Genomic DNA, 72,089 nt, shown 5'->3' with positions numbered 1-72,089 from the left:
TAGAGAAAGACCGTATTGCATTTGTAATCCTAAACTGAATAGGTTCTCCACCTCTTCTGATTAGCTTGGGTAACCATGATATGCTGCTAGGTGTCACTCATGGTTTGTGGAAGCCCTAAACGTGTGTAATCACTAAAGGGAGAATTGAAAGTAAGTTTCAATTCACAATCGATTTGAAAGAGTTTTAATCGCCCACTGCCTCGCTAAAAGGAACCTAATGGATCGTACACCGTGTAAGGTGAAGATTGAAGAAACAATGGAGATGAGTAAGATGAGTAATAAATGGTTTAATTATTTATTAATGGCAAGGATTAATTAATATGTTAATTAATCAAACGAATAAGTTCGTTAAAGACCTCGGGATAGTTTTTGGACCTTAAGGCCCAATGGGCTTCGAACGTCAAGCTCATTGACTTAAGTTGTATGACAACTTAATGACTAAATATTCACAAAGGCCCAAACAACCCAAATACACCCTAAGGCCGGCCATATTGTTAAGGGTAGTGAACTTGGACTTATTTACAAGTTTACCACTCAAATGAATAAAGGTATAAATATGACTTTATAGCCAAAATTCATTTAGGGTTTGTTTTGGAGAAAATTGGAGAGAACATGTCTCTCCATTTCTCTCTAAAGAGGCCGGCCCCTTGGAGGGTGCATCTAGCAATCCCACTACTCCAAGGTCACTCATTTCTTCTCCAATCTAACCTTGGTGAAGAGACTTAGAGGTTCTCAATTTTGGGAACTTGGAGAAACCTTTTCATCCATCCAAATCCATAGATTTAAGATGCAAGGAATGAAGGCCCTCTCTTTGGGTGATTAGCCTTTGCTTATGCAAAGAGGAATCTACAAAGGTATAAATCTCAACTCACTTTGTTTTGAGTTGATTAATGGTTCACAAATCTACTAGGCTTTGAATTTCTTGGTTAATGTTTTGTTTTTAAGTGCATGCAAGCATGATTCCGCCTTTAATTGTTAATTGCATGCTTATAGATGTTGCTTAAATGAACATGTTTTCACAAAATTATCCTTCACGAACATCGTTGGAAGAGCAGAATTTTGACATGGATAACCTTGTTGGCCGAATACCCTTAGTAAACCATTTACTTTGTGAACATATTTCCATGTTCTTGGATTCAAGTTTGGTGTATGTTTTACTTATGGATAATCTTATTGATATTGTCCTCCAATATGAGTTAATTGAATCATGTTTCATGTATACATGTGACCGATTCAATTAAACACGTGATTAGGTAGGAATGTGGGGAAGTTAGTTGTCTGGATGAATGCGATAATACGCACACTGACTTTACACCTAAATCACATCTTTAACAACGACTTCAGGTCTATCCAACCTGATTAAGAGCACACTCCTCGTTGTATGAATGATACTGGATCACCATTTAAAGGACCTTAAATTCTCCCTGTCGTTGAGTTTTTAAGGATATTTGAGAGAACAATGATCATCAATGAAACCATTGAAGAAAATATAATGGAATATCTTTGCACCACCTCCAAAAATGAGCCTGAAGCTTTTACTTGGGGCCAATGGATTTTCTCTCAACTAGGGACACGCCACATGTGGCTGGCCTGGAGCTGGGTAATTGAGCAGTTTACTTGTTTTGGCAAGACCATTTGGGACACTTAGGTCGAACAATGATGCTACAACACATCTCCTTACCCGAAGTAAGGATCTTGTGCCTACAAGCACACTTTGCCAAGCTTGCTCATTAGGGTAATTGATTTTCTATATCATCCCTCGCAAAGATACGAAATCACCCTTTTTCACAGTGGATTCAAGGGAATATATGTGGACAAATCCAACCAAAATGCAAACCATATAAATACTTTTGGTTGATGAATCGACAAACTGGTCACATCTTTGTCCACACACATTGCTGCTAAACATCCAGGTCGATTAAGGGTTCACCACCCTACTTATCCCTTAAGGTCGAGGAGACTGGATAATGCTGAGTATATATCAACAGTTTTTGATAAAGTATTGCATGTATTTTGGGTTTATAATTGAACATCGAATTCCCATGTTCACCCTAAATAGCCTTGCCTAGCGATCATAAAGCGTTATTTAAATGATCGCCCGGATTTTGGTGAACGTACCAAGTTTTCGATTTCTGCCTAGGGCTATGCAATCTTGTACGCAGTTATGTTGGTCCGCCTTAAGGCCCATTGCCACCCAACCTATTTGACGTTACAGTTGGTTACTGGGTACGAACCTGATGATTTTCATATTTACGCATTTGGGTGTGCATTTTATGGGCCAAGTTGTGCTGCCGCAACATACCAATATGGGTCCTCAAAGAAGGATGTGAATCTTGGTCTATTATGATTTTCCTTCACATTAGCTCTCTTCGAGCCCTTTCATGCGATCTCTTTACCGCTCATTTGCGAGTTATCACTTTAATGAGACAGTCTTCCCGCTGTTAGGGGGAGATAAGAACATCAATGTTCCTATAGAACGACGTTAATTTGCGTGGACGTTACCCACTATGTCTCATCTCGATCCCCGTATCGCATATGTATGATAAGTAAGTACGATGAATTCCAGCTTTCAGAATGTTACTCCAGACGCATTCCTCTGATCTAGCTAAAGTGACGAGATCATATACCAACTGCAAACATGCCTGCAAGGATAGACGTACTTAACAGACGTCGAGTCAACATCCCTAGAGGGTGTGCCGCCCTTGTTAGACGATTTGGACGCCCCTGTTGGACAATCTAGTACACCGACGGATAGCCAATCAATCTGTCTTGTCCTGGAGCACGACAGATCATTCCGTTCGTAGGATTCACTTCCCTGGAAGAAGAAGATACGCACAACAATGAATCTATCTTGGTAAAGATGCAGCACCACGCCTACACGCAACCACTGAATTGGTATTAAAAACATACCTTGAAGGTACTACGAAGGAAAATCCCAACGCATCTCAAGCGGATCCAACCCCCCTGATCCTTGAAATGATGCTTGCCTTGTTGTTATGCTAACGCAAGTTACTTATCAAACCCGCACAAGGTAAAATCCCCGAATGGTTATGTCTTTACCGTTAAGGGATATCGCAATATATTGGAGGTCCACGATATGACCTTAGTTGTGAAATCTTCAAACCGTTCCAAGACTCACCTCACTTCACTATGCCACAAGTCAACACCAAGACATATTATGTCTACATTACATTAGCAAAGCATCAGGAGGTTCAAGTCATGCAAGCCAATCGTAGACAACCTTGCTGACCTCTACACGACGTCACTGTTGAAGTCAACCTTCCAAAAGCTTGTCCGAGGAATTGGTATGCCTAACTATCATATGCAATGCTTGTAGTTCTCATTTGAAAGTTATGTCAAACTCAGGGGGAGTATCCAAAAGTATACTCACTTGATCTTAATTTACTTTTTTTCCCTACGATTAGGAGCATTTTTCCCACTGGGTTTTTGCTACCTAACTAGGTTTTAACGAGGCACCCATCCTAGGCTGATCATACCCTTGTGAGTTCTTCTACTTGTGTCCAAAAGACATAGTTTTGACTTAATGCAACTTCTCACTTTTCTCCTTAAACTATGGATTTTTCTCCCACCTTAGGTTTTACCATAGTGGGGTTTTGTGAGTTTTACTTTTTATGCATTCTTCCATTGATTTAAGACTCGCATTCACTTATTGTGCTAATGACTTCATCCACTGTACTTGCTTCATCACTGAAGACTCAATGCCATGAGAGCGTTGACGCGAGTTAGGGCTGAATCGAGTTCGTATCGAAAATGTTACTAAGGAATAAGTGAATTTGGGTTGGTTTCTTTTTAGTTGGACTCAATTGTTTGAGCCCTAAACATTGTAGCCCAACTAGGGCTTGAGACCCTTTTAGTTTTTACCTATCCCGTGACATACACACGTGCCAAACCCTTCTCCCTCTCCTTCTTCTCGAACCTTCTCTCTCGTCCGTACAACCGTAAACCAATTATGAAAAAAACACTCCAAACCTCACGGATCGACCTTTGTAAGACCATCATCACTCTTCTCTTGACTCCACAAGACTGGTGGTACCATTGGTTTGAAGAAAGGGCGTCGGGAACCAGAGAACTCGCGAGCTCTGGTGGGGTAGAAGTTACTCCGACTTGATCGTTGAGATTTTTCAAGGTTTTAAGGTTCAAAAAGGGTCCTAACCAACTATATAGGGACCATAGGCTAGTTTTGAAGCGACTTGGATGTCGGAATAGGCTAGTTCACAGAGTTGCAGACCTTGCCAGAATTTCGAAGGATTTTTGAACTACTTTTCGTCAGTTTTAGGACTTCAAATAGGTAAGGTTATGTTCTCCTTGTTGAAAGCTTCAAATCCATATAAGATTTGGGGAATTTGGTTGCAAAATAAATGAGAAAATCAAGTTTTAAATTTTTCCAGACTCCGGCGTTATAGACGGCGGCCGACGGCGGTTTCCAGCGAGTCACCGGAGAAGGAAGGGGAATATTCCATCAACTTTAACGGAATATACTGACGGAGTTAGGTAATTTTAATAGAATATTCTAGGAATTTAACGGAATATTCCCTAACCTCGTTAGGGATTCTGTCAGCGTGCCAGGCAAGTGCCTGCGAGTGGCCAGCACGTGGGACATTAGAAATTTTTTCTAAAAATATGGGGATGCTCGCAGTGTTGAGTAGGCCAAGATGGTATATTCAAACACCCCAATTGAGCAACGTATGAGAAGTTATTACACGGTTTTGGTTATGTGCTTAAAATTAACGTTAAATTAGTTGTTTCGCATATAGGTGAGACGTTTTCGGAGGACGAGCGTAGCTAAGCGAGACTCGGGGGTTACGACCCTGCCACATACTAGTGAGTGGGCTTTTGGTTTTCTATATATATGTATATATGTTTTCCATTTTCCCAAAAATTGTTTTAAATGGATTTACATTTTTAAATGCCATGTGAATTGCATTTCATTTAGTATATGCATTAGTTATAGATATGCATATGTTTGGTTTGATAATGCTGAATGTGATTATGGGAAATATCAATGGCAACCTTGTTATCACAAAACAAATTTTTTATAGACGTCGGTGGATACCCAAGTTTTGTAAGAACTCACCGAAGCAGCAATAACTTATGCAATCTTTATGCCATACCTTTGTACTCCGCTTCTGCACTTGATAAAGTTACCGCCTTCTGTTTCTTACTTCGTCAAGTTATCAAATCGCCTTCCCTAAATGTAAAATACCCAAAAGTAGTTCGCCTATCAGTAATGTTTTATACCCGATCCTCATCAGTATATCATCCACTTTTAGGTGTCCATTCTTAGAAAATAAGATACCTCTACCTGGTGTTGATTACAAGTAGTGGACTATCCTATCAACTACACTCATGTGGTCCTCACTTGGAGAGTGCATAAATTGGCTGACAACAAGCACCGCATAGGCAATGTCTAGTCTAGTATGAGACAAGTAGATTAACCATACAACCAACCTTCGGTAACGACCTTTGTTGATTAAGGTCTAATCAGGATACACGACATGGTGATAGTTTTTTAAGATGAGGGTATCAACAGGTTTACAATCAAGCATCTGTGTTTCTGCTAACAAGTCTAGAACATATTTCCCTTGATAGAAATATGCCCTACTTTTATCGAGGTACTTCTATATCAAAAACATATTTGAGCCCACCAAAATCTTTTATTTCGAACTTGGTTGCCAAGTAATCTATCAACCTTGATATTTTTGCCTTGTCATCCCATGTGATAATCATGTCCCATGGGACAATCATGTCATCTACATAAGTAATGAGTACCGTTAGTTTACCCATTTGATGTTTTATTAATAGCGTATGATCTAAGGTACTATCCCTGAATCCATATTTTCTCATGGCCATTCGAAATCACCCGAATCATGCACGAAGTGATTGCTTCAGTCCATACAAAGCTTTGTTCAGTTTACATACTACTCTTGGTTGTGTAAGTAATGCATACTCCGATGGAATGTCGATATATAATTCCTCGTTAAGATTCACATGTAGGAAACATTCTTCACATCAAATTGTTGTATATCCAATTTAGGTTTGCTGCCAGTGAAAGCGACATTCTTACCGTACTTATTTTGGATACTGGGACAAATGTTTTTGTGTAGTCAATACCCTAGGTTTGAGTTTAACCTTTGGCAACCAATCGAGCCTTGTACCTTTCAATGGATTCATCAACTTTATACTTGATTATATACACCCACTTGCACCCTACTCTTTTTTTCCTCTCAACAATGGGACTAGATCTCACGTTTGGTTCTTGTGAAGTGTACTCATCCCTTCCTTCATGGTTTCGATCCATCTAGTGTCAAATAGGGCTTTTTCCAAGGAGCTCGGAATACTATCAGCTGATAACTGTTGCATGAATGCTTTACCTATTTTTGAAAGTTTATATGATGATACATGGTTGACAATAGGATATTTGGACCCTTTTCTTCATTCGTCCGATATCGATTAGGTGGTTTCCCTCTATTATGCCTGTAAGGTAGTTGATAATTTGAACTATTTGATACATTAATAAGGGTAGTGGGACTTGCCTCAAGAATATTCTCAGAAGCATGGTCATCATCCATATATACTATATTTAGAGACGAAAAGGGGTAGCCAATGATACATGGTTTACACTTGTGTCCAGCAGTTGTGCTGTTGCTAGTAGTGAAGCTTATGTTTGTTGTGCCATGTACACAAGTGGCAGTGATGCTTCTGCTAGTTGTGTCGTGGGCACTCTGATAGTGAGGCATCTACTGGTTATGTTGTGGGCACTGCTGTCCAAGTCTGTTCTTCAACCATGATCTTTTTCTAAAGAGACGAGGTGGAAGGAGGTGAAGAATAACACATATTGGACTCTAAAAATGTCAACTCCATAGTGACATAAGTTCGTTAAGTGGGAGGATGATAACAGTGGTAACTTTTTTTATGTACCCCATATCTTAGAAAAACACAATTAACAACACAAGGATCAAGTTTGCTGCATTGGTTTGTATGGAGATGGACAAATTCGAAACACCCAAAAACATGGGGTGGTAGCATTAAGATAGATGGTAGAGGCCCAAATTGAGAAAGAGTTTGTAAGAGTGTTTGAAAATCCAATACTTTAGATGGCATCAGATTTATGAGATATATATGTTGGAAGTATGCCCACAAAGCCATTCATTTGATGAAATGGCTTTTCCAATACTCATTATGTTAAACTATTATTTGTTAATGAAGGGCAAAGCTTATTGTTAATCATTGTTTATTGTATCATGTGTCTAAACAATAGGGGATCTAAGGAATGTATTCGTTCTAGGAGAAAAGTGATATAAGTATGTTAGACTAACGAGACATTTCTCTTATGTTCATTCCTAAAAGGTTCCTAGCCATAGGATTGCCAATTGGGCATTGACAATCCGTTATGGTTAGTTTGTGTTACATTGACTCAAGCGTGAGTATGACTAGTCTTAAGTCATTTAGTGTTGGATACTAAGACAAACACATAGGTGCTTGAAAGGGTAATCGAGTACACTAAACAATGTTCCAAAGAGAGTTCGAACATACATGTCATGTAAGAACTCATAAGCTGCATTATGCAAAGTAGTCCTTTGACCTAAGGTATCATTGTTGTCTGATGGTTAGATCTTTGGTCTTTGATCATATCAAAGGCATTCCATTGAGAGTGTCCACAACATTGTTGGGGTCAAGCTATCTATTGATGTAGGCATGTAAATGCACAACAAGGGATCTCTATCCTTCCATGGTGGAACAAGACTCTGAGATATATTTGGGAGCCTTTGGCCAAAGCATATGAATATAACATAGGAAGAATGTTCGAAATCATATTCAATTAAATCATGTAGAGTAATATCACATTGGATAGTAGACATGAAACAAACAATGTGATCAAGAGTATTGTATTAGAGAAATACCATATTGCATTGTAGTTGTAACTGGATAGGTTCTCCAACCACTTCTACTTAGCTTGGGTAGCCATGACATACTGCTAGGTGTCATTCATGGTTTGTGGAAGCCATGAAGATTAACAATTACTAATCTTGAAATGTGATTTCAATTTACAGTTGATCGTTAAGAGTAACAATCGCCTACTGCCTCGCTAATTGGAACCTAATGGATCGTACACCGAGTAAGGATGAATGTGAAGATATAAAAGAGATGGATAAGAAATTAAATAGTTTAATTGAGAATGGTCAAGATTAATTAATTAATTAGTTAATTAATTATACAAAAGGTTCGTATTGGGCCTTTTAAGTTAGTTTGGGCTTCGGGGCCCAAATGGGTTTTGGTCCACTAGGCCCATTATATTTAAGTTGTATGACAACTAAAACAAAAATGGGAAAATAGTCCAATCACTTAAGGTGCCCGGCCATAGTGAGGGAAAGTGGTGAGTTTTGCTTTATTGCAAGTTTGCCACTCACCTAAGAAAGAGATATAAAAGCATCTTTATAGCTTTAACCTCTTTAGGGTTTTCTTTGGATAAAAAGAGAAAGACTTTTACTCTCTCTTCTCTACAAGGAGGCCGGCCACTTAGGGAGACATTTACTAGCATAAAAAATCTCTCTAAGTCATCCATCTTCTCTTCACACTACATCTTTGGTGTGGAGACTTAGAGGCACTAAGCCTTTGGTGCTTTTTGGGGATCTTTCCTCATATCCTCAAGGAGCAAAGGAGAAACAAAGGGGCAAAGATCCAAGAAGAAAGGAAAGAACCAAGGAGCAAAGGAGGTGACTATGAAATCCAAGTGTAGGGGTGTAATACCCTTGATTATTTTTATTTTTAATATGTGATTTAGTTGTAAAATTCAAATTCATTGATGATTATGAAATCCAAGTGTAGGGAAATGTGCAATCCCGTTCCCAGATTTTATTATTAAATTAAGTATTTTGTAGTCATATTCGGAGTCACGACGCATTTATATTTACGGGGTATATTTGTTCGATAAGTGAAAAAGATGAAAATGCCCCTAGTTGGCTAATCAGGATTATACAAGGACACACTTTATCTTTATATGTTTCACCGTATTTCTGGGCATATTTGAATAGAGGTCGATCCTACAAGCGCGTAGGCGAAAATATATCTTAATTCCGAGTTAGAACAAAGAAGTTAGAAGCGTTTTAGTTGGAGGATATTTTGGTCTTTGTCCATATTTTATAATTTGGAATTTTTGAAAAAAAAGAAGAAAAAGGAAAAGAGTCTAGATGACAGCAGGGGAAGAAGAAGAACAGAAGGGGGAATAGGAAATAAGGAAAAATAAAAAGAGAAAATGGGAAGGGGTAACTCCCATATCATTTGATAGTTTTTTGATGCGGATTCCGGTCAACTCCACATGAATTTTTCCATGCTACCACACCATCTTGAAGATCTCACTTTTCTCTACAAAACCCACCCAAGAACCACCTTGAAAAACCATCACACGTTGTGGTGCAAGGCCACAAAAGTTAAGGGTTTCGGCGATACTTCAGATACCTTTTTCAGTTTTCGGTGAATTGGTGAAGCAACGACCAATGCTACCACTTGGGTTGCGTATCCCATCCTCCTAGGAGCAAAACTCGACCAACCCCGACCTCGTTGGACCACCATTGGCGGCGAATCGACGCTGGGAAGTTTTAAGCACCCGCCGGCTTTATCGACGGAATTGACCATATTCCATCCACTTTTTTACTTAATGGCAAGTATAAAAGTTGATCCTTATCTTGATCTTTATCTTTCTGTAAATTTTGGTAGAATTTGGAGTTGGTAAAAAATGTGGGTTTCTGGTCGGCAGTAACCACCTCATGCAGTGGCGGGTGGCCAGTGGGTCGACTTTGCATTTTTAAGTTAAATTTGATATTTTTTTTTTCATATTTGGTATTCAATTGATGTGATTTGATTGTTTGAGTCTAATATAGTATATGATAGCCACTTGAATATTTTAGAAAACGGTTTAATTGACGGTGAATTACGAACGACTTGATCCCGTTTGAGAGTACGTAAACAATCTAACAAGAAGGTTAAATGTAGCCATAAATTAGCCGAAATAAATTTGATGAGTAAGTGTTATATTTTGGCCTACCACTGTCTTTAATTTCCAAATAATTTTTGGGTCGTTACATGGGGTAACTCATGTAGGTTAGGATTGGTAGAACCAGTAGTGGTTCCACCATTAAAGGACGATATGTTATCCATGGAGGCTTCTAATGTTTTGGTTTTCGAAGGAAATAGGCAAAAGTAGAAATTGTACAAACTCTGATTTGATACCATGCTAAATTTGGGTTTAATTATCTAATGTGTATTTCTTCTCACAAAGGAGGCAAGCGCAAGATATACATTACAACTTTAAATTACAAGGCAAGAATAAATAAGGGTTTTTATCATAAATGGTCCCTGAAATTGATCCTCACCATCAAGATGGTCCCTAAAATTAAAAATCAATCAACGTAGTCCTTGAAAATAAATGTTGCAAATCAATGTGGTCCTTCCGTCACAATTATGTTAAAAATTTTGTTAAGTGTTGATGTGGCACATAAATGGGCCTCACAAGATTTACGGGTTTTTATCACAAATGGTCCCTGAAAATTGACTCACACCATCAAGATGGTCCTGAAATTGACCCACACCATCAATATGGTCTTTGAAATTGAAAATCAATCAATGTAGTCCTTGAAAATAGGTGTCGCATATCAATATGATCATTCCGTCACTATTCTGTAAAAAACTTTTGTTATGTGCTAATGTGGATTTAATAATTAATTAAAAAAATTGTCTAAATACCTTTTTGCACAATGAATTTTTTTTTTCTTATAGTAGGGCCTACTCCGAAGAGAGATCCCTTCCATAAATTCTCAAAGGCACAAGGTGTAACCAAGGCCTAAGAGGGGGTGTGGAAATATTTTTCAACTAACAATAGACGCACCTCAGTTATAACCTCATTATCTCAAGGCAGACCTTGCCGTTCTTTGCATCACCAGACCACCAGGGAAGTGCCGGACAAGCTCTCCAAGATTAAGGTTGTGAGGATGTTGATCGCCTAAATGTTAACAAGTAATGTCCCAGAAGTTGTTGTCAATGAGCCAAGTCATCACCAAAGGTGATCTCCATCGAAGTTCAATTCGGTGAAGGGTATCGAAGTATGTAAAGATGTGTGTATAGGTATATTTTTTTAGAGAATAGAGAGCAAAGGACGTAGAGAAATGTGAACTAGGATCATATGTGATTGCAAGACTATGTTTTTGGATTGACAATTTTTTTATTAACTTTTAAATTATTAAGCCTATTTTTTTTTAATTTAATTAGACTTGTGTGATCAATTTATGTGTCACATCAGCACATACCAGAATTTTTGACAGAAATGTGATGGAAGGACTACATTGATTTGAACACTTACTTGCGGGACTACATTGATCAATTTTCAATTTTAGGTACCGTTTTGATGTCGCAGATCAATTTTAGGGACCATTTTGATGTCGTGGGTCAATTTCAAGGACTATTTGTGAGAAAAAAGGATTTATGGGGCCCATTTATGTGCCACATCAGCACTTAACAAAAATTTTAACATAATTGTAACGGAATGACCACATTGATTTGCGATACCTATTTTCAGGGACTACAGTGATTGATTTTCAATTTCAGGGACCATCTTGAAGATGAGGATCGGTTTCAGGGATCATTTATGATAAAAAACCCAATACATAATAAAGTCTAACCTAATTACAAGGAATCAAATAAGGAACAAATAATTACACGAATGGCCAACTTATGCTAACAACTCACACGGTGCAGTCCCTAAGGTGAATGAGCCGCATGATATGTCTCAATTACGTCCCATTAATTTGTTTAATGTTTTATAGAAAATTGGTGCCAAGGTGATTGCTAACATGCTCAAAGGCATGATGTCTTCGATTATCTCACCAAATCAGAGTGCGTTTGTGCTAGGAAGATTAATATCGGATAATTCGTTGGTGGCGGCGGAGATTGGGCATTATTTGCATAATAAAAGGACAGGTAGGGATGGTGTTTTTGCGCTTAAGCTTGATCTTAGTAAAGCTTATGATAGAATTGAATGGTGTTTTTTGGAAGCCATGATGGAGAAGTTGGGGTTTGCTAAGGAGTGGATAAAAATGGTGATGGCATGCATTAAATCAGTGTCATACTCTTTTCTAGTTAACAGGTAGCCGAGTGGTTATGTGATTCCCTCCCGAGGTCTCAGGCAAAGGGACCCTTTATCACCGTATTTGTTCCTTTTGTGTGTTGAAGGCCTTTTGGCCCTTATTCCTCAGAAAGAACAAGTAGGGGAGTTGAGTGGTATTCGGTTGTGTGAGGGTGCACCCACAGTTCATAACTTATTGTTTGCCGACGATAGTTTCCTATTTGGGAAAGCGAATGTGGATGAATGTGTAGTGATTCAACATATTTTGGATATCTACTCTTTAGCTTCGGAACAATCGGTGAACTTTGGGAAGAGTAGAGTAGCATTTAGTGCGAATGTGTGTTAATATGATCAACAACTGTTGGTAGGATTCCTCGGTGTACAGATGGTGGAACCGCATGAGAGGTATTTAGGGTTACCGACTTGTATTGGGAGGAACAAAAAACAAACCTTTTCTTTTATTAAGGAGCGGGTGACGCAAAGGCTTAATGGGTGGAAGAGTAAGCTATTGAGTAGCGCGAGAAAGGAGCTTCTTATCAAGGTTGTTGCTCAGATCCTTCCTTCTTATGCATTGAATTGTTTTTTACACTCGAAGACATTTTTTGATGAGTTACATCAACTCATGGCGCGATTTTGGTGGGGGAATGGCTCGGAGGATCGGAAAATCCATTGGTGGTCTTGGGACAAGATGTATAAACCCAAAGCTGTGAAGGAAAAATTTTGTCCTAGCTAAGAACAAGTAAGAACATTTGAATACATATGCAAACTATTAACACTTTAAAGTAGGCATGCATTCAAAAACAATTCATAAAACCCATGACTTTCAAAGCCTAGTATATGGTGAACCAAAAGACTATTTAACAACATTAAAGAGAAGTAAAGATTTAGAGTTTCTTTACCCTTGAAGCTCATCCTTGTTTACACAAGGGATTCACCCAAGTGGAGGGCCTTCAAGTCACCTCCAAGCTCCTTGGATATTGTTTGTGATTTCCTTCTCCTTTTGTGCTCCTTTGGACTTTGTGGATGTAAGGAAAGGATCTCCAAAACACCCAAAGTTTGGTGTCTCTAAGTCTCCACACCAAGGGTTAAGTGTGAAGATGAAATGGATGACTTAGGGAAGAAGAGATTGCTAGATTAATCTCCCTAAGTGGCCGGCCTCTTTGTAGAGAGAAAGAGAGAAAATGTTTCACCTCTTTGCCTCAAAGAAAAACCCTAATGAGAAAATAGCTATAAAGTTGCTTTTATAATACTTTTCTTTGGTGAGTGGCAAACTTGCAATTAAGCAAACTTTCACCATCTCCTCACCATGGCCGGCCTATATGTTGTGATTGGGCTTATTGCCCATTTTGTTTTAGTTGTCATACAACTTAAACATAATGGGCCTTATGGACCAAAACACTTTTGGGCCCCGAAACCCAAAACAAACTTAAAAGCCCAATACGAACCTTTCGTATAATTAATTAACTAATTAATTAATCTTGACCATTCTTCAATTAAACCATTTAATTGCATATCCATTTCATTTAATTTCTTCACTATCGCCCTTACTTGGTGTACGATCCATTAGGTTCCAATTAGCGACGTAGTGGGCGATTGTTACTCTTAACGATCGATTGTGAATTGAAACCACATTTCAATTCTCCCTTTATGATTAGTGTTTGCTAGTCATTAGGGCTTCCACAAACCATGAGTGATACCTAGCAGTATGTCATGGTTACCCAAGCTAAGTAGAATTGGTTGGAGAACCTATCCAGTTACAACTACAATGCAATACGGTCCTTCTCTAATACAATACTCTTAATCACATTGTTTAAGTGATAGTTTGTTTCATGTCTACTATCCAATGTGATACTTTTCTATATGATTCCTTTGAATATGAATTGGAACAAACTTCCTAAGTCATATTCATTTGCTTTGGCCAAAGACTTACGAATCACATCTTAGAGTATTCTCCTTCCACCATGGAAGGTTAGAGATCCCTTGTTGTGCATTCATATGCCTACATGACTAGATAGCTGGACCCCAACAATGTCGTGGACACTCCGATGGAATGCCGTTGACATGATCAAAGATCAAGGACCTAACCATTAGACATCTATGATGCCTCAGGTCAAAGGACTACTTTGCATATTGCAACTTTCGAGTTCTTACATGACATGTATGTTCGAACTCTCTTTCGATCGTTGTTCAGTGTACTCGATTACTCTTTCGAGCACCTATGTGTTTGTCTTAGTGTCCAACACCAAATGACTTGAGTCTAGTCATACTCAAGCTTGAGTCGACATAACACATACTAACCTTAGCGGATTGTCAATACCCAATTGGCAATCCTATGGCTAGGAACGTTTTAGGAATGAACATAAGAGAATGGTCTCGATAATCTAACTCACTTAGATCACTTATCTCTTAGATCAAATACATCCCTTAGATTCCCTTATTACTTAAACACATGATACAATAAATAGTGATCAACAATAAGCTTTGCCCTTCATTAAACATATAAAAGTTTAATACATTAAGTATTCCAAAAAGCTTTCCACAATGAAAGCATGTTCCTTTGGATTTTCTTGCCTTCTTCTTATGCAACCTTTTCCTTGTGATTGCATTCTCACTCCCACTGTCTTTTTTGAAACCTTGTTCAAACTTACAGCACATGTCAATCATCTCAGTAAAAGTATGATTGAATCTATTCACTTTATAGTTTACAATAAACTTAGTGAAATCATCCGAGAGAGATGCAAGGAAAAAGTCTTGGGCCATTTTCCCATCGATGAAAGTTCCTAAACTTTCAAGATCTTGAAAGATCCTTTCCATCTTTTGTCCATGTTTATGAACCGATGTCCCCTTTGCCATTTTGGCATTCAATAGACTACAAACATTTGCGAATCGTACATTACTAGTCTCAATGTCATGCATCTTATGCAAACTTTCAACCATGGCACAAGAAGTGTCCATGTGCTCATGTAGCTTCATAAGCTCCTCACTATGTGAAGTGAGGATTAAGCATTTGGCTTGTAAATCATCCTCATAATGTCTTGCATAATCTTGACACTCCTCCTTTGAAGCTAGTTTCGTAGGAGGTACATGAGGAGGGGATTGCTTAAGCACATACAATATGTCTTTCACCTTTGAGACATTCTCAATGTGGCGATACCAAGCAAGGAAACATTGGCCCCTAAGGCAACCTTGAGGATGTTGACTTTCCCCTCGGCAGCATATCTTCTAATGATATTAAAACGCCTGTCAAAATGCTTGTTCTTTTGATGAGCCCTGGGTTCCTTGGCTTGAGCTATCGCCCACTATTGTCACAGTACAAAGTTACTGGTGATGTAATGGTTGGAACCACTCCAAGTTCAGTAATGAACTTCTTCATCCAGAACGCTTCTTTGTCAGCTTCAGCTACAGCGACATATTCTGCCTCCGTCGTGGAATCAGCAATTACATCTTGTTTCTTGCTTTTCCAGCTAACAGCACCACCATTCAGAGTGAATACATATCCGGAGTTGGAACTTCTATCATCGACGTCAAATTGGAAATCTGCGTCTGTATAGGCTTCCACTCGCAACTATGTTGCTCCTCCATAAACAAGGAACATGTCCTTAGTTCTTCTTAAGTACTTAAGGACCGTCTTGACAGCTGCCCAGTGTTCTGATCCTGGGTTAGATTGATATCGACTAGTAATGCTCACAGCATATACGATATCAGGCCTTGTGTATATCATGGCATACATGAGACTTCCTATGGCGGAAGCATAAGGAATAGCATTCATCTGCCGTATCTCTTCAGGAGTCTTAGGTCCCATGGACTTAGAAAGGTGAATTCCATGTCTCACAGGAAGAAAACCTTTCTTAGATTGTTCCATGTCTCACAGTAAGCAAAATCTGAATGGACTTAATCATGGCTACAGGAGAGAAGGTTTCTTCATAGTCAATCCCTTCTCTTTGCCTGTAACCCTTGGCTACGAGTCTAGCCTTATAAGTCTCCATGTTCCCTTCAGCGCCTATCTTCCTCTTGAAGACCCATTTGTTTCCAACAGGTACTATACCTTCTGGAGGGTCTACAAGAGTCCAGACCTGATTTTGATACATGGAATCCATCTCGGATTTCATGGCCTCTTGCCATCTCTTTGAATCAATGTCAGACATTGCTTCAGTATAGTCTCTAGGGTCCTCCTTTGTGTCATTGTCACCTAGAAGGTGCAGTTCCCCAAAGTCATTATCTAAGCCATACCTCTTAGGTGGCTTGCTAACCCTTTCAGATCTACGTGGAGCTAGGGGTTCAGAAACAGGGTTGTCAAGTTGTCGAGTACTTGTTTGTGGTTCATCATTAATCTCATTAATTTCCATCGTTTTACTTATAGTTCTTTTGAGAACAAATTCGTCCTCTAGAAACTTAGCAGTTCTGGCGACAAAAACGTTTTGGTCGTCAGGATGGTAGAACTCATATCCCATAGTTTCTCTAGGATATCCCACAAAATAACACCTAACTGATCTCGCTTCAAGCTTCTTGACATATGCTTCACAACCCCAAATCTTAACGTGATTGGCTTTCTTCCATGCCATATCTCATAGGGCGTCTGTGAAACTGACTTGGAAGGTACTCTATTAAGCAAGTAAGCTGCTGTATATAGAGCGTATCCCCAGAATGTTACTGGTAGATCGGCGGAAGTCATCATAGAACGAACCATGTTCATCAAGGTTCGATTTCTCCTTTCAGAAACTCCATTAAGTTGTGGAGTTCCCGGTGGAGTCCACTGTGATATTATTCCACACTCTTTGAGATAATCTAAGAACTCGGTGCTTAGATACTCTCCCCCTCGATCTGATCTTAGGATCTTTATCTATTTCCCAGTTTGCTTCTCAACTTCATTCTTGAATTCTTTGAACCTTTCAAAGGATTCTGACTTGTACTTCATAAGATACACATAGCCAAACCGAGAGTGATCGTCGGTGAATGTGATATAGTAGGAGAAGCCTCCTCTCGACGTAGTAGACATAGGTCCACATACGTCAATGTAGATTAACCCTAGAATTTCAGTGGCACGCTCTCCTTTTCCATTGAATGGAGATTTGGTCATCTTCCCTTTTAAGCAACATTCACAAGTACCCATTTGGTCATTACCTAATGGGCGGAAATATCCGTCTTTCGGCATCTTGCGAATCTTATCAAGGTTCACATGTCCAAGTTTAAGATGCCACATCTTTTCTCGGTTAACTTCTTCTCTAGCCCTTTTGGGTTTTGAGGTATTCCCGCTTTCAATACAGTGCATCCCACTACTTGTCTCTAGGTGAAAAAGTCCCTCTATCATATTACCATGAGAGATAATATGACCGTTCAAGTATAAAGTGCAACTCATTTTGTCAAACAATATTGAGTGCCCATCTCGTAAAAGCTTAGAGATAGAAATCAAATTCTTTATACATGAAGGAAAATATAAACAATTTTTAAGTTCCAAGACTTCCCCAGAGGGCAGTTTAAGCATGTAGGTGCCTATTGCTTTAGCAGAGATCTTAGTGCCATTCCCAACTCGCACAATCATCTCCCCATTGCACAATGTTATGCTCCCTGTTAGTCCCTGCAACGAATTACAGATATGTTGACTAGCGCCTGAATCAAATATCCAGGAATTGGAGCTCATTGTAAAAGCACTCTCTATAACAGAAATAGTCCCTTCAAAAGTTTGTGTCATAAGGCTCGCAATGCGCACCCTGTATTTCTTCTTCCAACATTCATCCTTTCCACAATGAAAGCATGTTTCTTTGGATTTTCTTGCCTTCTTCTTATGCAACCTTTTCCTTGTGATTGCATTCTCACTCCCACTGTCTTTTTTGAAACCTTGTTCAAACTTATAGCACATGTCAATCATCTCAGTAAAAGTATGATTGAATCTATTCACTTTATAGTTTACAATAAACTTAGTGAAATCATCCGAGAAAGATGCAAGGAAAAAGTCTTGGGCCATTTTCCCATCGATGAAAGTTCCTAAACTTTCAAGATCTTGAAAGATCCTTTCCATCTTTTGTCCATGTTTATGAACCGATGTCCCCTTTGCCATTTTGGCATTCAATAGACTACAAACATTTGAGAATCGTACATTACTAGTCTCAATGTCATGCATCTTATGCAAACTTTCAACCATGGCACAAGAAGTGTCCATGTGCTCATGTAGCTTCATAAGCTCCTCACTATGTGAAGTGAGGATTAAGCATTTGGCTTGTAAATCATCCTCATAATGTCTTGCATAATCTTGACACTCCTCCTTTGAAGCTAGTTTCGTAGGAGGTACATGAAGAGGGGATTGCTTAAGCACATACAATATGTCTTTCACCTTTGAGACATTCTCAATGTGGCGATACCAAGCAAGGAAACATTGGCCCCTAAGGCCCCTTTTGTCAAGTATAATGGTGGGTGTAATTTTAGGCATGTCGTTAACTACACAACATAACAGAAATCGTATTAGATTGTTAATTTTAAAACTACTTGATTGGGTCTTAAATCAAATAGAACCACCCACTATTTTTGGCAAATTCTACATCCCTCAATGGAATTCGAGAGTTGTGTTGAACTCTTAGCGGGGTATGGGAGACTCACCATTACCAAGCCCACCTCACGATGATACGATGTTGGTTAGCAAAAATAATGATGAGAGAATAACGTTTTAATCATTTACAACTCTTGTAATTACCCATCTTGTTTGGCCTCTAGAGAATGATGCCTCACAATGATATGATGTTGGCATCATTACACTTAGTTAAGTTATTCCCACCATGCTAGTTCGTGTAGGGGTTCAAGAATAGCCTCACAATGATATGATGTCGGCCATCCTCGTTGCCTACCTCACTACATCATGTATGTATACATGGACTCCTCCTAAATGTAAGCACATACTTTGAACTTCCCCATGATAGGAAGCCGTTGTAGGAGTCACAAACGATTGGAGCCCATCATGGTGGAAGGCCTACGAAGAGATGTTCAAAGCATCTCTCGCTTATCAACTTAATATTCGTTTTGTTGAGGGAGTAGTGTTGGGCTACATCAATTTAATTTTAATCTTATTAAAAGAACTTGGCCTATCACAACCATTGGTCCAAGTTAATATGAATTAGTAGTATATAATACTCCCACTATTTCGATGAAACAAGCGAGACTATATGGAACTACTAACGAATGTTTTGCATCCTCATATGGACTATATAGTCATATTAGGTCTTAGGATGATTATGAACCATTTGATTTGATCCAACACGAGCCTTGTGTTGGACCTTGGGTTTAAGGTAGATAGTTGTTGATTTTAGTTACGCGTTTAATCTAATTAAACCGTTATTTCCTATTGGGCGTTGGACCCAACTATTCCAATTTGCATACATATAAACAAAAAGGAATACATGAAATAAAGAGAAGGGCTTATGCGCTTTTACAACACATTTGATGAACTTATGTCCATTTACAACAAATTTGAACTAATCAAATTACATTCAAATCTAAACTACTTAACCCAAACATTCATAATGTAAAGCGGCCAATCACATAACTCAATTATCGAGGCCTTTGGTTCATAATCACCCTTTTCTTAATCAATCACATTAACTAAGAAAGCAACTTAAATAATTGGTTTTCGGATTCATAGAATTGATTTAAATGGAACTAATAGAAATGAAAATCCAATTCTCATTGAAGAGACAAAACCATTTTGTTCTCATCTTATTTGGGCCCAAAAACAATGACCTCAACAATTGGGCCATTATTCAATAAACATAAACTTTTGGGGTCACTTTGTAAAAACACAAGAGTCCACAACTTCATGTAATTACAACTAGAACCCAAAATTTTAACAATAACAAAAAAATCATTAAAGGAGCAAAACAATTTGTCCTTTAGAGTTTTTGGGCCTTAACGTAAAAACGCAAACTTTTGGGTCAAAGTGCAAATACACAAAAGTATCAAAACTTTATGTAATTGCATGAAAGCCCCAAAAATACCCCCACTAAGGGGTGGCCGGTTTTGGAAGTGAAAAAGGAGGAAGGGGGGGGGGGGGGGGAAGGTTTTGGTGAAAAATTCAAAGTTTTGTGCAAGTGGATAGGTAGGAGAGGAAATGTTGATTGGGATGGGTTGTAAGAAAAATGTTTTGTGAAACATTAAAGGCATTAACCATCCATCACCAATCATCCATCACCTTTCAAAAATAAACCAAAACTTTATGAAAAACACCAAACACTTTGAATCAAAATTCCAAACCTTTTGTTCTTGGTAAGAAACTCAAGAACATTGAAGAACACACATGAAAACTCATAAGAGCTCCATGAATGTTTTCACACAATAAAACTCAAATTTTCACTACACAAAAGAGGGTTAACATCCTAGGGTACTTAGGGGTTCCAAAAGTCACTTTAAAACTCTTTTAACAAGACAAACAAGAACCCAAAAATCCACCCTTTGGATTTGGCCGAAAATCCCCAAATACATGGCACCAAATTTTAAATCCAATATTCATGCTTAAATGAACTACATCTACAACATTTGAGATGCTAAATTTTCAAGCAAAATTTATATTCAAAAGCAAGAACAAAGCTTGTAACATTTACAACATTTAAATCACTAACCATGAAAAAACACAAAACCCAAATGGATTCACCATAAACTAGGCCTAGGCTCTGATACCACTTGAAGGAAAAATTTTGTCCTAGCTAAGAACATGTGAAAATATTTGAACACATATGCAAACTATTAACACATTAAAGTAGGCATGCATTCAAAAACAATTCTAAAACCCATGACTTTCAAAGCCTAGTGAATGGTGAACCATGAGACTCTTTAACAACATTAAAGAGAAGGTTGGATTTTGAGTTTCATTACCCTTGAAGCTCATCCTTGTTTACACAAGGGATTCACCCAAGTGGAGGGCCTTCAAGTCACCTCCTAGCTCCTTGGATCTTCCTTGTGATTTTCTTCCTTTTGATGCTCCTTTGCTCCTTGGGGATGTGAGGAAAGGATCTCCAAAACACCAAAGGTTTGGTGTCTCTAAGTCTCCACACAAAGGATGAGGTGTGAAGATGAAATGGATGACTTAGAGAAGAAAAGATTGCTAGCTATTTCTTCCCTATGTGGCCGGCCTCCTTGTAGAGAAAAAGAGAGAAAGTGTTTCACCCCTTTGCCTCAAGAAAACCCTAATGAGAAAATAGCTATAAAGTTGACTTTATACTACATCACATTTGAGTGGCAAACTTGTAATTAATTCAAGTTTGCATCCACTCACCCTTATGGCCGGCCTTGTCTTTGTTATTGGGCTAATTGCCCATTTTGTTTTAGTTGTCATACAACTTAAACATAATGGGCCTCGTGGACCAAAACACTTTTGGGCCCCGAAACCCAAAACCAACTTAAAAGCCCAATACGAACCTTTCGTATAATTAATTAACTAATTAATTAATCTTGACCATTCTCAATTAAACCATTTAATCGCTTATCCATCTCATTTATATTTCTTCACTTTCACCCTTACTCGGTGTACAATCCATTAGGTTCCAATTAGCGACGTAGTGGGCGATTGTTACTCTTAACGATCGATTGTGAATTGAAACAACATTTCAATTCTCCCTTTGTTGAAGATTAGTGTTTGCTAATCTTCAGGGCTTCCACAAACCATGAGTGACACCTAGCAGCATGTCATGGTTACCCAAGCTAAGTAGAAGTGGTTGTAGAACCTATCCAGTTACAACTACAACGCAATACGGTCCTTCTCTAATACAATACTCTTAATCACATTGTTAGAGTGATAGTTTGTTTCATGTCTACCATCCAATGTGATACTTCTCTATATGATTCGATTGAATATGATTTGGAACAAACTTCGTAAGTCATATTCATATGCTTTGGCCAAAGACTCTCGAATCATATCTTAGAGTATTCTCCTTCTACCATGGAAGGTTAGAGATCCCTTGTTGTGCATTCATATGCCTACATGACTAGATAGCTTGACCCCAACAATGTCGTGGACACTCTCAATGGAATGCCTTTGACATGATCAAAGATCAAGGACCTAACCATTAGACATCTATGATGCCTCAGGTCAAAGGACTACTTTGCATATTACAACTATCGAGTTCTTACATGACATGTATGTTCGAACTCTCTTTTGATCGTTGTTCAGTGTACTCGATTACTCTTTCGAGCACCTATGTGTTTGTCTTAGTGTCCAACACTAAATGACTTGAGACTAGTCATACTCACGCTGGAGTTGACATAACACATACTAACCTTAGCGGATTGTCAATGCCAAATTGGCAATCCTATGGCTAGGAACGTTTTAGGAATGAACATAAGAGAAAGGTCTCGTTAATCTAACTTACTTAAATCACTTCTGTCTTAGATCAAATACATTCCTTGGATTCCCTTATTGCTTAAACACATGATACAATAAATAGTGATTAACAATAAGCTTTGCCCTTCATTAAACATATAATAGTTTAATACAATAAGTATTCCAAAAGCTATTACATCAAAAGCTATTACATCAAATGAGTGGCTTCGTGAATTAATTTATGCCCAGCGTGCAGTGCTAGAAGATGATGGATTTTGGATTTTGGATTTGGGCTCTTCTTGGAACTTGAAGAGGAGGTCCTAATCCTTAATTTGAGTCGTTTTGGGCCTATTTTGGAGTTCTGAATGTCCAGAAAAGTGGTAATATCTGTGTTGGGTAGATTTCCTAGTCATAATAGGAATGTAATTCCTAGTTATCCTTTTATTATTTTATTTCCTAGTTTTAAGAAAACTTTTTTCTAGGAGGGTTTTAATTTGGAGTAGTATAAATAAGGTTTTTAGCCATTAGGGTTCTCTACGCAACATTGAGAGAATTTAGCAAGCGTTGGAGAATTTCAGACTTTTTACCTACAAGGTGTTTTCATTCTTTTTCTAGTTAATGATATTTTCTTTGATTTTAATTATGAGTATGCATAACTAATTCCTTTTGCTAGGGTTAGGTCATGAACCTTAGCATGAATATGTAATTTTATTAATTTGCTTATGAATGGATGCATTCTTTCTTTGAATTATTAATCACTGCGATTAAAACTATCTATATATTTTAATGATTGATCACCATTAGGATATTTAGACAAGTAATTTGATGCAATTTTTGTTGGAACATCACCCTGAAATTGAGGAGGGCTTCTTGTGATTTGTAATTGTAAGTTCACTTAAGGCGAACATCATGCTCTTAAGGGTTGCATGGTTTTTCAAAGGGTTTTCACAAAGCTTAATGAGTCTTGCATGTTTATATTTGATCTGAACATCACATACAGGTTGCATGTTAGATATACGCTTTCACTTGAACATCACGAGGAAAATATGTGTTAGGAAAACCTAACATTGAAAGCATGTATGTGGAAATTCATAAGTAATTGATAGAATTGCATAAGATTGTTAACGGTGACGGCTAAACCCTAGTATTTCCCTTAATTGATTTTAATTTAAAAATGTTTAACTTTCAAATTTCTTTTATTGTTAATTTAATCTTTTTAAATTTAAAAATCTGTTCTAATAGTTAATTAAGAGTTGATTTAATTACGAATTAGTCAAACAATCTTTGGGGACAACGACCTAGCATGAGCAACTATACTACAATTACCTTGTATTCTTGCAAATATTTTCAGTGATTTTAACCCTATTTGCTCAGGTACAAAAATCCTATCAAATAACTTGCAATTCAGAGCACCAAAGAGATTCCTACAGATTAAATAATGTATAGATAACTATTTACAAATAGTCGTGATTTGATTTCTCTTCTCGAGTATCAATAAAATTATTTTTCATTTTAAGAGAAATTGAGAAGAAGAGAGAGGAACCTCATTCAACGAATTGGTTTCCAACTTTGCCACCTCATCGCCAATTAGTCTAAAGCAATTAGTCAAGGCCAAAACCCGAAGCATCGGAGGGAGTTTTGGAATTTTCTCCAATGATGTGCAATGATCCAGATATAAGTCAAACAATTTATGTGGAAGGACTTGTGGAATATCCTGAAGCATTTTGCAACCAGTCAAATAAAGTTGCTAATGCATTCGGGAAGACTAGCAAAATTGTTTTGCGACAGATTAAGGCTTCTTATTGTGAACCAACAATCAAGAGGCACAAGGAAATCAATTTCTGATAAACTGCATCCTTCAAGATCACGATAGTCTAGCTTGGGAAGCGTTAATGTGACACAGTAGTCATCTAAAGTATCCAAATCAGTTGCGATCAGTTCTGGGCACCCATATATATATATATATATATATATATATATATATATATATTTGTAAGGATCTCACAAGCACCTGCATCTAATCTTTGAAGCCCAGTAAGATAAGCAATTGATGAAGGCAATTCTCTTATGCACTTCTTTCTATCTCCAAATACATTAGAGATTCCATCTTATCCTCCTCTATTTCTGGGAAACTTTCGAGCTTTGTGCAACCACTGAGACAAAGCTTTTCAAGGGATCTCAATCCAAGTCTTTTTGCAAACCTCGTAAGCTTAAAGCATCAACGAAGATTCAAGTCAACAAGTTTATCAAGGAATCCAATAGAATCATCAACCTCAACCAAACTTTTGCACTCACTTAGATCCAAGTGCTTTATGCTTGGGATTTTGGAGAAGTCGGGGATTTTTTCCAAGAATTCGCAACCACTAAAATTCATATTCGAAAGTTTTGCTAAATTCTGTCAAACCAAAACCAAAACAAAAATACACATGCTTTAAAAAGAATATAATGAAACACTTGAGTTTTTTTTTTTTGGGAAATAAAATATGCATTTAAATTAGTAATCGTTCAAAATAATTTAAAATACATATATGTACTTCAAATCCCTTCAATTGTCTTATGCCACTGTATGACACATCAAACCTAACGAGATATCCTGGATGGTAATTGGACGGCAAATTGAACACAACTGTATGCTTTCGTTCGATATTGAATGGTAGACCCAATTCAATCCACCTCAAATCATTGGGTAGATAACAAATGCGTCTAGAATAGAGTGCATTATGTACAAAAATGTCAAGATTTACCATCTGCAAGAAGCTTTGTACATTTAAGGGTATCACGTCATGTTCGGGCAGCTCCACCACAATGCCTCTAATTTTCTTTGTTCCCTAAGATAGAAAATAATGAAATATTGTTAACAAACCATGTTGTTTAATTAACAAACAAAAGACAATGTCTGTTTTAAATTTTTGTTTTCTTTTCAATATCATGCGAAATCAAATGCAAGAACATATTTTTCTACTTACTTTGTTTTCAGTTAGAACATGGTAGACATCTTTATGATCCTACAATCTGCTCCGCTCACCTGGTTCAGTGGGCGATTCTTCCCAAACTATATGCTTACCCACTTTTTCTAGCAAGCCATGCATCAAAATCTTATTACCTTCGATAGTTATGATGGCATTCTTAACAACTACTTCAATACAATCTTGAGGTACAAGGAGCTTGAACTTCTTAATATTCATAACACATAGCCTTTATCTCTACCTTTAAAGAAACATGTAATGTCTAGGAAAACTTGTTGCATGAGAGCAAGTCCAATGGGGCTTGATAGCCCAGCACCCAGCTAAAACCCTCCAGCCCAACCTAATAGGCTGGCACTGGCCCAAGCCAGGCCATAGGCCGGCCTAGAATCGATAGACCAAAGAACGGGGCCATCTAACGTCAAGCTTGCGTGGGAAGCACACGCAACTGGGTGCGCGTCGCCGACAAGAAATCAGAGGCGAGGCACATGCGCAGGCGCACTCACCTATCTGATGGGGAGGCCACATGGCCCGTCCTAGGCCGTTGGATTTCCAACGGTGAAATTTTTTTGAAATTTAAAATTAATGGCTACTGACGTGGCACAATGAGGACCGTTCGATTTTCAGATCAACGGTCCAGATTTTTTAGCCAAAAAAATATAAAAAAATAAATAAACTGTCAGAAATTATTAATATTTTTTTATAAAGTCATAAATTAAAAATAATTTTTTTATTGTTTTATAATAAAAAATAATAATTTTTTAATAAAATTGACTAGGCTATTTTTTTTTTAGGGGTGGAAATGCATTTGGCCTATCACTGTTCATTGGGGTCTATCACTGTTCACTGAGTGAATTAAATGGACTGGGTGATGGCGCGTTTTTTTAGAAGTGGACTTGCTCTGACATAATCCCATGCATCATAACTTTTTCGAAGTATTCTTTGAATACCTCGATAAGGTTCTCTTTCGTAAGAATCATAACTATCCAATATAGGTTGGCAACGATTGATACTTCTTTTACACAAATGGAAACCTATAAGATTAAGAGCTAAAGGAAGGCGTTGAGCATAGGCTATTGCACGTCGTTCGAGTCTCAAATAATTATATAAAGGTTCTTTTCTTCCGAAGGCATTTAGACTTAAAAGCTCAAGAGCTTCCCTGTCCTTTAACTTTTGGACCTCGTATATCAACTCAACTCGATAAGATTCTAGCAATCCTCTATCTTTTGCGGTTATGATCACTCTACTGCCCTCACTAAACCAATCAACTTCAACCAAGTTGTTTAAATGCTCCAATTTATCCACATCATCAAGAATTAAGAGAATCATCTTTTGCCTCAATAGTTTCTTTATAAGACTGATTCAGTGATGAGCATCATCCTTTTTGAATTATGTACTGCGTAGAATTTTGGAAAGAAGAGCCATTTGTAGTTGGATTACGCCTTGACGTGATGTCGATGTTTCTCTGACATCAGCAAGGAAACAACGACCTTGAAACTTATGAGCAATTGCATTATAAACAACTTTTGTAATTATTGTCTTGCCTATTTCAGATATCCCCCAAATCCCAACCACACGACAATCATTCCCTCTGACACCTAAAAATTATTTCACCTCTTGTGCGCAACATTGGATTCTAACTGGGTGTTGGGCCACATTCAAATATGCGCCATCAAGTACTTTGACTAAGATCTCCTCACATGGTTGCTGATAAATGTAGCTTCAGAGCTAGCAGTTAAAAAAAATCACACGGTTAATTAGTGAACTATTTTTGCTGTACTTATGTTAAACAAGGATAATAATGTGAAAACACAAATAGAGAGCAATATTACCAAAAGAAAGTTCTTTTTTTCAATATGCACTAGTGATTACTAAAGTCAATCATCTATCGCTTGCTCTGGAGATCTAAAAAGTAAAAATGAACGGAATTGTTATTGGCACTCCAAAAATTTCATTTTGCACTCCAAATTTTCTATAATTGAAAAGGGAAATACACTTGTAAGGAGTGTAAAATGAGATTTTTGAAGTTCTAATAACAGTTCTCAAAATGAAACACAAAACTAAATTGTGACATTATTGTAGGAAATTATAAATACACAGCAAGGGGAAGAGATATATGTACTCTCCCTTTCGGAAAGGATGTCCTGACAAATTTGCTGCTTCTCTAAGAGCTCTCCTCCATGCGAGGATCTTTTCCTTGTTGTCTTTGAATTTGCACTCAAGTTCTGTAAACGCATCACCGAAACTACTTATTTGACTTCGTACATGGGACGGATCCACCTTGTAAAAAACTGGCAAAACTATTTGTTGCTTTGATTCTCTACATTGAAGAATCTCAACGAGCTCGTCCAAGCACCACCTTGAAGATGCATAGGTTTTAGAAAGTATGACAAGAGAAATCCTTGACTCTTCAATTGCTTGGAGGAGTGTTGGTGATATTGCTTCTCATTTTGTAAGTTGGCAATCAGTGAAGGAGTGGATTCCCTTATCGACCAATGCCTTGTATAAATGATCTGTAAAATTGCTGCGTGTATCCTCTCCTCTAAAGCTCAAAAAGACATCGTACTTCCACGAAGGAGGACTGCTGAAGGAAGAAGAAGAGACAAGTTGATTGTTCATTGTTCATTGGAGAAATCCAGGTAAACTAATGAGCCTTTCAAAGAATTGAGTAAGGATTATGCATGCTTTTCTTCCTGTGTAGTGATAGGGATTTTACCACACACAAAAGGGTTAAACACTCCTAAAATACTTGCAAGAATGACAAGGATATTGTAGTATAAATGGTTCTCACAAGGTCGTTCTCCACAGGGATTATTAAATAAATCGAAGCAAACCAAATTCCAATTAATTATTTTAAAGCACAAATTGAGATGATTGATTTTATGACCTACTTAAATTAAAACGAATTTAATTAATAAAAGTAAATTAATCTGCAATATTAACGATGAAGAAAAAGGAAACAATTTTGTAGAAATCAAATTAAGAAAGCACTAGGGATCCGACGTCACCTTAACAATCCTATACAGTTCTTTCAAATTACTTATGACCTATACATGCATATTTTGAAGGTTAGGTATTCCTAATATATGCCTAGTTGGACCCCCAATATAGAGTGTATATCAAACATGCAATCCGTCTGTGATATTCAAATCAAATCTAAACATGCATGACTCATTAAGTTTTGTGAAACCTTTTGAAAAATCATACAATCCTTAAGACGTGATATTCATGCTAAGTGAACTTGCACACACAACAAGCCTTCGTCAATTTCATGGACCGAACTCCGACCAAAATTGCATCAAATTACTTTTCTAAACATCCTAATGGTGATCAAGAATCAAGCCAATTAGATAGTTTAAACCAGTGATTAATAACTCGAAAACCTACATGCATATATCATAAGCAAATTGAATAGAAACTACATATTCTTGCTAAGGCTCAAGGCCTCACCCTAGCAAAAAGAGAATCAATTACGTATATTCATAATAAAAATCACAAAGTTCTTTATTGTAATAATAAAAGATCGAAAACACCTTGAATGGGAAAAGTCTGAAAATTTCTACGCTTGACCAATTTCCTCTCTTCAAAGAAAGCATGGAGAAGAAGAAGACACAAGAATAGGCCGGCCAAGCTTATTTAACCTAGTAGAAATTAAATCCTCCTAATAAAAGGTCTTCCAATCCAACTAGGAAACTAAATATTAGAATAAAATAGGAAACATAACCCTAAATTAAATGGTAAAATTCGCCTAAAATCTGAACTGCCATGTTTTGGATCCCTAAACTGCTCCAAAAGGCCACGAACCCATCAAAGGTCATCTCGGGCTCAAAAAATGCAATTTAAGCCCAGAAACATCATTTTTTCAGCACTGCACACTGCTCCTTTATTCCATCGCCAAAAAATAACCGCTTGGTAGAAAAATCCCAAATTTTGATACAAACACACCAAGAGACACACGAACGTTCTCCAATTTGAATCACTCCAAAATTCATCCGTTTGATCATGTTTTGATCCAGAGGAAATCAGATGTCCTATATTGAAAATATAAAGCACATTATCAAAATTCTACCAAAATAATTACCAAAACATACTAAGAAAAGGGTCAAATATATAACATGAAATTGACTCATCATGTAGGAAGCAGCAACTTCCTACCACGTTCAATGTGAATGTGGACTCTCTCTTGTTATACTCGTCCTCACGCGATTAATTTAATGAAGGGAATGTTTCGTTGCAAATTACTACCTCCTACCTTGGATGTAACAATCCACTATAATGGTATTGTAAAATAATCATGAAAGACTGAAAAATATAAAATTGGTACGTGGCCGTCTTTAAAATAACGAAGTGTATGTCTTGTTTCATTTGTTTTGTTATACTTGGAAGTTTTTGTTTCTTCGACCAGCGATTGACTCACTTTGGTTTGCCTGTATTCTAGTATTCAATGATATTGTAATCACCAGTGGCCTATCTTCACCAACAATGAATTTATAATTCCGACACTTTCAAAGCCCACATCTTTGTTTATGTCGCTGGATTAACTAATCTCATCCTTCGTTATCTAGAGGAAGTTCAAATGTTGTTCGATCTTTCCAGGTAGCCGAACCACTATAGCAAAACAGAAATTAGTAGAGCGAGAGAATTAGTGCAGAGAGAGAATCGGTGAAGAAAACAAAGAGGCTTGTATTTTGGGAGAATATGTCAATGATTTTTTTATTTACATAGCTTTGAATATATACATATTATAAGTTGTCTTTGTGCAACCAATTAAGAGAAGTAACAAAATAACAAATATAAGGGCCTGCTTGGTATAGTATTAAAAAAAATTCATAATTTCTCAAAAACATTTATTAAGAACATGTTTTAAGAACAATTTTATTAAAGATCCAAAAACTTGTTTAGTATGAGATTCAAATTTTTTTTTAAATTTTAATACTTAAAAAGAAAAAAAAAATCATAACAACCCAAATGGAGGGTCAGGGGAGAGGGAGATTAGAGAGAACTAGAGAGATGAGAGAGAAAGAACAGAGAGAGGAGAGATTCTAGGGGAGGAGGGAAAAAGAAAGGAGAGAGATTTAGGGGAGGAGAGAGAAGGAGAGAGAAGGAGAGAGATGCGAGAGAGATAGGTGAGAGATTTGGAGCGAATGAAAGAGTAGGATAGGATAGAGAGAAATCGGGAGTGGGAGGACAGGAGAGAGAAAAAGTAGTGGGTTAGGAGTTTAAAAACTCTAAAACTCACTTTTTGGGTTTTTTAGGAATAGGCTAATCTTCAAGTTAGTTTTGAATTTTTTTGAAAACAGTCATACCAAACAAGTATTCAAGTCGTAAAACCAAAAGTGTTTTTTAGTCCAAAAAGTTGGATTCAAGTAGAAAACCAAACAGACCTTAAGTGATTCATGTATCTGCTGAATAGTTTAGATTCATGGTACTCTTTTCTAGATTCATGATACGCTTTTGATCACCCTTTAAGCGAAAGGAAACAAAGTGAAGATTGAGCTTGGAAGTGAGGAAAGAGAACCGTACACGTGAAAGGCCTTTGGTGAAGACATTGGCAATTTGGTGGTGAGATGGGGTATATCGAGTTGCAAGAACTCTTTGTGCAAGCAATTTCCTGACAACATGGTAGTCAATTTCAATGTGACATTTTCGAGCATGGAAGACTGGATTTGCACCCACATAAGGGCAAAGATTATTGTTTAAATTTATCTCAATAAATCCAAGGAATATGTAATTAGGAGAATGTGAACTAAAGAAGTTAGATTCATTAGACCATTCTCTTTTGTATACATATCCTAAATGTTTCATGATCATATATGATTGCTAATTGGGCATTAACGGTCCATTAACATCAGTACGTGCTATGTCTTCTCTCAGGAATAGTAATTAGTTTTGAGTCATTGGTGTGACTGACACCAAGACAAGTATGTAGGTACTCAATAGAGAATCAGTTTACTGAACGCGATTAATAAGAAGCTCTCATACTCATGTCATAGGATAACTCATGGTTGGGATAATTCAAAATAGTCCTTTGATCTAAGGCATCATAGTTGTCATGTGGTTAGGTCCTTGATCTTTGACTATGTCAAATGCACTCTATCAAAGGGTGTCAACGACATAGTTAGGGTTAAGCCACTTAACCATAGAGGCAGGTGAATGTAGAATAATGGATCTCTAACTTGCAAACCGTTAAGGGAGAATGCTCTATGATATGATTAAGAATCTCTAGCCAAAATATGAATGAGATTTAGGAAGTCGTTCCAAATCACATTCAAGGTAATCATCTAAGTAAGAGAATCACATTGGATAGTAGACATGAATAAACTATCAAACCTGAAATTAGTACCAGGCATAATATCCTGTATATAAAAATATTAATCCTTTGGACTGACTAGTCAAGCCCGCTAGTCAACTAAGATAGATTTCTTAGTTAATAAATCAAAGATTCAAGCACCAATTTCAATTCCCAAAAGCTATCCTAGTCAACAAGGCCTTAGTTCATTGCAAGTTATTAATGTGTCAAGTGAGCATGATTGTGAGTCACATACCATTTACATGTTCAAGAGATATATGTACCATGTATGTGTATGTGAGATGTGTGACACCATATAAGTAACTTTGAACACAAGATGTTTTCGGCCAGAAAAACCCACCTCTTGGTTAAAAACTGGGGACTCTCCATTGAGTCCAATCCATTAGTGTAAACAAGGTTCATACAAAGACCACACAAGCTCAAATCCTAGATCCCTATCTACGGAGTAGCTTTACCTTTTTGCAACCTTGCCTTACACAAGATGAACTTCTTCGGTCTTCACGAAATGGCAGCTCCTCCCGAGCTTTTCACCTTGTGGCACCGGTATCAACTCAAATCATGAAATGATATGATGTTATGATATGCATATAAAATCTAGATTCAAATGACCAGTCAAATTCTTCAGTCAAACAGTTGAACGAAGAATCTAACTTGAATCCAAAGCTTGGTCTAAAAACGGATTTAAAGCTTAAAACCAGACCAAGAACATAATACAAAACCTTAAAACATTGCAACACTAATATACAATGATTGGGTGTTGAATGCATGAACTTGGTTTTGTAACTAGGGTTTCATAAATGAGGAGGAGGAAGAAGGTGGAATCATAAATGCTCTATCTCTTTCTAAACAATATGCACCAGTAAAAACCCCAAAAGAAAAAGAACCCTAGCTAAGGATTTTAACCCTAAAAGCATCAGTTTGTTTTTCTCACCAACTAAGGACACTCGTCGTACTACAAGTTGATCAGAAAAGATTAAGGGCTGAGATTTGACCATCAGCAGAAAGATGTCAGGAAGCCCATGTAGGTAGCTCTTTATATGCATGCCCAGTCAACTGAAAAACATCGAGCAATTCAGACTAGACTACAACACTAAACAGAATGCACCAAGAATATAGAAGTGAAATGCACATGCATGACCAAACCTTTTAAAGTGAAGTGAGCCACATCATTCAACGTTCAATCCCAGCAATAGTAGGCCATAACTAGAGAATGTAGTCTAAAGCTAAATTGAGCATGTGGTACACATACAATATTCGACAAGCAAAGCCAAACACTTAAGACTAGACTTTATAGTCTCCTATTTTGGCTTTCCTTGACAAAATACCCCAAGCCTAGAACTACACTCAAGAAAAGAACGAAGGAATGAATCCTGCATATGAACAACTCTTGACAAGAACAAGTGAAATTTATCATGGGTAAAAAAGGCCAGCAAGGTGTGAAACATAAATAAAATTTTTCTCCTCCATTTTGTCATGGTAAGGCAAAGACAAGGTGGAAAACCACACAGAATAGTCAAATTTGTTGCAATTGTCACATCCAGGCCCGAGTTCCACCACATTCCGGGCTCGACTCCGCTGTAGCACGATATTGTCCGCTTTGAGCCCCAACAACGCCCTCACGATTTTGTTTTTGGGAACTCACACGAGAACTTCACAGTGGGTCACCCATCCTGGGATTGCTCTCGCACAAACTCGCTTACCTTCAGAGTTCCGATGGAACCCGAAGCCAGTGAGCTCCCAAAAGGCATTGTGCTATAGGAGGTGGGCATGTACATATAAGGCATAGAGGATCCACTCCCCTGGGCGATGTGGGATCTAACAATCCACCCCCCTTAGGTGCCCGACGTCCTCGTCGGCACACTTCCTGCCAGGGATTGGCTCTGATACCAAATTGTCACATCCCGGCCCAAGCTCCACCACATCCCGCGCTCGACTACGCCGTAGCACGATATTGTCCACTTTGGGCCCCGACCACGCCCTTACGGTTTTGTTTCTGGAAACTCACAAGAGCAGAACTTCCCAGTGGGTCAACCATCCTAGGAATGCTCTCGCCCCTTTCTCACTTAACTTTAGAGTTCCTACGGAATCTGAAGCCAGTGAGTCCCCAAAAAGCCTCGTACTATAGGAGGAGGGCATGTACATATAAGGCACATCACCCCCTCTCCGTTGCTCGATGTGAGATGTTACAATCCACCCTCCTTAGGGGCATGACTTCATTGTCGACACACTTGCACAAAACAGCAAAGTGGCTCTGATACCAAATTGTCACATCCCGGCCCGGCCTCTACCACACTATAGCACGATATTGTTCGCTTTGGGCCCCGACAACGTCCTCATGATTTTGTTTCTAGGAACTCACTCGAGAACTACCCAGTGGGTCACCCATCTTAGGATTGCTCTCGCGCAAACTCGCTTAACTTCGGAGTTCCGATGGAACCCGAAGCCAGTGAGCTCCCAAAAGGCCTTGTGCTATAGGAGGTGGGCATGTACATATAAGGCATACAAGATCCACTCCCCTGGGCGATGTGGGATCTAACAATCTACCCCCCTTAGGTGCCCAATGTCCTCGTCGGCACACTTCCGACCAGGGATTGGCTCTGATACCAAATTGTCACATCCCAGCCTAAGCACCACCATATCCCTGGCTCAACTACGCCGTAGCACGATATTGTCTGTATTGGGCCCCGACCACGCCCTTACGGTTTTGTTTCTGGGAATTCACGATAGCAGAACTTCTCAGTGGGTCACCCATCCTGGGAATGCTCTGGCCCCTTTCTCGCTTAACTTCAAGGTTCCTACGGAATTTGAAGCCAGTGAGTCCCCAAAAAGCATCTTGCTATAGGAGGTGGGCATGTACATATAAGGTACATCACCCCCTCTCCGTTGGTCGATGTGGGATGTTACAATCCACCCCCTTAGGGGCATGACATCCTCGTCGGTACACTCGCATAGAACGGCAGAGTGGCTCTGATACCAAATTGTCACATCTCGACCTGGGCTCCACGCCTTCACGGTTTTGTTTCTAGGAACTCACACGAGAACTTCCCAGTGGGTCACCCATCCTGAGATTGCTCTCGTACGAACTCGCTTAACTTCAGAGTTTTTGTGGAACTCGAAGCCAGTGAGCTCCCAAAATGCCTCGTGCTATAGGATGTGAGCATGTACATATAAGGCATAGAGGATCCACTCCCCTGGGTGATGTGGTATCTAACAACAAATACATAGAACAAGAGCACAGTGGACAAAGAATTTGCAATAGATCACATATGGATATGCCCAAGCAAAGTGTAGCAACAATTAGACTAGCAACAAGTAAGCACAAAAAGATGTATGGGTTGTGATTGAACTCCCCCATAACGAAAACTCCCCCAGAAATTATGCTTGTAATATGAACAAACTCTTGAACAAGATTACCACACAAAATTACAGATTCGCACCAATAGACAACCAACAACATAACAACCAGTAAGAGAATGAACTAAGATGTAGGCTGAATATCTATGCTTCCAAGAGATATGCAATTTGAAGAACACAAAAAGTAGACGTGCAATGCAATTCTCAAAGGACAAATCTTCAAAGGGATACACAAACATTAATAATGAGATTAATACAAGCTCATAATCATGTAGTGATGTGTCAAGATATGGGAGAAAGTATTTGTGATAGCCATCTTAAAATCATAGATCCAAGCACTTAACCAAAAAGGTCATGCCAATTTTAACCAAGCTTTTAAAAATTCATTGACCTTAAGAGACAACACTTCCTACATAATATAAACAAAGGACAAGATGTTCCAAATAAGGCAAAGGCCTTGAATGAAGGGAGCACATTTTATGAGAATTTGAGTGAGACACCAATGGAGAGATGTCAAGGTCATTTGAGAGAAACTACATAATTTATGAAACACCAATCTAAACTATGAAAAGATTGATGTATGACCCGAGGAAGGGAATTTGAGACATTGAAACACCCCATGACATTGCATGAAAGAATACTTTTGAAGAGATTTTCCCTTTATCGATGATAACTTGAAGTAAACCCCCCTTTGTTGTTTTCAATGCTCCTATACTCCCTTATTTTTTTTTTTTTTTTTGATATTTTCTTTTGGGGAGACACAAAAAGGAACAAGGGAAATGACACTTGGTTTAGAATACAGAGTAAGTAGAGTCACTACCAATCACATAGAACCAAGGCATGTCTAACACCAAAATCACCCCAAGGTTTGGATGATGGAAACAGGATTTTTCAGAGGCTATCAAGACAATAGGGAGAATATTGACATCAAGACAATAGGGAGAATATTGGCATCAAGTGAATAATTATCCAAGGATAATCCCAAAAATATCATGAATGTATGACAATTAAGATAAGCATATAGAGAGACAATACGCAGGTATCTAATGAGCATGTTGCCATGACAGACACAACGTGGAAGCGTAGCTATTCAATCTATTTAGTTCATAGCAGAAAGATCAATAGACTGTCGAAGATCTTCGTACCTTCAATTATCTAGGGCTTTAGTGAATATGTTAGCTAGTTGTTTTTCAGTTGGCATAAAGTTTAGAGTAAGTATCTTACTTTCCACTAGATCTCTAATGAAGTGATGCCTAATGTTAATATGTTTGGTTCTTGAATGTTGGACAAGGTTCTTAGAAATATCAATTACACTCATGTTGTGGATTGAGATATACTGTAGTCATTGAGCATTTGTTTCCTGCACATCAATTGAGTGCAACAACTCCCGGCAACCACATATTCTGCCTTAGTAGTAGACAAAGAGACATAATTTTGCTTCTTGCTGTGCCAAGTGACCAAATTGTTCCCAACATAGAAAGCTCCCCCTGAGATACTCTTTTGATCACCAATGTAATAGCCCAATCAGCATCACTATACCCAACCAGGTTTGTGTTGGTGTCATGAGTATATTGAAGTCTATAATCAATGGTGCCACACACATACTTGATAACCCTTTTGATTGCTTGTAAGTGAGACTCCTTGGGACAACTTTGAAATCGTGCATCTACTAACATTAAATGTGATGTCTGGTCTACTGGCAGTTAGATAAAGTAAGCTTCCAATCATGCTTCTATACAAAATTTGATCAACATCCTTGCCACTTGAGTCCTTGTGAATTTTGGCACATGTGCTCATTGGAGATCTAGCAGCTTTTGAACCCTCGAGGCCAAACTTCTTCACCAAGTTTACTTTGTTTGAGAGATGAAGATGCCATCCTTTTCTAGTTTCACTTGAAGTCCAAGGAAGTAGTTCAATTCATCAACCAAGCTCATTGCAAATTCACTTGTCATCATATCAATAAATTGTTTCACAAGAGAATTAGAAGTAGACCTAACAACTATGTCATCTACATACACTTGAGTAATCACAACATGAGATTTAACCTTCTTAACAAACAAGGTTTTATCAACAGAGCCACGAGTATACCCATGAGTAAGAAGATGAGAAGACAACCTATCATACCAAACATATGGGGCTTGTTTAAGACCGTAAAGAGCCTTCCTTAGTTTGCACACCCTATCTAGCCTGTGAAGATCCTCAAAACCCTTAGGTTGTTTCACTTAGACTTCCTCATTAAGATATCCACAATTTAACTCCTTTGTCTTCGAGTTTTAATGCCTTTGTCAATTGAACCCACAATTTCCTCATCAAGATGACCTCTCACCCACTTTGGTTTATCCTTGAATAAGACACGAGAATCTTGATCAGTGCTTGATTCACTCTCATTGTCACTTTCTGACACCACACTTGACTTAACAGAAGCATCACCATTATCCTTAGTAGAGGGAAATAACACACCATCATTTTTAGCTGCCAAAGAGGGAGGGACATAAGTGTCATCAATCTTGACATTTATGGATTCCATGATGGTTTTTGTTCTCAAACTGTAAACCCTATAAGCCCGACTTATGTTGGAGTACCCCAAGAAGATTCCTTCATCAATCTTAGTATCAAACTTTGCTAGATGTTCTTGATCACGTAGAATGTAGCAAACACTCCCAAAGACTTTGAAATACTTTACCATTGGCTTCTTACCCTTCTAAAGTTCATAAGGTGTCACATTAGTGCCAAGTCTAAGAAACACTCAATTTGAGATGTAGCAAGCGATGTTCATGGCCTCTGCCCAAAAGTGTTTTACCAAGTTTTTGCTGTTAAGTAGCACCCTGATTTTTCCTTTCACTACACCATTTTGTTGAGGGGTGATTGGAGCAGAAAATTCATGCTTGATGTTGTTTGTTGAACAGAAATCATCAAAGTGAGCATTCTCAAATTGGGTTCCATGATCCGTTCTGATTCAGACTAGAGCAGGATGGCTAGACAGAGATTCATTCAACATTACTTTGTACCTAATTGTTCAAAGGTATCAGAGTTTTCCCTTAAAAAGCATACCCAAGTAAATATAGAGTAGTCATCCACAATTACCAAGATGTACTTCTTGCCACCAAGAGATAAGGTTTGAATTGGTCCAACAAGATACATATGAATCAATTAAAGAAGCTTAGTTGTTCCAATGTTAGTCACTTTCTTGTGAGCCACCCTAGATTGTTTATCAGTTGATATGATTCGCAAACATAGGAGTCAGAAACAGAAAGAGGAGGCAACCTCCTCACAACCTCATGTTTGGAAAATTTCTTAAGGTCTTTGAAGTTCACATGCCCAAGTTTCTTATGCCATAATACACTAGTTTCATCAATAGCTTTGTTGCACTTGGAGTATTTAGCAACTTTAGAGACATCAAGAATGTAGCAATTGTTTCCAAATCTCGGGAGTACAAACAAGTTCTTTCCAACTTCATCCAGAATCCGACAACCTCTTTTTGAGAAGCACATTTCATCAGCCACATCAGCACACAACTGGCTAATGCTAATGAGATTTGACTTCAACCCATCAACTTAGCTCACATTTTCAAGCTTAGGTAATCCAGGGATCTTGACATCACATTTTCATGTGAACTTAGACTTGTGTCCCCATTACCGAACACAACACCATCGCCAATAAAATGAGCAAGAGATGAGAAAGCCTCCTTGTCTCCAGTCATGTGATGAGAACACCCACTATCAAGATACCACACATTTGGTTTGGTAACAGATAAAGCATTTAGACCAACAAGGCACATGTTTGAGAACTTCTTAACCCACTTTGAACTTTGCTTAATATTCCAGATGAAGAAGAATGATTATGCTGAGCAATTCTGTTGATTTCTATGACCAGACGATCCACCTAACCCTTCAACAAATTGATCTTTCCAGATTACAACTTTCTACATTTTGGACGAATATGCCCCACTTCACCACAGTGATGACACGTAGGAAAAGATCTCATCTTTGGACATGGTTTGACTTTATGAGATATAGGCCTAGATTATCTCACAAATTTTGTTTTGGTGGGGATAAAACTTGAGCCACTTTCTACATACCCAAGACCACTTTTGTCATCGTGTAGTTTCCCAATACTCAGCATCTTGTCAATTTTTTCAGCCCCAATAGTAAGACGAATAACTTTATCATTTGCCTCATTTGGCTCAAGTAAATGTTTCCTATTAGCCTCATGATACATCACATTATTTGCCTTCAACACATGAATTTGATTCATCAAGTTTTCTGGAGATTCTAGCAAGTTTTGAACCTGAGCATAGGCCTTAAGATAACCAATCTTTTCATCCAGATCAATTCTGACTAGACGAAGAAAGTTGTTTTCTTTCTGTAACTTAGCAACTTTCTTAGTCAGCTCAATCTTCTCCTCTTTTGTAGTACAAGTCTCATAAAAGAGAGTATCATACTTAATGCACAAATCATTATAAGTCATCTCCTCATTGCCATTCAGTACAAAATCATCATCACTTAGAGACACTTCCTCAATTGGAGCAACAAAAGAAAAAACTTTTTCTTCATCGTCTGACAACTTATCAGAATGCATAGAACCTTCATCACTGTTATCATTCCAAGTAACCATCATTACCTTTTCGTGCTTTTGACCAAGGAGTTTGGTGTTAGCATAATCAACAGCACGATGCCTACTACCTCTACAAGCTAAGCAGGGACCAAATATCTTTGACTACTCTTTGTCACGTTTTCTACCTAGCTCTTTGTGTCTCATTCCAGTAGCTAGTTTCTTGCAACTGTTTGATGATTCACCAAACCACTTAGTATCCTGCCCTTTGTTTTTGAGAATTCTTCTAAAATGCTTGACAAATAGGGCAAGATCATCAATAGACGATTGTCCACACAATTCACTTACAACTTCACTATTCTCAGCACTTTGAAGGGCCATTTCTTTTCTCTTTTTGGAATCACTTCCATCCATATCATGCTCCATCTCATAGGTGATGAGTTTCCTAACCAATTTTCCAAGCTTGATTTCATTTAGGTCCTGAAACTCTTGAATGGCAGCCTTCTTTGCATGAAATCTTTTGGGTAAAGATCTCAAAATCTCACTTTTTTATCACCCTCATGAAGAATTCGGAGTTTGTCCCAAGCTTGCTAGGCAGTTATGCAATATCAAACATGAGCAAACTAATTAAACAAAATGGCAGAAACAATAGCATTCTTTGCTTTCCTATTAGCCATGGCCAAAGCAATTTCTCCTTAAGTCCATTCACCTTTTGGCTTAACCACAGACTCTCTATTGACTAGCCTCAATGGAACCTTCCACTTTTAGGGTGAGATAATCAACAGCTGTAAGATCTTGAGCCTCAAGAAAGATTTGAAACTTCTCGGTCCAAGTAGCATAATTTGTACTATCAAAGTATGGAGGTGTATTACATGAGCCACCAACATGATCACAGTCCATGATGAGATTCCACCCAATACCAGCAAATCTCAGAGATCACTCTATGTATATCTAGAGCAAGGCTCTAATACCAATTGAAATTAGTACCAAGTGGAATATCTTGTATATAAAAATTATAATCCGCTAGACTAACTAGTCAAGTCCAGTAATCAATTAAGATAGATTTGTTAGTCAATAAATCAAAGATTCAATCACCAATTTCAATTCCCAAAAGCTATCCTAGTTAGCAAGGCCTCAGTTCATTGGAAGTTATTAATGTGTCAAGTAAGCATGACTGTGAGCACATACCATTTAAATGTTCAAGAGATACATGTACCATGTATATGTATGTAAGATGTGTGACACAATATAAATAACTTTGAACACAAGATGTTTTTTGGCCGGAAAAACCCACTTCTTGGTTAAAAAACTGGGGACTCTCCACTGAGTCCAATCTACTAGTGTAAACAAGGTTCATACAAAGACCACACAAGCCCAATTACTAGATCGCTATCTACGGAGCAACTTTACCTTTGTGCAACCTTGCCTTACACGAGATGAACTCCTTCGGTCTTCACGAAGCGGCAGCTCCTCCTGAGCTCTTCACCTTGTGGCACCAATATAAACTCAAATCACAAAATGATATGATGTTATGATATGCATATAAAATTTGGATTCAAACGACCAGTCAGATTCTCCAGTCAAACAATTTTAGGAAGAATCTAACTTAAATCCAAATGCTTGGCCTAAAAAAGGATTTAAAGCTTAAAACTAGACCGAGAACCTAATGCAAAACCTTAACACATTGCAACCCTAATATACAATCATTGGGTGTTGAATGCATGAACTTGGTTTTGCATCTAGGGTTTCATAAATGAGGAGGAGGAAGAAGGTGGAAGCATAAATGCTCTATCTCTCTCTAACTTCTCACTCTAAACAATATGCACCAGCAAAAACCCAAAAAGAAAAAGAACCCTAGCTAGGGATCTTAACCCTAAAAGCATCAGTTTGTTTTCTTACCAACTAAGGACACTTGTCGTACTACAAACTGATCAAAAAAGATTAAGGGCTAAGATCTGACCATTAGTAGAAAGCTATCAGGCAGCCCATGTGGGCAGCTCTTAATTTGCGTGCCCAACCAGCTGAAAAGCAGTGAAGTGAGCCACATCCTTGAACGTTTAATCCCAGCAGCAGTAACCCATAACCAAAGAATGTAGTCCAAAACTAAATTGAGCATGTGGTACACAAATACAATATTCGACAAGGAAATCCAAACTCTTAAGACTAGACTTTACAAAACCGAATAATGTGGTCAAGAGTATTGTGTTAGAGAGAGACCGTTTTACATTTGTAATCCCAAACTAATCAGGTTATCTACCTCATATGTTTATCTTCGGTAGCCATGACATATTGTGTCACTCATGGCTTGTGGAAGCCCTAAATATGTAAAATCAATAATGGCATAATTGAAATTAAGTTTCGATTCACAATATAGCTTGCCAATGATCTATACTTTTCTTACGCAGATGAGAACCAATAAGATTAAGAGCTAACGGAAGGCCTTGAGCATAGGCTATTGCATGTTGTGCAAGTTCAAAATAATTATCTGGAGGTTCAATTCTTCCGAAGGCATTCAAACTTGAAAGCTCAAGAGCTTTGTCGTCCTCTAACTTTTGGACCTCGTATATCAATTTAACTCCATGAGATTCTAGCAATCCTCTATCTTTTGTGGTTATGATCACTCTACTACCCTCACTGAACCAATCGACTTCAGCCAAGTTGTTTAACTACTCCAATTCATCCATATCATCAAAGAGAATCTTCTTTTGCTTCAATAGATTCTTTGTAAGGCTGATTCCTCAATGAGTATTGACAAATTTCCACACTGAACCACAATTCATCTCATTTAGAATTGTGTTTTGTAGTCGGAGTAGGCCTCCGTGTTGCATTGATGTTTCTCGAACATCTGCCAGGAACACAACTACCTTCAAACTTTTGTAAACAGCTTTGGCAATTGTTGTCTTGCCTATTCCAGATGTCCCCCAAATCCCAACCACACACAACGACCATTTCCATTGATACCTAAAAGCTCTTTCACCTCTTGTACACAAGATTGTATTCCAACTAGATGTTTGGCCACATTCAAATATGTGCCATCAAGTACTCGGACTAAGATCTCCTTAACAATGTCGTTGATTATTGTAGCTTCATAGCTAGCAGTTCAAAACAAATAACACATATAATCAGTGAACTTTTTTTTTTTTTGCTATATTTAAGAGATGTAAAAACAAATAGAGAGAAATATTAACCGAAAGTGTACTTGAATTTTTTTCCATGTTTCTATCCATAATGTACTAATAATTACTAAATCAAGTATGTGTCGCTTGCTAAAGATCTAAAGAGTAAAAAGGAAACACAAAACTGAATTGATGACATTATTGTAGGAAATTAACTATATAAATACACGGTAAGGGGAAGAAATGAACATACTCTCCTTTCGGAAAGGATGTCCTGATAAATTTGCTATTTCTCTAAGAGCTCTCTTCCACATGAGCACCTTCTCCTTGCTGTCCTTGAATTTGCACTCAAGTTCTGCAAATACGTCACCAAAACTACTCGTTTGATTTCGTACATGGGACGGATCCACCTTGTAAAAAACTGGCAAAACTATTTGTTGCTTTGATTCTCTACATTGAAGGATCTTGACGAGCTCGTCCAAGCACCACCTTGAAGATGCATGGTTTTTAGAGAATATGACAAGAGAAATTCTTGACTCTTCAATTGCTTGGAGGAGCGCTGGTGATATTTCTTCTCCTCGTGTAAGTTGGCGATCAATGAAGGTGTTTATTCCCTTATCGTCTAAAGCTTTGTATAAATGCTCGGTAAAATTGGTGTGTGTATCCTCTTCTCTAAAACTCAAAAACACATCATATCTCCATGAAGGAGGCAAGGAAGAAGAAGAAGAGGCAAGTTGATTGGCCATAGGAGAATTAAAGCCAGTTAAACTAAAGAAAAGAGTCTATCAAAGAATTGGAATATGCAGTATCGTATGGACATTGGGCTCTCTTGTTATATCAGTTCTCATGCTTTTCTTCCTGCCTACAACCTTCCAATGTGAATGTCGTCAAGTTGAAGGAGAGGAAAGTCAGTTCTCATGCGTTTCTTCCTGCCAACCACCTTCCAATGTGAATGTGGTCAAGTTCAAGGAGAGAAACTTTCCTGCCAACTTTATTTCCACTTATTGAGTATTTTAATTGCTGGCTTCTGGCATCCGATGCGACAACATATATACTACACATATGAAAGCACCTGCAAAACACCTCGCATGCGCGTCCGTAAACAAAGTATAATATAATGAAGAATGAAGTTTCCCAAAGCCTAGTTGTTTACACGTATGAGATGCACCGGCCGGTATTTGAAAGGTTATATTGAAACTGTCAAGATCCAGCCATACAAATCTAATAATTCAAATGTTTCTTGCATCTCATACACAAGTGTGTCCTCACCCTTTGGCCTTGTATTTTTACTTATACTAATCATGATGAGTTTTCTGGCCTTGTATTTTTACGTATCAGTGTTGTTGGAAGTGGGCATTCAGCCCGTCTCTCTGATAATTCTACATTCGTCGGGTGTGAGGTTTTATTACAAAAGACTTCGATATTAATTGGAGTGGAGTTAGAATATTTAAACTCTTCTTTCTTTCTTTCTCTAGCCGGTGTGGATTTCAACAACAAAAAAAGTGTGTTAATGCAAAATGTCGATGTTTCACATCTTTAGGATGATAATTAAGCTCACAAAGGTATGACTAACCCAGGTGTCTCATCAAAACCTTGTTTGGTTGGCTTTAAATCTCCTATGGTCAAATCAACTTGTCTCTGCTTCTTGAGGAGTTTTCCGAACTCAGAAGGAGTATCTTGTATACTCTCATAAAGAGAAGAGCTACTCAAAGAATCGGAATATGCAGTTTGGTATGGGCAATGGGCTTTCTGTTATCAGTCCTTATGTTTTTCTTCTTTCCTACTACCTAATGGATCCGTAGAAGCCGGCCTGTTTGAAACGGGCCTTGTTAGGCTTGATTCCAATTTTAAAATAACAAGACCAAAACCGGCCCACCCCATTTCATTTACAAACGAATCCGGTATCGGCCTCCCAAGTTTGGGGCCATCCTGTCCCGTGCTAAGTCAACGATTTCACTACAAGCTTTTATCTAAAACTTATATCAAATTCAAATTCATGAACGCAGTAACTTGGGTAAAACATCATTGTACATCCGCACCATGCCAAGTTTTAACTCATGGTAGCGAGCATGGTCTACCAGAACAGTGGTATCCCATGCCAATGTAAGTCGCTTTCTCGTTTTATAGCACGGGTATGCTATGATTGTAGAATTCCGTGCCAATTGGAGAAATGATCTTTCAACCTTAATCCAATTGCAGCAATGGTCCTTCCAACATAACTTATTTTGACAAAATTCTGACGAAGTTGACGAAAAGAACCATAACTACACGTTTTGATGAGTTGAGGAACCAATGGTAATGGATTTTTAGTTAAGGGACCATTACTACAATTTACTCTTAAAGTTAAACTACTAAAATACTTACTATAAAATACAATAGTCATAGTGAACAACGGTACAAGTAGATCTACGTCAAGGGAATTAGTAACGTGTTAGGAGAAATTGGTACAAGAGGTTGTGGATACACTTCTTGATAATGGAATCCGTGAACAACCAATGAGGGACGGTCATAATAAGGTTTACAAATCGTTTTTAGATGTAATTGAAGGAAGGGAGGGAAAATTTCATGAGACTCTGCTTGGCAAACAGGTCGATTATTCGGGGCGTTCTATTATTATCGTAGGTCCCTCACCTTCATTACGTCGATGTGGATTACCTCTCGAAATAGCAATAGAGCTTTTCCAAACATTTGTAATTCATGGTTTAATTAGACAACACTTTGCTTCGAATATAGGAGTTGCTAAGAGTAAAATTCAGGAAAAAGAGTCGGTTGTATGGGAAATACTTCATGAAGTAATGCAAGGGCATCCCGTATTACTGAATAGAGCACCTACTTTGCATAGATTAGGCATATAGGTGTTCCAACCCATTTTATTAGAAGGACATGCTATTTGTTTACATCCATTAGTTTGTAAGGGATTCAATGCGTTCATGTACCTTTATCTTTGGAGGCTCAAGCGGAGGCCCGTTTACTTATGTTTTCTCATATGAACCTCTTGCCTCCTGCTATTGGGGATCCTATTTCCGTACCAACTCAAGATATGCTTATTGGGCCCTATGTATTAACGAGTGGAAATCGTCGAGGTATTTGTGCAAATAGGTTTAATCCATGTAATCGCAGAAATTATCATAATAAAAGAATTGATGATAATAACTATAAGTACGAAAGAACCTTTTTTTTTAAATTCTTATGATGCAATTGGAGCTTATTGGCAGAAAAGAATCAATTTAGATAACCCTCTGTGGCTCCAGTGGCGACTAGATCAACACGTTATTACTTCAAGAGAAACTCCCATCAAAGTTCACTACGAACCTTTGGGTACCTATAATGAGATTTATGGGCACTATCTAATAGTAAGAAGTATAAAATAAAATTATTTTGTATATAAGTTCGAACCACAGTTGGTCATATTTCTCTTTATCGAGAAATCGAAGAAGCTATCCAAGGGTTTTGCCGACCCTACTCATATGGTATCTAAACTAAGTAATTCTATGACACCCATGTCATTTTGGGTTTCTCCAATTCACCTAGGACCATGGTTCCTAAATTTCTATGTGAATCAAGATCGCGAAAAGGAAGTTTTCCAATCATTGACTCAAACTTATTACCGAACCCCACTCAGGGGAATAGGGAGGTACTTATGGCAGAACGGGCCAATCTAGTTTTCTGCAATAAAATGATAGATAGGACTGCTATTAAACAACCTTTTAGTAGATTAATAGATCACTTCAGAATGGCATATATGTTGGAAATGTGCCCTAAAACCAATCATATGATGATACTTTACGGACATTTCACATGTTGAACTAATCTAATTTAATATCAAGGGCAAAGATTATTGTTTGAGCCGTCTCATATAAATGTTATATGCTTAAACGATAAGTCCAAGGAATATGTGATTGGGAGAATGCAATCTAAAGAAGTTAGATTCATGAGACTATTCTTTCGTAGACACATCCTAAACGTTCCTGATCATAGGATTGCCAATTGGGCATTGACAGTCCGTTAAGATCAGTACGTGCTGTGTCTTCTCTCAGGGAGAGTGACTAGTCTCGAGTCATTGGTGTGTGTGACATCAAGACAAGTACGTAGGTGCTCAATAGAGAATGAGTTCACTGAACACGATCAACGAAGAGTTCTCATATTCATGTCACATGAGAACTCAAGGTTGGGATAATGCAAAGTAGTCCTTTGACCTGAGGCATCATAGTTGTCTTGTGGTTAAGTCCTTGATCTTTGATTATGTCAAAGTCACTCCATCAGGAGGGTGTCCACGGCATAGTTGGGGTTAAGCCACTTAGCTATGGAGGCAAGTGAATGCGCAACAAGGGATCTCTAACCTTCAAACCGTTTGAGGGAGAATACTCTATGATATGATTAAGAATCTCTGGCCAGAGTATGAATGAGATTTAGGAAAGTCGTTCTGAATCACATTCAAGGTAATCATATAAGCACACGAATTACATTGGATAGTAGACATGAATAAACTATCAAACCAAACAATGTGGTCAAGAGTATTGTATTAGAGAAATACCGTATTGCATTTGTAATCCTAAACTGAATAGGTTCTCTACCTCTTCTGATTAGCTTGGGTAACCATGATATGCTGCTAGGTGTCACTCTTGGTTTGTGGCAGCCCTAAACGTGTATAAACACTAAAGGGAGAATTGAAAGTAAGTTTCAATTCACAATCGATTTGAAAGAGTTTTAATCGCCCACTGCCTCGCTAAAAGGAACCTAATGGATCGTACACCGTGTAAGGTAGAGATTGAAGAAACAACGGAGATGAGTAAGAATAATTAAATGGTTTAATTATTTATGGCAAGGATTAATTAATATGTTAATTAATCAAACGAATAAGTTCGTTAAAGACCTCGGGATAGTTTTGGACCTTAAGGCCCAATGGGCTTCGAACGTCAAAGCCCATGGACTTAAGTTGTATGACAACTTAATGAATAAAGATTCACAAGGGCCCAAAAGCCCAAATCCCTTAAAGTGGCCGGCCATGTTAGAAGAATGGCTTTTTGGTTCTTTAGGTCACTTATTTGAAGGGACTATATAAAGGACTTTATAGCCTAAATTCATTAAGGGTTTTCTTTTAGGAAATTGGAGAGAACACAAAGCTCTCATTTCTCTCTAAAGAGGCCGGCCCCCTTGGAGGGATTAGCTAGCAATCCCACTCCTCCAAGGTCACTCATTTCTTCTCCAATCTAACCTTGGTGTAGACACTTAGAGGTGCTCAATTTTGGGAACTTGGAGAACCATATTCTTCCATCCAAATCCATGGATCTAAGAAGCAAGGAATGAAGGCCCTCTCTTTGGGTGATTAGCCTTTGCTTATGCAAAGAGGAATCTACAAAGGTATAAATTTCAACTCACTTTGTTTTGAGTTGAGTCTTGGTTCACCAATCTACTAGGCTTTGAATTTCATGGGTAATGTTTTGTTTTTGAGTGCATGCAAGCATGTTTCCGCCTTTAATTGTTAATTGCATGCTTTTTGATGTTGCTCAAATGAACATGTTTTCACAAAATCATCCTTCAATATACATCACACATCCTGGATCAAGTAAAAACTTTGGGGTTCGGACAAGCTACTGCTGTATCCATTTCATTAGGAATTGATGATCTTTTAACAATGCCTTCTAAGGGGTGGCTAGTCCAAGATGCTGAACAACAAAGTTTTATTTTGGAAAACACCATCTTTATGGAAATGTACACGCGGTAGAAATATTACGGCAATCTATTGAGATATGGTATGCTACAAGTGAATTTTTGCGACAAGAAATAAATCCTAATTTTAGGATGACCGACCCCTTAATACATTTCATAGGATGTCCTTTTTGGGAGCTGGAGGAAATGCATCCCAAGTACACCAATTAGTAGGTATGAGAGTATTAATATCGGATCCACAAGGACAAATGATTGATTTACCTATTCAAAGGAATTTATGTGAATGACTGTCTTTAACAGAATATATCATTTCTTGTTATGGAGCCCGAAAAGGGGTTGTGGATACTGCTGCATGAACATCGGATGCTAGATATCTTACACGCAAACTTGTTGAAGTAGTTCAACACATTGTTGTACGTAGAACAGATTGCGGGACGAGGCATTTCTGTGAGTCCTCAAAATGGGATGATGCCGGAAAGAATTTTTATACAAACATTTATGTGAGTCATCAATTACTTTCACTTTTGGCTTTAGTTAGAACCTAAGAGGTCACACGCATATGATAAGTTCTAGTAACATTAGATGGATGATGATGAGATATGATTAATTGTTAACTATATTAGATTAATTATTTATGCTTATTGGACATGGTTTTAATTAAAATAGCTTTGGGCTTTATTTAATTTAAAATGGGTTTAAGTCACAAGCCTAAGTGAGCAAGTGAAATTGGGCTACGCTCATGGGTCAATCCCATGACGTCAAAACCCTAGGAAAGGTGTAGATACTTTCAAAGGCTCAACACTTGGGGAGTTTCACGTGATTAATTATGAAGAGGAAGATTGCAAGCATATATATGGCTAGAGATCCCTAAACCCTCAGACGAACCATGCGTTTACAATAAGTGAATTGGGGATTCAATCACTTTCCTAGTATTATTTGTTGATGACATATTGTTAATAGGAAATGACAAAGCTATGCTTAAGAAGTTAAGGGTTAGTTATCAAGGACATTCTCCATCAAGGACAAGGATGAAGCCTCGTATAAGCTTGATGCGAGATTCACCCAACAAAATGTGAGGCCCTCTAAATCTAATTACATAGATAAAATGCTAAAAAGGTTTAGCATGCAAAATTTGAAAACGGGCTTCCTTCTTTCTCGACATGGCATTATTCTCAACAAAGATATGTGTCCTAAGACACCAAGTGAGAAATGTGAGATGAAATTATTCAGCCGAAGTACTTAATAATCAAGTTAAGTCTATGAGAACAGCTTCAATATGAGATGTATCATGGTGATCATACCACATGTGATTTGACATAAATCATATCACATAAATCGTGATCGGGGTTTGGATGATAAAAAAACCGAATTACATTGCAACTACAATCAAGGTTCCAAAGAGTATCATGATTAGTTTGCGTATACTTCTACTAGTCCGAATTGCCATGACATGCTGCTAGGTGTCACTTATGGTTTGTGGAACTAAATTAGCTCATTAATTAGTTTCATTGTTGGCTTTAGACAGAACCTAAAAGGTTATACACATATGATAAGTTCTAGTAACATTATATGGATGATAATGAAATATAATTAATCGTAAATTATATTACACTAATTATTTGGGTCTATACAGCTTAGTGCTTTATTTAAATTAAAAGGGGTCCAAGTCACAAGCCCAAGTGGGCAAGTGAAATTGGGCTAGGCATATGGGTCAAGCCCATGGTGTCGAAACCCTAGGGAAAGTGGGAGTCTCTATAATATTCGTTGTGTTTTTTTCTCTCATAAGTAAGTCCATTCAGTTTTGTCCCTCAAAGAAAAGAGATAAAAACCCTAAGCCAAGACACCTAGTGCCTTCCATTCTATATTGATCTATGTGTGAGATATTGCAAGCACATTCAAATTAATCATTTCATCATCTGTTGCTAGATTATCAGTGTGGATACTCATAGAGGCTCAATACTTGGGGAGCTTTGCGTGATCAATTACGAAGAGGAAGACTACAAGCATAGGGATGATCCAATCATGCGGGATAGACATGGCTGAAAATTCAAGTAAGTTAATCTCTTCGACTTCTTACTTTGTTGCTTTATCAATTGCAACCAACAAGATATATAATTTGGATAACGTATAGTTTGTTATTTATTATTTTCTGTTGCATATTAATTATTCAAATTAAATTAATCCTAATAATATGCCTGGAAAATGGGTCAGGATCGTAGGAAAATAGGTTGGAATCGTCATCAGTTCAATTTTTGGTCCGTTGGTAGACCAGTGGACTAGTCAGAACAGGGTTTAGTCTAATGGCTGTCAACTGTGGAGCCAAAAATAATCTCGAAAATCATGGAGCTGGCACGTGGATTATTTCCCAAGAAAGACAAGACTGCCTCTATTAAATGAACAGGGAGCAGCCTCAATCACCACGAACAGCTGAAGTAGAGCAGGCAGAGATCAACGACTGCTCAAGGCACCCCTGCCTATAGGAAAAGTCAAAGGTATTTATGATAGAATAATCCCTTATTCTTATCATAAATACCTTCCTAATCAGAGAATACCTCTAAGTAATCCTAATCCCATTTATTTAGGATATTTACCTAATTATTCTAAGATATTTATTTATACAAATATCTTAAAATATTCTCACCCAAATTCCACTCTCTAAGGCTGGCTACCCCTAAACCCTAGCGGGCTGGTCCATCTCCTCATTTTTTTCTATAAATACTCCATTTATCTCCAAAATTCAATAAGCTTTAGATACCCCTAAAAAGGCCTTTTGATGCCCACAAACACTCAAACACATTCTTTACAGAATTCTAACTTTGGAATCGGAAATCCTTCGGTCAAAGCCCACCCCCCATTCATCGTTGGCACGTGAGGCTTTTGGCCTTAATCTTATGTATTATTATTTTGCAGGTGCAGATTTATCAATCAAGGAGAGGCAGAAATTTGCATCCATAAATTAGTGCTTTCATTGAGAACTCTGATTCGAAGACTCTCGGTTTCAACTTCTTTCGTTCGTAGATCCACGACTAAGATGGCAGGAAATTCAGAAACCACAACCAATGGAACCTCCTACGTTGAAGGACATGGAACAACCGATGGAGATCGCGACGTAGCTATATGCGTCACTCCTCGAGGCTTACCATGGCAAAGACTGTACCTTTGCCACCACAAAGTATCGTGGCCATGCCAGTTGTGAAAACCGCCGTTGCAGTGGCCTACGGGGCGGCCTCCACTCAACCCGAGGAAACCCTAGGGTAAGAGGCCCACGACTCAAGCAACCAACAAGTGCAGACCCAAGCAGCTGCTCGCCCTTGGCAGCAGCCTTTGGCCACTGCCATATTCACTTAGATGCAAGTTGCTTAGACCAAGGAAGCTTAGGCCACGCCAACCGAGGTGGCCTTATGCCCATGCGCCCGACCTACTCCCACAGCTCTCCAGACGGTCCAGCATGGTCCCAGACCAGTTCAACTAGCCCAAATCCAGATCCCAAGGCCGACAGTTGAACCAAGGGTATTTTCACCCAACCTTACCGCATATTTGATCCATCCTTGCTCAAGCTTTACACCCATAATCCATTACACTTCCACTTCAAATGGCGAACAAAAAACCTATCCCGTCAGATTGCCAAACTGACAAGCGCCCTCGCGTAGCAGACTACCTTGGTGAATTAGCTCCTACAGTGCACCGAGATGTAGTGTGCCATAGACGAGGTGTCCCAAAGCAGGATAAGGGTAGGCGATGACGTTTCTCTCCAACAGCGTCTCAGCAAGCAACCCCTTAACCAGCCACGACCCAAGTGTTATGGCAGCATACACTTTCGCCTAGGCCCCCGAGATACCATAGACTTTCATCTTAGCGCCCGGATAAGTGCGCACTCTTGGCTAGGCCCCTGGACAAGCATACATTCACGGTTAAGTGTTCATACACGGCTAGGCCAGCAAAGAGCATCATTCACCACACATCGGAGTAGGCAGCACAGGGGACGGGGAGAAGTAGTCACACAATTTAGCTCAAGTTCAACTAGCAGCCTACGAGTAATCTGTTCGCCTGCCAAGAACGTACTACATGCACAACAGCTATGACATAGACAAGTTGAGCATAGGGAAAAGCAGCCGAGACTAATAGGTCATGACCGGGGGTAGCCGAAATCCTCATTACCACGACAGAGGCAAATTCAGGAAGAAGTAAAGAGGTTTCTGACTGAGGATTGCACTGATTCCACCATATTGAGACAACAAACGAAGCCCTTCGCATGGACGTCATGGGCAAATCACCTTTCACGGATGAGATCGAGCAAACAGAGCCCCCGCGTAAGTTCAATACACCATATTTCGTCCTATTCAAAGGAGATGGAGACCTAGAAAGGCACTTGAAGAACTATCGCAGCGCGATGATCCTCTACAGGGCCAATGACGCCTTAATGTGCAATATATTCGCCATTACTTTGCAAGGCGAGCCACAAGATTGGTTCCATACCCTACCTCCACAGTCCATCCGGAGTTTTGATGAGCTTTCCGTAATTTTCACTAAGGAGTACTCATCCTACCACTCGATCAAGAAGAAGTCTGATCATCTCTTCAACATCAAGAAGAATCCAAATGAGTCGCTCCGTGACTGTGTCAAGAGGTTCAAGGTGGAGAAGGTGAAGATAGTCAGCTACAACGACTCGATCGCCAGTGCAGCATTCTAAAAGAGACTCCCAGCAGATCATCTCATATTTGGAGAATTAATCATGAAAAAAGACATGACTCTAGCAAACTCATTCACTCTGGCAGAGAAGGATGTGCTTTGGGATGAGGCCCGACATACAATCAAGGCACTTGAGTAGCTGCAGAAGGTGTACGAGGTAGCCTAAAAGAAAGTGGACAAAAAGCAGTCCAACGATCGAATCAGGCAGAGGGCCAAGCGTAGAGACCGGTCCCCGGCAAGAGGAGGTCAAGCCACCAAGAACTATACTAAGTTCTCAATCCTAGTCAACCAGATCCTCCGCGACCTTAAGAATGAGCCTTGGTTTAAGCTGCCAAGATAATCCAGATTAAACACCTCCAAGCTAGATCACACCAAGTACTGCGTGTTCCACTAAGGTCCCGATCACATGACCGACACTTTCTGTACCATGAGGAAATACCTAAAGAAGCTGGCGAATGAGGGTAAATGCTACAGATACCTTGACAAGCCAGATGCGCAGCCTAGGAGGGATGCATATGAAAACAAGGAGCCGCTTGCCAAGACCATCAGAATCAACGACATCTTCGATGTGTTTGAATACTTGGGGGCCACAAACAACTCCAAGAAAAGGAAAATCCAGCAGGCTATAACAATCTCCCATGTTCAAATAGCGTAGGCCAAACCTGGACCTATTGTTGGTTTCACCAAGCAAGATGTTGAGGGAGTTGACTTCCCACAGAACGATGCTTTGGTAGTGTCTGTTCAACTGGCACACACTATAGTAGACAGAGTAATGGTGGACAACGGCGTCACAGTAAATCTACTTTAGTTATCTGTCATTCAGAAGATGGGCCTATAAAGCACGATAATATGCCGAGCAAAAATACTCACGGATTCAACAGATACACCTCGACTATTATTGGCAACATAACACTCGATGTGAAAAAACCACCAGTAGTCTCAAAGCAGACTTTCATTATAGTCAACAACCCATCTTCCTATAACGGGATTCTAGGAAGGCCCTGGCTAGTGAAATTGGGTGTCGTACCTTCATCGAGTACCAGAAATATGATTTCACGTCCCAGGAGGAGGAGTTGGAGAGATCAAGTCTGACTAGGCCGCATCCCAACGATGCATGGTGTAAATGTTGAAGGGGTTAAATAAGTAGTCCTTCACCCCCGTAAAAGCTATGAAGGTTCAGAAGGACAACCGTGCTACCACAAAACAACCACAGCAGGCAGATCAAGATGATGGCGTTCAGAAAGACACACCGAAAGAATGATGGAAGCCAAAAGATGACGCCAAATACATCATCCTTGATCTCGAGTAGTCGGAGAAGACGGCTAAAATCGGCTTACGATTAAGCCCAACCGCACCTAATCATTTCCTCTCATGCTTATTCAAAAAAATGCAAAGAGACAAGTGGGATAACAAGTGCGAGAAAGGATTTCAAGACTTGAAGAGATATCTGACATCCCCTCTGCTACTATCCAAGTTGGAAGTAGCTGAGGAATTATACATCTACTTGGCAATCTCAAATGTAGCATTAAGCTCTGCTCTCATACGAGAAGAGCTAAGGGCCCAACTGCCAGTATTCTACACTTTTAAAGTTCTCCTTGATGCAGAAACAAGATATTTGAGGATCGAAAGCTAATTTTGGCACTACTTATTGCAGCTTGGATGCTTAGACCATACTTTCAGGCGCTTAATGTCGTCGTTTTGACTCAGTTTCCCTTACGATCTATCCTACGTGGTCCAAACGCTTCTCAACGAATGATGAAGTGGCATTGAAACTCGGCTAATACGACTTGGTTTACCTACCCTACGCGACCATAAAAGCTCAGGCATGGGTAGACTTCGTAGCAAAGTTCATTCCCGACCTGGAAGATGCAATGACATAGCCCAAAGACGCCCTTGAGCATGCCTTGGCCGAACCAACCCTTTCTGACAAGAACTTTTGGTGCTTGCATGTTGACGGTTTATCCAACTACAAGGGTTCTAGAGCAGGCTTGGTTTTCATCACCCTAGGCGGCTCGATGCTCAAGATGGCAATCACTCTAGGCTTTAAGGAATCAAACAACGAAGCAGAGTACAAGGCCTTAATGGTAGACCTTCGAATGGCACAAGATCTGGCTATCAAGAAGCTCGCAATCCATTTCGATTCTCAGCTTATCACTGGCCAGACTACCAAGGAGTATGCAGCAAAGCATCCAAGGATGACACTATACCTTGAGAAGGTACAAAAGTAGCTTGAGGTGTTTCAGACTTACACCCTTACACATGTGCCATGAGAAGACAATACTCATGTAGATGCCCTGAAGCATTAGGCTCTGCTTTGGACTACGAGTTTAGACGCTCCATCCTCGATCAAGTATTTAGGAAAACCGAGTATAGAAGAACAACCAACAGCCGAGGTGTTACAAGTCAGTACAACCCCAAGCTGGCAAGATCCTATCATCAACTACCTAGTCAATGGGGCACTTCCTATAGAAAGATTGGAAGCTAAAAAGCTCCAAATAAAGACTACACATTGCTACATGTGGAACGGCATTCTCGTCTGAATGTCCTTTTTAGGCCCACAACTCCACCGCCTAGCACCTCCTGATGACTTAAAAGTTTTGAGCTTGATCCACGAAGGAGTTTATGGAAACCACTCAGGAGGCCAATCTTTAGCATAGAAGGTCTTCAACGCCGACTACTACTGGCCCACCGTACATCAAGACGCTAAGGAATTTGTCCAAAAGTGCGACAGCTGCCAACGCTTCAAGCATGTACCCGCACTGCCTGCCAGCGAGCTCTACTTGTAGACAAACACATGGCCATTCATGCAGTGGGCAATCGACCTAGTAGGGCCCATACCGCCCACTACTAAGGGTAGGGGCATGATGATCGTGGCTACCGACTACTTCATTAAATGGGTAGAAGCCGAGCCCATGACCACCACTACTCAAACAAACATAGAGTGCTTCATATAAAGGAACATCATTTGTCGATTTGGCATTCAACAATCTATCATCACCGACAGCGACCTGCAATTCGTGGGCAAAGACTTGGCGAAGTTCTTCCAGAAATATGGCATCAAGCAGCATATGTCTACGCCTAGATATCCCCAAGGCAACGAGTAGGTGAATGTATCCAACAAGACAATCTTGGATTGCCCCAAGAAATCCCTTACAAACAAGCAGGGGAAGTGGGCAGACGAACTTCTCAATGTCCTATGGGCATAATGCACGACCAAGTGACAAGTAACAGGTGAAACTCCTTTCTCCTTAGCATTCAGTTTAAAAGCAATCATCCCCCCTAATGTCATTATGCCGAGCATCAGCACCATACTGCTAACTTTGGAGCAGAACATAAAGGAAATGGCCACAAATCTATATCTAGCAAAGGATGAACGCGAGAAGGTCATTACTCGCATTGCAGTACTAACAGTAGTTCCTCTCCACTACAACAAAAGGGCAAAGATCTAGCAGTTTCAGCCTGTAGATCTGGTCCTAAGAAAAGCATTCATCACTACCCGAAGAGAAAACTCCAAAAAGATGAATCCTATTTGGGAAGGTCCATACAGAGTCAACAGAGCGAGCGGCAAGGGTAGCTACACCCTCACCATTATGAACGACAAAGAGATCGGCAAGCAGTAGAATGCCTACAACTTGCAAAAGTACTACTCATGACCTCCCATTTCTCCCTGAGCCCTACTCGAAAGAAATAAAGCTAAAAAACTCAAGGACCTCAACGAGCACTACCTCGCAAGCCTAGGATTATCCAGTTGTTATGCAATTTCTACCTTCCAGCTAAGTTCGATATTCTTCTTCTCATTTTTCAATGAAGATTTCTGAAGTTATTCATCACTTGGCTTGATTGCGTATCTATAACAAATGTATACTCCTACTCTCATTGAAGATTACTCCCAATCAAGGACTTATTGCAGGACTTGCACCCCTAGCGACCAACCATGCTCTCTCTTTGGGAAAGGGTAAATTGCACACTCTGAATATCCAGACGTGGATGGGTAGGGCTGCCCTGGTGTAACTAGAGCACGATGGCCTGCGTCGACATCCTTAGAAGTAGCCACAATAGGTACTTTTCAAGGCTTTGCTAGATTGAAGGATTTTAGGCCTTTGACTTGATTCGCGGAGACCCAAGCCTCAGAGACGAAGGAGGCGTTTCATGACAAAATGATTCAGGGAAAAACATTCTCAATTGGACAGAAAGTGCTGCTATTCAATTCCCGTCTACGTTTGTTCCCTGGTAAGTTACGTTCTAAGTGGATTGGGTCGTTTGTTGTTACTAATGTTTTTCCCCATGGTGCAGTCCAAGTTAAAAGCTTAAGGAACGGCGACGAATTTAAGGTGAATGGGCATCGTTTGAAGCTATACTATGAGAATGGTGTGGGGCAGATTGTGGAAGAAATCCCACTCACTGCCGTGGGCCCTATCCAAGCCTAGAAGGAAGTTTCGTCTGGCTGCAAGACGTTAAAGCAAGCGCTTCTTGGGAGGCAACCCATGCATTACAATCAGTTTTGCGTTCCTAAAAACCTTCCCTTTACTGCATTTATTTTGCCATGTTTGTCATATTTATTTGTTGCTTGTTTGATTGTTTTTTGTGTGGGTTTATGTTTGAAACATTGACAGGTAAACAAGATGTTTTTACATTAATTTTCGTGGAAAAGGAACATTAGGTAGAAAGGTAGAAAAGTACAAGAATGTGCAAACAAACAGGAATGAACGTTCATTGGTCAGGTGGTGCCTCAGCATTCGACGGAGCTCCAGAAAGATGAAGCGCCAAAGTTTGATTTTTCGGAACCTCAACACTTGGTGAAGTGGCAGAAGACGATGGCAGAAGTTGCCTCTGGAGTAACGCCACAAACCTTTGATGATCACTCTGAATCTGAACTTCGGACTCATGCAGCTGGTCAAGCTTCCTCTTCAAACTCGTTGAGTAATTAGTTGCGAGCATGTGCAACTCTTTATTCTCGTGCCTAAACACTCTGATCTCTTGCCGAAGGCTAGCCACCTCAGCCATCAAAGACTCAACCTGACGAGATTGAGCAAGAAGGCATTGGCCCATGTTTGATGCTGAGCCTGCATATCGGACGCTGAAGGCCAGAGAATCATGAATAGCCAGCTCGTCGGACCGCCTGGAAAGTATCCTACTGTCTCTTGGAGTGAGAAGATTTCTAGCCACCACTGAAGCGGTTGTATCGTTCGTCATCACAGAATACCCAACTGTAAGAGGACCATTGGGGGATAAGGACGAATGCCAAATATTGTCTGGAGAAGACATGTCAATATCTTCCCCGACATTCAAGTTAACACGACGGTCAGATGGGCAAAACATTTCCGAAGGTGTTGGAGAAAAAGAAGAGGTCGGACAAATCAAGATCTTAGAAGGGAGCTTATACAGGCGACCATTCAAGTGTGCTTTGGAACGTAATGCGTGCCTCTATAAATCAGCACTCGACGGAGCTCCAGAAAGAAGAGGCGTCTGCTCAAAAATCGAAGAGGCATCTGCTCAAAAATCGAAGAGGCGCCTGCTCAGAAATCGAAGAGGCGCCTGCTTTCTCAAAAGCTGGGCCTACCCAGAAACCACGGGCCGATACTTTTCCAGACTTGTCAGGACCTGTCACACACAACCTCATCTTTGCGGAAATTATGGGCAACTTTGTCGAAGATTTCTGACAAAGTAGAAAGCACGTGAATCTTACTGTTCAATCACCCAACGGTTGCCGACAAGAGTAAAAGAATAGTACCTCTACTGGTTATGAAGAAATTCCTATAAATGTCAACCTTCATCCTCCATACCAAGGCAGACTTACTTAACCTTTCTTCATCTCCGAAAATGCATTCCCAACGAAGCCTCTCGAGTTACTCAGTGTTCCTCATCCCTTGGGGTACCTCTACAAACAAGTCAGCGAGAGTAAAAGTATTTCATATCATGAAGGTTGAAAGCAAGAGTATCTCATATCATGCTTTCTACCTGTCCTTTTCCTTGTTTTTGTGACAAGGAGAAAGAGAGCAATCAGCCAGCACTTGGTGTCAATCTTCCGATCTAAGAACTGACTGCCTGGAACTTCTTCCTGATTACTTACCTAGCATTGCTCTCGAGTGCTCATCTTTAACTGCTGATGTACTTTTGTAGAAGATGCCACATCTGCCTGGAGAACAGATAAGGCAACTGAAAATGATACCTTGAAGCATGTGGAGACAACGTGCTAATTCATCCTCAACTAAGCTGAGGATCACTTGCCAAGTGAGACTGCTCATGGTCCGATTTCCTTCAAGATCAAGTCTCCTCTTCCTTCCAGCCCAGTTCAAGAATAAATATGTGGAAAGATACTTTTTCAAAAGCAAAAGTACCTCATATCATCAGAGTCGAAGGCAAAGATATCTCATGGCATGCTTTTCCTTTACCCTTCCTCTTGCCTGCGGAACAAGGAGAAAGAAAGCAATCGGTCGGCACTTGGACAGATTGAACAAAGAAACAGACCATCACCTCTACCTCGTGCCTACCTGCCGTGCAGAAGAAACAAGCAGAGAAGAATGCAGCCTGCACAATCAATCAACCCAGCAGAAGGAGTCTGAGTTGAAACCAAGAGCTCGAGAAGCTTCAACAACATATTGACGCATCAGTCGCCAAAGAGCAAAGCCTCACCGTACAATGCCATCAAATCACCACCACCAAGGAATTCTCCTCTTCCTTCCAATCCAGTTCAAGATCAAAGTTGTGGAAAGTCAACAAGCATGACAAAATACGTGCCAATTCATTTGCTACCGAAGCCAAAGATCATCTACCTCCATAACCAGATTTGCGTTACTAAACTCTACTCTTTCTTGTTTTTACTTTGCCATGCTTTTCATGTTTGATTAGTTGTGTTGTTTGCTTGTTTGAGTGTAAGTCTATGTTTGAAACATTGAGGACAATGTTTGGTTTAAGGGGGGGGGGGTAAACAAGCTGTTTTGCATGATTTTCATGGGTTTTATTTACCTATCACTTACAATGTTGTTTTTTACTGTTTTTAAATGTTTGTAGTGTGTTTTGAAGCATTTTAGCATGTTTTGACATAAAAATCCGAAATTTTGATAAAAATTTGAAAAATTGTTTTGAAAAAGCCAAAAAGAGTTGTTTTTGTGTGTTGTTTGTGTCTTAGGATACCTTCCAACACAATGATGAGGATTCGGTTTTTAATTGCATGACTGTTAAAGAAAGTTACAAACATGGATGGAAGTTTGATATGCTCTTTGGCTAATACTTGGTTATAGTGATAATTTATGAATTCACATGTAATCACAAAGGATAAAATCAGTTTTTGTAACATGCTTGAAGGAAGGAACTCAAATTAATGCTACAACCCTGTGAGACTTGAGCCTAAAACGTTCTTTGGAGAGTTAATAATCTATGCATCGTTGTTTTCTAAAGTCGTTGCATGATCTCATTATTCTTTGCTTGGTTGCTATTTAGAATGCGTTTCATCATTATAGATCCAAATACTAGAACTCATGCCCGTTCCATTCAAAGCATAACATTGATTTGCATAACACATATTCAAGATGAAGTTGTTTAGTGAACCAAAGCCAAATAGCCGAACCCACCTTTGTCATTTGTTTTGTAGGTTTAAACCCCGTTGAGCCTTGTTTAGCCTATTTTCTTTGTTAAACCACATCATCTCTACCTAACCTAGAATAGGACTATCCATACCCTTGTTCTTGAAGTATAGTGGAGCATAACTTAGAAAAAATTCATTTTGATCAACATTATTGCAGAAAACAAGTGTGGGGGAATTTCAATTTCAAAGTTGTGTTTTTGTGTGCCAAAGAAATTGGGCATGGCAGAGAGAAAAATTCGTGGAAAAAGAAAAAGAAAAGAAAAAGAAATGCATGAAAAGAATGAAAAACAGTTGAAAATAAGTGAGAATGAACTCACATGTGTTGGTTGTTGAAGAAAGGGTCCAAAAGTTTGAAATTGACCCTAAGGTGTTGCATGAATCTTCCCTTGTGTTTAAAAGTAGATTTCTGCATTCTAAAGAGAATTCTAAGTGCCTAAATCATTACTTTGCTCACTATTGCTTTAAGAACGTTTGTTTACCCTTACCTTTCTTTGTTAGCCAACACCCTTAACCCCGTTACAACCCTTGACTTCCATCTTGAGTGTTGTGTGTTTCAATATGTGGAGTTTGAAATTGGTATGAGCATATGATATCACTGGTTCTCGCTTCTAAGTAGTAGCATTCCATTCATGAGATCATATATATACATGAATTAATAATTCCAGAAATTGCTTCTTTGTTGAAAAACATATGTGAGTACTAGTTTTCATGTTTACATCAATCTTCTCACATATACCTAGTATAGGGAGTGTAGTCAGAAATTCTTGTGTGAAAATAAGAGTGTATCTAGTAAGGAATTGAGGGAATTCTCTAAGGCATGTTACAACATTCAAAATGTTGTTTTAATTGATTAAATGTGAGGTAGTGAATGGTGACTATGATTAAGTATGCTCGAGGGTAAGGATTGCTTAAATCTATGTGAGTAGTGATCTTTGGCATGTCATGTTTCATTGAAAATCCCTGAGGCAAATGTTGGAAGGTCTAGGTTATGTTTTGTTTGTTTCGCTTGTTTTGTTTTGCTCGAGGACTAGCAAAAGCTAAGTGTGGGGGAATTTGATAGGAGCATATTTATGCGACTGAGTTAGCTTGTTCTCATGCATTTATGTTGTTATTTCTTAGTTAATTATGTATTTTAAGCTATTTTCGTGTGTTTGTAGGTCCATAGGCCTTATAAAGCAATAAGGTGCATTTTGGAGTAGTTTTGGGCTTGAAATGGATAGCACATGCATGAAGCAAGGTGGATCGACGAAATTGAAGACTAAAGAGGCTAGGAATGTGTTAAAGAGAAAGAAGAATTAATTTAAAAAGGACAAAGAGCTCAGCAACCAAAGAAGAAACATGAGTCAAGATTACCTTATTTTGATTTAACCTTTCTTAATCCTAATCCAACTAAGTTCCAGCCACAAGGAGGGTTCCCAAAGATATTAGGACACTAAATAAAGGATTCTAGAAGCCTTAATCTCAGCCACAAAGGGGTGTCATCCCTAAATTTCCTTTCCCATGCCGTGCATCATCATCCATGTCCCTTCTTTCACTCATTTGCTGCACCATTCCACTTCCTTTCCTTTGTCTACCATGTGCACAATATTCTTGTCCACTACTTGTACTCATTGAAGCACCACTCCTTCACTTTCCTTTCCCATGCCATGCACATTCCTTGTTCCCTCCATCATTTTAGATTTCATGCATCATTTCATCACTTAAACCTCCACTCCATGCACTCATTGCTGCACCATTCCTTGTTCCCTCCATCATATCAAATTTCATGCATCATTTGATCACTTTAACCTCCACTCTATGCACTCATTGCTGCACCATCACTCTATTTTACCCCCCTTGTCGTGCATCATCACTTCACTTTCACCTTCTGCACCATTCCACCTCTATTTCCTTTCTTTACCATGTGCACAATCATTCATGTCCCCTACTTGCACTCATTGATGCACACACCACTCCATTTTACCCCCCATGCCATGCATCATCACTTCACTTTCACCCTTGAATCATTTCAGCACCACTTCATTGAATCATTGCTACACACACCACTCCATTTTCCCCTATAATGTCGTGCACTTCCTCTATAAAAGGAAGTGTGTGTAACAGCCATGGATGGAGTTTTTAAATAGATCATTCACCACCATTTCAACACAACCTTCATCCATAAACATCCATTCATCTTCTCAGCCATTCTTCCCTACAAATTACCACCCAAACCTTACACCAAACCTTGTGCCGTGAGTGAAGAAAGAAGGAAGAACTCTTGGATGTTCAAGCTTGATTGTTGAAGCATTCTAGGTGTAATTTGTTCTTTATTTACAATGTTTAAATTCATTTTCTTTCGTTCTATTGTGAACATGAGTGGCTAAACCCCTCTTGGCTAGGGGTGATTTCAAAGCCATGATTATGTGTGCAATATGAGTTGATAAATTCCAGTTATGAATTCTTGAATCGTGAATGCAATTAGCTTAACTGTTTAATTGATAACTTATTTGTATTTGTTGATTGAGGGTCGACACTTAATTGGCATGCATAAATCCGATGCTAGAGTATAAGGAAGTTTCACATAATCGTTACAAACTTATATTCATATGTAGTGAAGGTTGTTGATCACGATCGTGTTAAGTTTAATTCCTAGCATGAGTGACATGATGTCATAGTTGCAAGTGCTTTGTCAATGCTTATGATTTTCATTGAATGTAATGATCTTTGATCGTATCTCTATTATGATGTCATGTAGGGAACTTTTGAAGAATACTTTGGGTTGTCAAATGATGTCATCCAATCCAATAAAACAAGGAAAATCTGAGAGTTAACTAGTGATGTCACGGTTAATTTGGGGCATTGTCGTTCATAATTCAATGTAGTAGTAACTGGAAATCGAGTTGTTTGCATACATGTCATGTGTGGAGGAAAAGCCTCTAGTTATCCCATCATCCATCTAATTTCCTAAAATTGGTTTCAAACCTGTTTTTAAGTTACAACCTGTTTTGTTATTTTAAGTTCGTCCAAAACAAAACCTTCCCCCCTTTACTTTCTTGTTTCACATTGTTTTAAACTTGTTTTGTTTGTGTTCTAAGTGTTTTGAGTCAAGCCCAAACCTTACTTTCGTCCAAAATTGTGTTTAGTGTCAGAAACTGCCTAGTTGGTGTTTTTAGGCAGTTTTGAGTGTTCTTAGCTTATTTTGAGTCTTTTGAACTAGTTTTGAGTCTTTTAAATCTATCCTAACGCTTTTAAGTTTGTTTTTGTGTCTTTGAGTCAGTTTAGAGTCAATTAGCAATCCCTCCTAATCCCCGGCCTAGAACGATCCCTACTTATACATATACTACAATTGTCAAAAGAGGGTTTAATTTGTGTTTTAAGTTAATTTTCGCATCAGAAGGCTTCTCAAAGAAAAAAAAATCAAGACCATAACCGCATGAGCCCAGCAGCCACGCTAGGCACCACGACCTGGTCTTTTTTCCTTGGCCCAAAGAGTGGAGCAACCCAGATTACATGGCAAGGGGGCAAGAGCCCCAACACTGTCTGTCTTCCTCTTGTGGCCCAACAGGCTTTCATGGCCCAAACCAAATAAAGGGGGCTGGGGACCCCGTGCCTCCCTCTTTCTTCCTTGTGCCTCCCTTGCTGCACTAGCCCAAGCCCAGTAGCCTAAGACCAGTGCCCCAGCGTGTTGAACCCAACACAACCAGCCAAGACGAGCCACATACAACAACAGTATAGCAGCCCCATGGCTGCCATATTTTGCCACATCCTCGACCCCCATCGAGCTAAATATTCAAGCCCTGAGGCTCTAAAAAAATAAGAACGAGAAAATTAATTTTTTTTCTTACCTTGGAAAGGAAAAAAAGCAATGGAACACAATTCTTTGCACCGGCAAGTGAAGAAGATTCCTAGGGGAGGGGAAGAAATATCCTTTGGCTTTCTCTCTTCCTTGCGAGGTTTTAATTGCACTCTAAATTTATTTAACCCCCTCCTTGACGCAAACTTAAATAGGTTTTGGTGGCAATTACATTCCCTTTCCTAGAAGAATTTAAATTCTAAATCAAAGAAGGAATCTACATCAAATTGGGACACAAATTCCATTGCAGCTTTGGATTCCTACACCTTCTGCCCTTTCCTACAAGCAGCCTAGCAGGTGTGGGGGCATTTGTTGAGCCAAAAATAATCCCAAAAATCATGGAGCTTACATGTGGATTATTTCCCAAGAAAGACAAGACTACCCCTATTAAATGAGTAGGGAGCAGCCTCATTCACCACACGCAACTGAGGTAAAGTAGGTAGAGATCAACGACTGCTCAAGGTATCCCTACCCGTAGAAAAGGTCAAAGGTATTTATGATAGAATAATCCCTTATTCTTATCATAAATACATTCCTAATCAGAGAATACCTCTTTCAAGTAAGTAATCATAATCCCATTTATTTAGGATGTGTACCAAATTATTCTAAGATATTTATTTACACAAATACTAGAGGGCTGGCCCATCTCCTCATTTTCTCCTATAAATACTCCATTTATTTCCAAAATTTAGTAAGCTTTAGCTACCCCTAAAGAGGCCTTTGGCTTCCCACAAACACTCAAACACATTCTTTACAGAATTCTAACTTTGGCATCGGAGCTTCTTGGCCCAAAGCCACCCCCCCCCCCCAAATTTATTGTGGGCACATGAGGCTTTTGGCCTTGCAAGTGTAAATTTGTATCCACATGGACGGTTCGGAAAAACTGATCTAGGAGTCGATATGGGTGTTGGGGCATAGATCCAGATCACTAGAGCAGGCACGGGTGGCTCGAGTGGGTCAGCCTGCTAGTTTGGATAGGTTGTAGCACGCGTCAAGCCTTCGTGGTTTAGGCCTGTGAAAGTTGTGTGCCTGGGCATGGAGGCCTTAGGCTTTCAAGGCTTGGCCTAGGCTTGCTCCAAGGTTCGCTGCAATTGCTGGGCCTACTTGGAAGCTGGTTGCATGGAATGCCCGCCACGTGGGCTTGTTTTTTGGACTATTACTTCAGCTTCTACCTGATGTCCTGCAGTTTGGAAGTCTACGATAGTGGAGTGAGTGGTGGCAACTGCCTTTCCTTCGTTCTTCGCTCCATGTCCAGGCATGTAATATGCACCTTTCGTCATGGTTTCAAAATTTTCTACCATTGTATCCTTTGGCTAGGGACTGATCAAATAACTTTTTTTATTTAAAAAGTTCAATGACTAGGAGCATAAGAAAGATTCAACGTAGTAGAAAATTTTGAAAGAAATTGTGAGAGCCTTCTTCGAGCATTAGATTGGGCGCTCAATGCAAGCACCAAATTGTGGTCGCAAAAATCCAACATCTCCAATTCTTCACGAGATGGTTAGGGGGTGGGGGTGGCCAATGGATATCTGATGCCTAAGTCAATTTCTATGAAAAAAGATAAAGAGTTTAAGGCTTGATTGCATAACAAAAGCTTACCAAAGATTGGTGGAGATGAGTTATTTAGAGAAGCTAGGTCGGCCTCATGTGTATGGTTTGCCCTAACATATGCCGACATCTGATTAGTCAAGGTGATTCATCCGTATGATATATGAGTAAAGAACTATCCCAAGATATTGTTTAATAAATAATACTTGGGATTATCTTTGAAATATCCTTGATTGGATATGATTGTGAATCCTTGCTTGATTGAATTGTCCTTCAATTAGGAGAGTATTAAAAATAACATTTAGTAATTAATCCTATTTGTAACACTTTTGACAATTTTCTTTGTCATGGACATAATAGTTTGATGAGGTTGTAGTCAACTGCTCAGGTCTTCAAGAGGGTTGAACTGCACGTGGAGAAGGTGTATGCCTCGTCAATTTACTGAGGGCATTTTCATCACTTGCCGCTAAAAGTTCAGGTGTCAACTCCATGATTTTCTTTATTATTTTTTGGGCTTTTTAGCCAAAATGATCCTTGAAATTTGCATAACACATCACTTTGGTCCCTGAGATTGTCCACCATCCATTATTTTGGTCCTTCCGTTAAAAACTCCGTTAAGTGTCCTAGAGCTCTTGGCCGGAAGTTTGGGAAATTTTCAAAGCTTCGTAACTCAATCGTTTCTTAACCAAATTATACCCATAATATATCAAAATGAAGATAGGAAAGTGTAGAATAAGATTATACCTATTTTGAATCCCAATGGTTGTCGGCGATGGCCGAAAAATAGTCTGAAAGGTGACCGGTTCGCGAGAAAAATGAAAAACTCGCTAAAAACTAGGTAAACTTTAAACGTTCATAACTTCTTCAATACTCAACACAATCAGGTAATTCAAAAACTAAAATCATACTGCTCAATAAGAGAAAGAGAATGGTACCTTTTGCGACAGCTAATTCATCATGGTTTGGCTGAAAACCCGCTCGAAAGTGGCTAACTTGAGACCAAACAACCACTTTCGAGCCGTTTTTCAACCAAACCACAGTGATTTAGCCATCAAGAAGGGTACCATTCTCTTTGTCTCATCAAGAAGTATTATTTTTATTTTTGAATCACTCGATTTTGTTGAGTATTGAAGAAGTTATGAGCGTTTAAAATTTACCCAATTTCCGGCGAGTTTTCCAATTTTCCCGCGGACCAATCACCTTTCAGGCCATTTTCCGGTCATCTCTGGCAACCATTGGGCTTCCAAATAGGTATAATCGTATTCTACACTTTCCTATCTTCATTTTGATATATTATGGGTCGAATTTGGTTAAGAAACGATTGAGTTACGAAGCTTTGAAAATTGCCCAAACTTTCGGCCAAGAGCTCCGAGACACTTAACGGAGTTTTTAACAGAATAACCAAAATAATGGATGGTGGACAATCTCAGGGACCATTTCTATTGATTTTCAATCTCAGGGACCAAAGTGATATGTTATGCAAATCTCAAAGACCATTTTGACTAAAAAGCCTTATTTTTTGCTCTGCATAACTTGCTGACACTCCTAATATCATTGCATGAAATTTAAATATTGAATGTTGCTGCAAGTGGTGAATTGCCTTAGTTGTTATGTTACACTATGTTTGGACGAGGGAAATAAACTTGGAATTTTAATAAAAGTCAGAATTTGTAAATTGACATGCACTAATTCCCTTGTTTGGATTCATAAACATAGAAATTTAGAATTTCCGTGTGAAAAAAAAAACTTGGGATTTGGGACCTCCAATTCCCAAGTTTAAATTCCATGTAAAGATGTGTCATTTCCCAATTTCTATGATTGAGAGCTTAAATATAACAAATTATGTCATTTCCCAATTGTTCTTTTAGGTTAACTAAACAAGAAAATTCACAAATTCTAGAAAATAAAATCCTGTCAATTCAATTTCCGTCATTTTAAAATTTCTTAGTAATCTTAAATTTCTTCATCCAAACATAGTGTTAATTTTCTTCAACCCATTGCTTTTACGCATTCAAAGTATCTTCCCTCTTCTTCGTATAAACTAGTGTAAAATATGTCAGACGTTGCTTTTATTTTATTTTTTGTTTATTTATTTTAGGTTGGGGACGTTGCTCCTCTTGCACATGGATGTTAATGTTATTGTTAATAGTGAAGGCCACAGAGAGACTTGAGCATGCAAAGCAAAAGGGCAGCACATTGAGGGAGGGAGTGCCTGCTTTTCACGACACTTGAAACCTTTCTATAAATTGTAAACAAAGAGAAACACCTCAATTCGCTTTTCTCTTTGTAATTAATTAAGGATCAGTCAGTTTGGTACACGTTCAAAAAAGAGTGCTGATATCTGTACCCGTGTGTCTTATTTTTTCATCCATCTTTTAATAAAGATTTTATTCACAAGTTTATAACAAAATGATGCAACTTAGAAGCTTGGCCGAATGCAACATTTTATTTTTACTGTTCCAAAGAACTACTTTGCTCTCCCAGCTCCTTTTTTCCTCGTCTCCCTCACAGTATTATCTTCCATTTCTATTTTGGTACGGTCATTTATCCTGATGCAACTTTCTTTCAAGCCACAGAGAGTTCAATCCCAAATCTCCCAACAATCTAACCCTCGTCTGAAACCATGAGCCTGCTGACGGTGGCACTGACTGTCCAGATTGAAGGCTTGATTAGGTGGTATGATAGATGAGTTGGGTTTTAGTTTAATTTCCAATTTCAATTCATTTAGTGTTATAACTTGATTTAGGATTAAGTTTAATTTTCAATTTCAATTTCAAAAGGATCGCTTTTGGATATATGCGCTGATTGGAAATCCTTAATTAAAGTATTGATTAGTCCTCTTTTCCAATAGTTGTGATTTATGTCCTCGGAACCCCATTCAGCTCACATGGCGTATTGAGATGCTAATTAGAGAGATGATTGGTTAGAATACGAGTCTTTCAGTTTCAAGCAATAACTTCATATCCAATATGTATAATGAACTTGAAGATTTTAAGAGTTTTTTAGTTACTATGATACAAGGTTATCTTAGGAATAATAGTGGGTGGGGACAGGGTTTCAATTTTTTAACTTCTGATGGTAGGTGGGGAAATAAGACATTTGAGTAGGTCTAGTAGCATTTTTAAAAAATGGACCATTGGGAAATATACATATAATTTGGTATTGTGTTTTGCTAGGAAATTAAAAACGTAAATTTTTAAAGAATAAATTGCTGACTTGGTCTTTGCATTATTATCTAGAAAATTTGTCAATTTTATCCTTACTGTTAGATTTAAAGCCATTACGTGCAATTTTTTTATTAATTTAAATCTCATCACTTGTATGTGATGCATTTTGGAAATTAATACTATCATTTCCTCGTTTATAAGCTCCTAAGGATGCATATAGGTTGCAAATTTAATTGCCGATCTATCGTCCAAAGTTAACTTCAATCACCATTTTTTTTTTCTAAATGTTTTTAAACTCATTAAATATGTTGATCTACCTTCCAAATTGTATCACAAGCAAGACGTGAATTAATTTGCGAAAAATTGAATGTAATACATCCTAATTTTGTAGTAGGGAGAAAACAGATAATATTAATGAATTTCATGACTTAATTTTTCTGAAAAAAAAATAGTTAAAGACATGTTTTTTACTTGGATAATAATTCATAATTCATGGATCCGCACATTACGCTCTTAATCCATAACATTAAATCCATTTTGTTCAAGCTTTTGAGTAGAGAAAATACTTTCAAATGTGGCAAAATAGAAGAAAGAAAGGGAAAAAAAATTCAACATTTGAAATTTAATCCATAACGTTACAATTCAGAAAGCCAAAAAGTGCATAAAATTCCTAAAGTTGAGCACAAAGTCTAAGGAACTCTCTTGCTTTACAATGACTTAATTGACAATTTAGAGTGACAACTTGTCTTTTGAAAAAACAAGTCCATCAAGAAAATAAAAAAAAAATCTTACAACATAAATTACAAGCTATTTGTGATGAGTTAGCTATCTAATTATGGCTAGATCCGTTACGGTGGTGCAAAGAAAGAAAAAAAGTTAGTACATATGAGGAGAAAGAAGGAGAGGAATTTTTTGAAGAAATTGTACGATATTCATTGATGAAATTGAAAATGTACAAAACTTAAGAATAGATTTCAACCTGGTCTAAGAGAAAAAGAGCGTCTCGCACAAAAGACTACAAACGTCAACTATTCCCAAAATTACAATCAACTTAGCCACACTAGGCTTGATTATCTGCAAACAGAGTATCCCGAATTTGTCCAGAGGTTCTTCAAACCAAATTCAAGAGGTCACAAAGGTCAATACAGGTGTCATTTTTGTTAGGCAAATATCCAATCTTTCATAAGGGTAAAGACATAATTTGGCACCAAATGAATGGACCCAAAGAAAAGTATCTTTCATAACCACGCACATATTTATGTCAAAACTGTGTTGAAAGTTCAACTTGGTCCATCATCATTCAGCCCAAATTTCGGGTTTTCACCAAACTCATTTCTATCACCACATGAACAACAATGACAAGAATTGGAAAATGACTTTTAGTGGCACAAACCAACAAAGAAAATGACACTCATATTCCCCCATACCCTTCCCAAATAATTGTGCTCAAATTAAATTTCAATTCAATCCCACCCACAAGATTCATTGTTTCATACATGACCCTTCAATGATATTATGCTAATTCCCAGCAACATTGACAAATATCAACTCACATGAGTCACACGGTACTAATCTACTTATACTCTAGTCATATTTTTCTTTTCAATACGTTCTAGGTTTCAAATTCAAATCGTGGTTTTTTAATTCATAAAATGAAAAATGTATTGATACCAAGGTTCTAAAAGACATTAAGCACTAATTGGGCGACGGGTTAGGGCCTAGTGCCTAGACGGCTAGGCAGAGGCCTAGGCGGATTTAAGCAAATTTATTATATAACTTGTTGATGCACAAAACCGGATGGTCTTGGTACAACGTAAATCCGACCGTGAATCTGCACAAACGCTCAAGAACACGAAGAACACAAAGAACACAAGGATTTTATCGTGGTTCACCCCAAGGTTTGGGCTACGTCCACACTGATTGTATTATGTTTCTCTGTTGAAGAGGGAGAGAGAGAGCTTAGAGCTTAGGGGGTGTGAGGAAGCTTTGAGAGGGATGAGGAGAGGCTTCAGAAATGGCCTCTGATGGTGAGAATGAGCCTCCCTAGAATGAGGGTAGGAGTCCCCTTTTATAGAATAAGGGGCTCCTCCTCCTTTACAAAGTATGGGCTTTAGTGTGAGGCCCAAATACAAGGCCCAAGGCCCAAATATACGAGGCCCTAAATATGGTATAAACAGTAGTCCCCCAAGTCTTCAGTCAAGAGAGTCTTTTGGCTGGAGACTTGAAATTCAGTCCATGTGTGGGCCGAAGTAACTGATGCTCGATATGAGGCGGTGCCCAATCTGAAATGATGCTCAACTAGAAGTAGCACATGTTGTGAGGCCGCTTTGCTTGTAGCTTATGTTGCCTTGGTTGGCTTGGCTTGTGGCGTTTGAAGGTGAGGGAGTCCCTTTTATAGAATAAGGGTTCACTCCTCAGTACATGAATAATGGGTGCTCTCTAATGAAAATGAGGGATTCCCTTTTATAGAATAAGGGCTCACTCCTCAATACATAAGTGATGGGCTAGAGTCCCCCAAGTATTTTTTATGAGGCCCAGTTGAGGCCCAATATATGGTACATAATGTAGTCCCCCAAGTCTTCGGTCAATAGAGTCTGTTGGCTGGAGACTTCAAATTGAATCCATGTATGGGCCGAAGTGGTGGTTGTTCAGAGGCGGTATTTGTATACCCTGCACTGAAGCTTTGTAGGTGAAGCTTTGTAGGTGAAGCTTTGCAAGTGAAGCTTTGAAGCTAGAGCTCTGTAAATGAAGTCTTTGAAGCTAGAGCTCTTATAAATGAAGCTTTTGAAGCTAGAGCTCTGTAAATGAAGTCTTTGAAGCTAGAGCTCTTGTAAATGAAGCTTTTGAAGCTAGAGCTCTGTAAATGAA

At 38.8% G+C, this 72,089-nt stretch overlaps 1 protein-coding gene and 2 pseudogenes across 1 annotated transcript; 1 reads left to right on the top strand and 2 right to left on the bottom strand.

Annotated features, from left to right (window-relative positions):
• Positions 1–26,894: 26,894 nt before the first annotated feature.
• On the bottom strand, positions 26,895–28,015 carry LOC103455080 (toll/interleukin-1 receptor-like protein; annotated as a pseudogene).
• Positions 28,016–42,081: 14,066 nt separating this feature from the next.
• On the bottom strand, positions 42,082–43,693 carry LOC139195817 (toll/interleukin-1 receptor-like protein; annotated as a pseudogene).
• Positions 43,694–54,473: 10,780 nt separating this feature from the next.
• Positions 54,474–55,314, top strand: LOC139194469 (uncharacterized). Its single transcript, XM_070819146.1, has 2 exons — positions 54,474–54,656; positions 55,060–55,314. The coding sequence occupies exons 1-2, from the start codon at positions 54,474–54,476 to the stop codon at positions 55,312–55,314; spliced, it is 438 nt and encodes a 145-aa protein (XP_070675247.1).
• Positions 55,315–72,089: the final 16,775 nt, after the last annotated feature.

Source organism: Malus domestica, chromosome 01 (genome assembly GCF_042453785.1).
Source record: "Malus domestica chromosome 01, GDT2T_hap1".
In the NCBI taxonomy this organism is placed as follows: domain Eukaryota; kingdom Viridiplantae; phylum Streptophyta; class Magnoliopsida; order Rosales; family Rosaceae; genus Malus; species Malus domestica.
This window is presented reverse-complemented; position numbering and strand designations above follow the sequence as displayed.

Excerpts from the sequence above, each read along its gene's own strand:
- LOC139194469 (XM_070819146.1), top strand. The coding sequence starts at position 54,474 with ATGCAAAGAGACAAGTGGGATAACAAGTGCGAGAAAGGATTTCAAGAC. Across the intron at positions 54,657-55,059 it reads AGCTAAGGGCCCAACTGCCA|GGTTCTAGAGCAGGCTTGGT; the intron begins GTATTCTACACT and ends TCCAACTACAAG.